The sequence below is a fragment of the Arachis stenosperma genome, chromosome 1, assembly GCF_014773155.1.
Source record: "Arachis stenosperma cultivar V10309 chromosome 1, arast.V10309.gnm1.PFL2, whole genome shotgun sequence".
Lineage (NCBI taxonomy): Eukaryota > Viridiplantae > Streptophyta > Magnoliopsida > Fabales > Fabaceae > Arachis > Arachis stenosperma.
In genome coordinates, this window is record NC_080377.1 from 7,301,243 (window position 1) to 7,373,331 (window position 72,089).

At 32.6% G+C, this 72,089-nt stretch overlaps 3 protein-coding genes across 3 annotated transcripts; 2 read left to right on the forward strand and 1 right to left on the reverse strand.

Annotated features, from left to right (window-relative positions):
- The first annotated feature begins 7,930 nt into the window (after window positions 1-7,930).
- LOC130943933 (LRR repeats and ubiquitin-like domain-containing protein At2g30105) lies at window positions 7,931-12,685 on the forward strand. The gene is made up of 10 exons (XM_057872030.1): window positions 7,931-8,217; window positions 8,304-8,398; window positions 9,778-9,933; window positions 10,263-10,373; window positions 10,486-10,586; window positions 11,202-11,339; window positions 11,482-11,530; window positions 11,662-11,727; window positions 12,144-12,263; window positions 12,430-12,685. Exons 1-10 carry the CDS (start codon window positions 8,052-8,054, stop codon window positions 12,538-12,540), a joined length of 1,113 nt encoding a protein of 370 aa, XP_057728013.1. The 5' UTR covers window positions 7,931-8,051; the 3' UTR covers window positions 12,541-12,685.
- A 932-nt stretch (window positions 12,686-13,617) lies between these two features.
- LOC130943914 (ubiquitin-activating enzyme E1 1-like) lies at window positions 13,618-26,195 on the reverse strand. Its single transcript, XM_057872005.1, has 7 exons — window positions 25,855-26,195; window positions 24,964-25,334; window positions 23,055-23,272; window positions 21,770-22,564; window positions 20,486-21,354; window positions 19,933-20,365; window positions 13,618-14,624 (listed from the first exon to the last, which is right to left on the reverse strand). The coding sequence occupies exons 2-7, from the start codon at window positions 25,319-25,321 to the stop codon at window positions 14,028-14,030; spliced, it is 3,270 nt and encodes a 1,089-aa protein (XP_057727988.1). The 5' UTR covers window positions 25,322-25,334; window positions 25,855-26,195; the 3' UTR covers window positions 13,618-14,027.
- A 6,941-nt stretch (window positions 26,196-33,136) lies between these two features.
- LOC130943925 (uncharacterized) lies at window positions 33,137-45,444 on the forward strand. The gene is made up of 22 exons (XM_057872018.1): window positions 33,137-33,460; window positions 33,605-33,648; window positions 33,780-33,843; window positions 34,131-34,245; window positions 34,353-34,420; window positions 34,493-34,590; window positions 35,195-35,366; window positions 35,767-35,980; window positions 36,557-36,683; window positions 37,495-37,604; window positions 37,731-37,820; window positions 38,861-38,989; window positions 39,141-39,274; window positions 40,148-40,237; window positions 40,342-40,415; window positions 40,986-41,112; window positions 41,212-41,283; window positions 42,155-42,194; window positions 42,999-43,273; window positions 44,101-44,278; window positions 44,350-44,558; window positions 44,820-45,444. The coding sequence occupies exons 1-22, from the start codon at window positions 33,344-33,346 to the stop codon at window positions 45,117-45,119; spliced, it is 2,847 nt and encodes a 948-aa protein (XP_057728001.1). The 5' UTR covers window positions 33,137-33,343; the 3' UTR covers window positions 45,120-45,444.
- Window positions 45,445-72,089: the final 26,645 nt, after the last annotated feature.

The following is a 72,089-nucleotide window of genomic DNA, read 5'->3' on the forward strand; positions in this document are numbered from 1 at the left end:
GGTTAAATAGCATTAGAAATGAGTTGGATTGGGCCCACAAGGCTTTAGAATTCGCTGGCCACGTTTTGCTTTACGTGAACCAGGTGGCAGCAACGGCGCGTGCACGTACTATGCACGTGCACGCCACCATACGTGTAGCAACTATGGCAAATATTATATCGTTTCGAAGCCCCGGATGTTAGCTTTCTAACCCAACTGAAACCGCATCATTTGGACCTCTTTAGCTCAAGTTATGGTCGTTTAAGTGCAAAGAGATTGGCTTGACAGCTTTCCGGTTCTTTCATTTCTTCATGAGTTCTCCAACTTTTCATGCTTTCTTTCTTCATTCCCTTGATCCAATCTTTGCCTCCTAAATCTTAAATCACTTAACAAACATATCAAGGCATCTAATGGAATCAAAGTGAATTAAATTTAGCTATTTTAAGTCCTAAAAAGCATGTTTTCACTCTTAAGCACAATTAAGGGAGAAGTTATAAAACCATGCTATTTCATTGAATAAATGTGGGTAAAAGGTTATAAAATCCCCTAAAATCAATACAAGATAAACCCTACAAACGGGGTTTATCTTTCATCACTAGGGAGAAAATAGACAGGGCGTTAGCCAATTGGGAATGGAGAGCTTTGTACCAGCATGCGTCACTCACAGCTCTACCAGCAATAAGTTCTGACCATTGTCCAATAGTTTTAAACATCAATCAAATTCAAAGAAGGGAGAAGAGCTTTAAATTCGAGGCGTTTTGGGTCGATCATGATGAGTGTGAGAATGTAGTAAGGAAGGGGTGGGATAAAGGGAATATTCATGGATGCGATTGGAAAGGAATAACAAGAAAAATGGAAAATTGCAAAGAGGAACTTATGAAGTGGAGCAAGAAGACTTTTAAACGTGCAGATAAAGAAATCCACAAATTGAAGGATGAATTGAAGAAGCTACAAGATTCAAACTTAACACAAGAAAAGCAGGAGATGATACAATTAATAAAGGAGAATATAGCAGTTCTATGGAAGCAGGAAGAGAAATATTGGGGACAAAGAGCTAGGTTGAAATGGTTGAAATGGGGAGACAAGAATACAACTTTCTTTCATGCCACAACCATTCAAAGAAGAGAGAGGAACAGAATTGATAAATTGAAGAATGAAGATGGATCATGGATGAAAGATAGGAAAGAAATCATGAAACACATAGAGGAACATTTTGAAGCGTTATTCACTTCTAACAGTAATAGAAACGTGGCAGCAACTCTAAATAAAATTCAAGCGAAAGTCACAGAAGATATGAACAGGGGGCTGATCTCAGAAGTCACTGAAGAGGAAATTAGAAAAGCAGTTTTCAGCATGGGCGGCCTCAAAGCTCCAGGACCAGACGGTCTGAATGGGTTATTCTACCAAAAACACTGGGAGATAATTAAGAAGGAGGTATGTGCAGTTGTTAAAGAATTCTTTCGACATGGGAGTTTGCCAGAAGAAATTAGTAAAACCACAGTTGTTCTAATTCCAAAAGTCAAGAATCTGGAAGAACTTAATCAGTTAAAACCAATCAGTTGTTGTAACTTTATCTACAAGATTATAACAAGGGTTATAGTGTTGAGATTGAAAGGGCTATTGGAGGATATAGTGTCACCAACTCAAAGCGCTTTTGTGGGGGGAAGACTTATACAAGATAATGTAGTGATCGTCCAAGAAGTGTATCACAGCCTAAATAAGAAAGGAAGAGAGGGATCTCAGAATATAGCGATCAAGTTGGATATGAACAAGGCATATGATAGACTAGAGTGGGATTTTCTCGAGAAGGTGCTTTTGAAATTAGGATTTACCGAAAGATGGGTTGAATTGGTAATGAAGTGTGTCAGAAGTGCAAACTATAGGGTAAAGGTCAATGGAGAGCTGTCTAAGAGGATCAAACCACAAAGAGGGCTTCGACAAAGGGACCCCCTATCTCCCTACCTTTTCATTCTAGCAGCTGAGGTATTCACGATTCTAATGCAGGAGGCTCAAGAGAAAGGCCAGATAACCGGTCTACAGATAGCTCCAACAGCTCCGGTTCTCACTCACTTGTTGTTCGCAGATGATTGCATTATATTCGCCAAAGTAATAGAGGATGAGATTTTTCAGATCGTCACCGTTCTTAATGAGTACACAGAGGCATCAGGACAAAGGATAAACTTGAACAAGTCAGGTATCACCTTTGGAAGCCAAGTGTCGATAAAAACAAGGGTAGAGATTGAAGAAATTTTAGGAATGACAGCATGGGACATGCCAGGAAAATACTTAGGGTTACCAGCCATATGGGGAAGGTCTCAGAACAGGGCTCTAACATGGATTGAAGAGAAAATCACGAGTAAAATGGAGGGATGGAAAGAAAAGTTGTTGAATCAGGCAGGCAAAGAAACATTAATAAAAGCAGTTATACAAGCAATGCCATCATATGCCATGAATATCATAAAGCTTCCCAAGAGTTTCTGTAGGAGAATTTGCTCAAAGGTGGCACGATTCTGGTGGGCTACCTCCAGAAAAGAACGGAGCATTCATTGGAGAAAATGGGACTGCATTACAGAGAGCAAGAGCAGCGGGGGATTGGGATTCAAGGATCTCGAAGAACATAATACTGCTTACCTTGCAAAACAAGCGTGGAGAGCAATGAAGAATCCAGATGCAATCTGGGTCCAGGTACTCAAATCGATGTATTTTCCGGATGAAAACTTTTGGACAGCAAAATGTAAAAAAGGCGCATCTTGGGTTTGGAAAAGCATATTGCATGGAAGAGAATGATGAGCGGATAATTTGTACCCTTTTTGGCATTGTTTTTAGTATGTTTTTAGTAGTTTTAGTTAAGTTCTTAGTATATTTTTATTAGTTTTTAGTTAAAATTCACTTTTCTGGACTTTACTATGAGTTTGTGTGTTTTTCTGTGATTTCAGGTATTTTCTGGCTGAAATTGAGGGATCTGAGCAAAAATCTGATCCAGAGACTCAAAAGGACTGCAGATGCTGTTGGATTCTGACCTCCCTGCACTCGAAGTGGATTTTCTGGAGCTACAGAAGCCCAATTGGCGCGCTCTCAACGGCGTTGGAAAGTAGACATCCTGGGCTTTCCAGCAATATATGATAGTCCATACTTTGCCCAAGATTTGATGGCCCAAACCGGCATTCAAAGTCACCTACAGAAATTCCGGCGTTAAACGCCGGAACTGGCACCTAAATGGGAGTTAAACGCCCAAACTGGCATAAAAGCTGGCGTTTAACTCCAAGAAGAGTCTTTACACGAAATTGCTTCATTGCTCAGCCCAAGCACACACCAAGTGGGCCCGGAAGTGGATTTTTATGTCATTTACTCATCTCTGTACACCCTAGGCTACTAGTTCTCTATATATAGGACCTTTTACTATTGTATTTTCATCTTGGTTCTTCTGGTTCCCTCTCTGGGGCCGAAACCAATGATCACACTATCACTTATGTATTTTCAACGGTGGAGTTTCTGCACACCATAGATTAAGGTGTGGAGCTCTGCTGTACCTCGAGTATTAATGCAATTACTATTGTTCTTCCATTCAATTCCGCTTGTTCTTCAACTTGATGAATGTGATGATCCGTGACACTCATCATCATTCTCACTTATGAACAAGGTGACTGACAACCACTTTTGTTCTACAAGCAACCAAGGCTCTAGTGAATATCTCTTGGATTCCTGATTGCACGATGCATGGTTGATCGCCTGACAACCGAGTGCTCGCCTGACAAACGAGCCAACCATTCCGTGAGATCAGAGTCTTCGTGGTATAGGCGAGAACAGATGGCGGCATTCAAGAGAATCCGGAAGGTCTAAACCTTGTCTGTGGTATTCTGAGTAGGATTCAATGATTGAATGACTGTGACGTGCTTCAAACTCCTAGCAGGCGGGGCGTTAGTGACAGACGCAAAAGAATCGATGGATTCTATTCCGGCCTGACCGAGAACCGACAGCTGAATTCCGCGTGCTGTGACAGAGCATTTGCAACCGTTTTCACTGAGAGGATGGGAGGTAGCCATTGACAACGGTGAAACCCTACACGAGCTTGCCATGGAAAGGAATAAGAAGGATTGGATGAAGACAGTAGGAAAGCAGAGAGACGGAAGGGAAGGCATCTTCATGCGCTTATCTGAAGTTCCTACCAATGAATTACATAAGTATCTCTATCTTTATCTTTTATGTTATTTTCGTTCATCACCATATCCATTTGAGTCTGCCTGACTAAGATTTACAAGATGACCATAGCTTGCTTCATACTAACAATCTCCGTGGGATCGACCCTTACTCGCGTAAGGTTTATTACTTGGACGACCCAGTGCACTTGCTGGTTAGTTGTGCGAAGTTGTGTGATGCCATGGAATTGAGCTACCAAGTTTTTGGAGTTCATGACCGGGGATTATGAGAGTTGTGAAAAAGTATTGTTCACAATTTCGCGCACCAGAGAACTACTAAGGGAAAGAGCTAAGTGGAGCATAGGGGATGGGTCCAAAGTCAGTATCTGGAAGGACAATGGGATCACTGGGAGAAGCAAGCCCTTGGATGCAAACAGTCCAGATGATTCGAAGGTAAAAGATCTCATTAAAGAGGGGGAAGGGTGGAACAGAGAAATAATTGTAAACAAATTTTCCCAGGAAGTCTGCAAAAAGATTCTTAGCACTCCAGTTAGTGTAGTGAATAGAGATGACTACTTATACTGGCCATGGAAGGAGGATGGGAGTTACTCCATAAGAACCGGATATTATGTCGCAAAAAAAACAGAGCAGGATCTGAAAAATGGAAATCCATCAACAAGTGAAGACAAAAGGGAGATTTGGAAGGAGATTTGGAGAATGGAGGTTCCGCAGAAAATCAAAATATTTTTATGGAAAGCTTGCCAGGACATATTACCAGTGGGCTCAAATTTGCATAAAAGGAGGATGGCACCAGATCCATTGTGTCAAATATGCTTAAAAGGGATGGACACGGTCGAACATGCCTTACTACTATGTGATTGGGCGAGAGCAACATGGTTCGGGGCGGAATGCCAATGGACCCCAACACCAGAGACAGTGAACTCGATTGGAAGTTGGATAGTAAAGTGTATAAGAAAGATAAGACAAGGAGGCGAAGAAGACCAGAAGAAGAGGATAAGTAAGCTGGGATTTCTCTTATGGGAGATATGGAAAACCAGAAATAACAGACTATTTCAACAACAGGAAGTGAATCCAAGTTGGACAATCAGCAGAGGAAGAACACTAGAGACAGTTTATGGAAAACTAGCAGAAAAACAACAGACACAAAAAAGAGAAGCCAATAGGAGCAGAACTTACCCGGTGACATGGAGACCTCCTCCTGAAAATTGGCTGAAAGCAAATGTAGATGCTGCCTTTCGAAAGGAGAATGAGACAGGTGCAATAGCTGTGGTGATCAGAGATAGCAAAGAAAAGATGGTATTAGGATTTTCAGGAAAGATTCAAGCTAAATCAAGCACTGTGGCTGAGGCCCAAGCAATAAGACAAGCTTTAATCATAGTGAACAATTTGAATATGGGTAAATCGCTAATAGAATCGGATAATTTAAAGCTCATTCAAACAATCAAATCCAAGACAACTATAGGAGAAGCATTGGCTATCATCCAAGATATTCAAATTTTAATGAAAGAACTACCTGAAAAAGGAATGACTTGGACTCCCAGGAATGGAAATCGGCTTGCTCATGCAGTGGCAAAAGCTACGGAATCAGAAACGTTACATTCGACCTGGAGCTTGCAACCACCTGTAGAAATACGACGCATCCTCATGAGTGAGATTCGAACATGAAATAAGAATGCCAAAGATTATTAAAAAAAAAAAGAAAGAAAGAAGAAAAAGACGAGGAAAAAAGGAAAATAGAGGCTAAAGGGTAACAGCTCGTACCGGTCTTGAGGCAGCAAAACATGAGTTAAATCCAGATCATTATGATCTGAGGCAGAGAACCCGCATGCATCCCACGACGATGCGGTCTCATGGGCAAATGTCCATGTTTGAATTTCAACCATATATCAACAGGTGGGGTTACCATATATCAACAGGTGGGGTTGAGATTAAAACATGGGATAAAAGGAAAGGACGAGGCAGTAGAAGAAGATACTAGAGGAATTGGCTGCGGTAAAACAGCCAGGGACTCTTGGGCTTTGTGAATCGGACCTTCTGGGCAATGGTGGACATCGACGGAGACAGGGGTAACTACATGGGTTACACTGGAGGCTCCATGAAATTTAGTTTCTGACAGCGAGCCATCCACTAAGCGCAACCACCGCTCAGAATTTTGATTCCCACGCCGGTGCTGCGAAGAAGAAGATGTTCCTGAACATGTAAAATTTAGCCGTTTCTTTAGTGCAACAGACGGGTAGGTTAAGTGGGTACCGGGTCAGTTTGAGGGTAGGGGTTCTTTGTTTTTGGCCTGGGCTGGTCTGATGGCCCAGGTCTCTGTCCAAAAAACAAAAAAATTGCCGCAGAGTGACATACCGACGGTTTTAGAAACGTTACGGTTTAGGAGGTGGAGATTTGATTTTGCGACAGTTCTAATAAATCGCTGACACATTCGCTACAAAATCAAGGATTAGCGTTGGTTGATTTAGCGGCAGTTCTTGATTTCGACGATAATTTTTCAATGGTTTAAAACAGATACTAGTTAAGAATTATTGTGTTTTTCAAATTTATTTAGTGTATTTTTCCGGCTAAATGGCTGCAATTTGCACTAGCAATCAACACTTTTTTAATATTAAATCTGACTTTAGTTTGATATTAAATTTTAAATTAAAAACAATCAAATATTGGCATTTAAATTTGGAATACCGATCCAATTATGACTTTTTAATGTATAAGTCATTTTTTAAACTAATTATTATATATTATTTGAAATAGAAATGTTAAGCGTTTAAGTAATTTTTAAACCAAGTTTTTAACTAAATTTTTTTGCGTTCTTCTCTTTTTAAATTCTAAACAGTTAAACACTGGTATTTAGATTTGGAATATCGATCAAATTACGACTTTTTCAGGTATAACCGTATAAGTCCTTTTTTAAGCTAATTATTATATATTATTTGAATTAGAAATGCTAGGCGTTCAAATAATTTTTAAAGTTTTTAAACAAATCATCGTGCACTCTTTTCTTTCGAACACATGACTTCTTCTTCTGTTATTATTGTCGTCGTCATCATCGTCTTTCTTCTTTTTTGCATTTCTTTTTTTGATATCATTGTCATTATCACGGTTGCTATCGTTGTCGTCGTTGTTATTGTCACCGTCATCTTATTCTTTTTCTTGACGTTGTTATTTTTGTTGTTTAATTTTTTTTTTCTTTTTCATCCTCTTTTATTATCATCATCATCCTCCTCTTTTTGTTGTTTAAAATTTTAAATAAAAGAGTGAGTTGAAAAATCTAAAATTATAAAATTTGAATTGATTATTGAACTAGTAAGATTAGATGTTGAAATATTTAAAATTTTAAATAAAATTTAATCAATATAATAAAATAATATATCAACATATATAAAATATATTTTTTTATTATTTTAAATAAATTATCCACAAAATTTTGATTTACTAATTTTTATCCAATTTTTTAATTTTCTTATTGATTTAATGACAAATAATTTTTATCTGGAATTAAAATAGTATAGTAGCTAATTTTTTGTTACTTCGGCCAATTTTTGAACCATGGGAAGATTTCTTGTGCTAGTATGTTACATCAAACAAACAATTCCATTAAAATTGCTAGGATATTTTCAAAAAATTACAAAAATAAAAAAATAATTTTTTAATTTTTATTTTATATAAAAATGCTAAAATTACCTAATTTTTCTATTTGATTAGTACACGATTCTTGAAAATTAGCATTTCTGTATTTAGTTATCAGATAATAATTATATTTTTTTACAATAATACGTTTGATTTCCTAAAATACCCCTAAATAATTCTAACTGAAAATTTAGGAAGAGGCGAAGCATAGAAGAATGCAGTGAAGAAGTGCAAAATCGAAGCTTTTTGAGTTTCGAGAATCCATTTCTGGAATTGGATCGAATAAGAATGGAGGAAAGCCCTTCTTCAACGAGAAGCATAGCCATACACGTGAAGTTCGGAGGGAAGACGATACCAATCTCAATCGCATCGGAATCAACCATCAAAGACCTCAAATCACTCCTTCTCTCTTCCACCAACGTTCTGCCACGTGGCCAGAAGCTCATCTTCAAAGGCAAGCAACTAACCAACTAACTAACTAACCGCTTTCACTATTCTTTCCTTTTTTTTTTTCGTTTTTGAATGTATCATAACAAACAGGGAAGGTTCTGGAAGACCACAACACTTTGGGGGCATCCGGTTTGACCAATGGCTCTAAGCTCATGCTTCTTGCTTCACAGGGCTTACATCAAGGGGTATTCTCTTCTCTTGTCTTCTATATGCAGTTATTCGTTTCTTTCTTTCTTTGCTTTTTGTTGCTAATGGTACTTACTTTAGTAAAAGAAAGAAAGGGGGGATTGATTGTTTTGGCTTTAGGGCAATATGATAAATTTTGTGTCTTTCTCTCTTAGAATCAACATGAGAATTGAGAATATGAGACGATCCTAATACTCTTATAGAGTTTGTTCAATCCCGATATTTGGTTTCAACATGGTTGCTCCATTATAGGGTAAAGCTCCCAAGCAATACATGGTCCATTTGAGTGGCAGAATTTTTGACCCCTTAACGTGTGGTCTTGGAAGAGGAGTCTTAGAGCGATACGTGAGTTGTCTCTGTGTGACCTCGAAGTCACGGGTTCAAGCTGTGGAATTGGCTACTGATGCAATTATCAAGTTAGGCTGTCTGCATTACACTCTTTAGGTGCGATCCTTCTTTGTATCTAGTGTTAACGCGGGATGCTTGTGCAAAGACTGCCCTTTCTAACATGTGTCTTGGGTTTGAGGCATGGGTATGGAGAAACGGTTGTTGGGAGAGGTATGCTCCATATAGGGATTTTAATGCTCAAACAGGATTGATTGCCTCTGGTGTGGTTTTCATCTTAAAATGTTTACTCAACTACTTGATTCGACGAAGCACTCAAAGGGGTTTTATTTTTGTGCTATGGAGATAGTATTCAATAGATTTGTTTATTTGCTTTTGGTAGGCAATAAAACGAAGGGAAAGCTTGGCTTAAACTAGAATTCCTACTGTGCAAGCTATTAACATAGGAACTAGGAAGTTGATGAAAAATGTATATCTTGAAAGGAAATTGTGGTGAAACAAATCAACTAAATTCTAGCATGATTGATCATCACCAATACTGTGTGATTTCATCAAGAAGTTAAATCGTGGCTTCGTCTTGTGGTCATGGGGTGAGAATCTATATATATATATATTCTGATATGTATGAGTGACTACACACTAATGGACAAAATAGGAACGAAGATATAAGAGAAAAAGTTGGAGTAACACCTATTATTGGAAATATAGTAGAATCTCGTCTTAGATAGTTTAGACATGTGGCAAGAAGATCAGTAGAGCATTTAGGTAGGAGGGTGGATGAGATGGAAGGTAAACAAGGGGTTGACAGATAGAGGAAGATCCAAGAAGACCATACATGAGGTGGTCAAAGGAGATCTACGTGTAAAACAGTTTCACTGATATATGATAGAGCTCAATGACATCGTTTGATCCATGTGTCCGACTCCATGTAATGGGATAAGGCTTTATTGTTGTTGTTGTTGTTGTTTCTACTTCGTATTACACTCAGTAAAATACTAAAATGCAGCATGAAGATTTAAAATTTCTTGTGTAGGAGGGTCCTGTCTTGAAGAAAGCTCAGGTTGTTCCCAAATTGAGGAGAGATAGCCATTCAGGGTCGAGTAATGATGCGAATAAAGTTCCTGTTAAGAACAGGGTGGAACGTTGGAAGGTGACTGGGGTTGTAGCGTTGTCTGAATGCAACTTGGAGGTAATAAACAGTTCATGATTTTATGATATATTAATCAAATTATATTGGAAATCTTGGAGTTGGAGCTTAACAATCGATGTATAAGAAAGAGGCACATGTTTAATTTTACTTAATGACATGTTTTTTATTTGGTGGTTAGTCATTTGAAATTTCTGACTGCCTTAATTTTGAAAGGAAAGGGAGTAGCAAAAAGACAACAATGGCAAAAGGCAACCTAAATAGATTTTTCATCCTTTCTTTCTTTCCTGCATATGGTATTTAAAATTAAAATTGCTTGTCAATTATTGTTCTTGCATTCTCATTTTTCATAGCAATTTCAATTTAAGTAGGTCATACCTGATGAAGTGTGGGCTTGTGAGTCTTCTGCTCGAGTTCTAGATTGCAACAACAATTCAATTAAAACCGTCCCTTCTGCGATTGCTCATCTTACTGGTTTAGAGGTAAGCTGAACTTCTGTATCCCTTTATAGGTTTTCTGTTTCATTTGCATACAAATATTTTAGAGGAAGTAATGTTTAATTTAACACACCTTGCAACTTTGAAAATTCTGCAGAAACTATTCATTAATGCAAACTGCTTATCAGATGAATCGATTAGCTGGGAAGGACTAACACCTCTGAAGTACCTAACAGTATTATCATTAAACCAGAACAAGTGAGTAGATCATCATTGACGTCCTGGCAACTATTCATCGTGCACTTGTTTTTGTCCTAACTCACATAGAACAACAAAGAATTTACATCAACTCATCAAGATTGCATGTATTAGGAATTATCATTTGTTGATTGTCTACTCCATACCATCATAATAGGCCATAGTTAGTTATGCTCTACACATGAAGAGGTCAAGGATGTACGTATTTATGCTCCTAAGTCCTTTCGTTATGTTTTTCAAGGTCATCACTCTCAAGTCAACTCGTAAGCTCTTACAAGTTTTACGATTTTATTAGTAAACTCTCAAGTTTACAATTTGAGTTAGTTAGTTAGTTTTTTTTTTTTTTTTAAAGCTCCACAAGGTTAGGTGAATTTTTTAGTTTAATGGTCTTAAAATGTTTCTAACTCTAGCATACTACTAGCATTTTGTCTTAGACTACCAATACCTCTTACCTCGTGTTCTGTTTTAGTATTTAATTCTATGTATCATGTTAAATTCTTAGAAAATTTGTGAGGATAAATCATATTCTGTCTCAAATTTGCCTTATAGATCCATATGTTGATTGAAATTGATTGGTCCTTTATGTAATTTTCTTATTTCACATGATTTCTGCAGTTTGACTACTTTGCCATCTGCTCTGGGATCTTTAACCGCCTTAAGGGAACTTCATGTATCCAATAATAAGTTGGTTGGCCTTCCTAATGAAATTGGGAAGCTTACCCAATTAGAAGTTTTGCGAGTCAACAATAATAGGTACAATACTTAGCTGAAGAATCCGTTTCAACGTTTGTCTTGTTCAGTAACTTCTGTTACAAACTGTTCTTAACAAATACTAACACTAAGTTATTTTATCTGTAAAATTTTATTTATTGATTGGCTTGTCTCTTTTTCTCAGGATGAATACAGTTGGTGAATCTGTAGGGAATTGTCATTCTCTTGTTGAGGTACGGTTGTTTGTTTCAAGTCGTCTTTCTCAATTTGTGATTCCAAAGGGACTACCCAAATAGCTTTGCAAAACTATAACCTATAGATGAAATGTACTCTTAAATGCTTATGTAATTTTCTTGTGGCACAGGTTGATTTCTCTTCAAATTTCTTGTCAGAATTGCCAGAGACATTTAGCAGTTTTAAGAATTTGAAGGTGTCCTATTTTCCCCATTTTGGCCTTATAAAACAAGAAACAGTGTTCTTTCTCCCTTGCTTCATCATCAACTTTTCATGTTATTTATGATTGGACAATAGGAACTTTAATTATATGCTGTTAGCCTGTTACTGTTTCATTCTTGCAAGTTTTGTGATACTTTGATGTATTAAATGAAGCTCTTTATTCTATACTCTACTTCACAAATGGTTGGTTATACCTTTTCACATAATTTTATAAACAGTGGATTACCACATACTAAACCATGCATAAACACTCTTTATGCTGCCATTAAAGACAGTTTGTTCTTTTCAGTATTACATGATTTCCCCTTTTATATAACCATTACAGGCATCAAAATAAAAATGGATTTGACATCTATATTACTTTCTTTCTCCACTTTTACCACTATGCAGGCTTTGTATCTGAGTAACAATGCGATGAAATCTCTTCCTTCTAAACTATTCAAGACTTGCCTTCAGCTCTCTACACTGGATCTCCACAACACAGAAATTACCATCGATATTCTTCGCCAGGTCTGAATATCTTTCTTATTTCTTTTAATCAAACATATATATGATAAGGCACAAGTGATCTATGAGAGGGAATTTTTTAAAATGGAAGCTTAGCATAGTTCTGTTAGTTCTTGGATAAAAGAATGCCTAAGAAACAGAGTTGCAATATGCTGGGATTTTCTTGCAGTTTGAAGGATGGGATGATTTCGATGAGCGTCGCCGCAATAAACATCAGAAACAGCTGGATTTCAGGGTTGGAGTTTCCAGAGATTTTGATGAAGGTGCTGATAAGAACTAAGTAGAAATTGTTTGTCAGTTACAGATAATCCTTCATGAAGAGATCATTCATGTGTAAACTTTGGCTGCCCTCTGGTGGCAGATTGGAAATTTATGATATCCAATTTGTGATGTATTGAAAATTTTCTACATATTTTTATTTTTAATCGATATGTTAGTTTTGATTGAAAAATATTTTTCTTTTGTTTTTCATTTTTCTAAATTTTTTTATATTTGAAATGGAATGAAAAATATGATATTTTATATAACATGTAGTTGCTAAATTTCATCTTTTATTAATGATGAGAGGTTATACATGATTAAATCACATGATAAATTCAAATAAAATAATTTATACTTCATTGAAATAATGGATAAAAACAGACACAAACAAGATTGTGCATTATTCTTTTAGTCTATCTTATGTGTATAATTTGTCTTTTTAAACCAAATTAAAATATGAATTTAAATAAGTCATTCTACTATTTCTCTAATCATTAATTACTTCACAATGTAAAAAGTAGTTAGAATCGTTCAAGTTTTGTTCGGTATGTGTTAGATGGTACTTTAAAGTTTAAATGATGACCTAATATGGGGGAACACATGGACATGGCGAAAATTACGCAAAAACAAAACAGAACAAATGAAGAATATATAAAAACATAGATATGAGAAGAAAATTAAAGTATATAAGAACTATTCGATATAACTCACAAAATGTATTGAATGTTCTTGAGTTTTTACTTTTTACTATACAAATTTAGAAGGTAAATCAATATTCTAAAGTAAAAGCAAAAAACAGAAGTTTCTTCGATCTGCCTCTTTCGGCTCACACATTATGAAATCAGTTGTCCAAGTTGGTGCACTCCTGATTCTCTTTATCCAGTTGTACTCTTTATCTATCAATTATGTTAAATATCCTTTTCTAAAAGATGAATATTATAACCTTTAAAAAAGGTTTTTTAGAAAAAAATTTCAAATATTTTCTGTTATGAAAAAAATTGGCAACATATTAAAGAATATTTTTTCCACGAGGTAATGACAACCAAACCCGCACGATATTCTCCGTTTCAAACTTTTCAGTTCAATTCAATGTGTAGAAACTAGAAAGTATAATTTTACTTATTAATTTTGTATTGTGAAGCTCACATAATGTGACTAAAACTTTACCTTTCTAGTGGAAGAATCTTCCAGCCTTTTGTCAAGTTTCGAATCCAAAGTCTTGGGTACAATTCAACCGGTGCAGAATTTGTTATTCCGAAGGGAGCAAAGCAAGGGACTATCCTATATTTTAGTTGTCCAAATTCTTTCCCTGTAAAATGAGACAGCACCACCCAAAACTTTGGAAGAGTCTGCTCAAAGTAACAATAAACCTAGCTAGCAATGGAAGTGTATTTCAATTCATGTATGAACCGTGGTATGGTCTACAAATGTTGTGTCCACTATAAATATGGAACACTAGTGTCATGTCTTTTCCTTACCCTAAGTCTACTGATAAGATGCAAGTACCTAACGGAAATAAACGGATACCAGGGGGATGTCAATATCATTACCATCATCATCATCACAGGCCACCACGACATCAACGTGGCTACGGTATGGCGGAATCTCCAACCTGGCCACATCCCTTGCCAGATCTGCTACTTTTCTATCCATTCGGTCTTTGAACTTGTTGAAGATACTATTATAGAGCATGCAACTCCCACATGAAATACTATATGCATTTAAGCCCTTCGCCTTGAGCCAATGAAGGAGCTCCCTGAGGGTAGGATTCTCGTTTAGAACCCATCTGTCCCAAATTGTCCAGTTCATATCCTGATGCTTCATAACCTTTGGAGGAACTGGCTCAGCCATTGAAAACAGAGGCAGAGCTAGGTTAGCAAATGTGTTTCTGTAATCTTCCACTTTGTGTCTTCCATCCAAGGCTTTGTAAAGCTCCAAGCAGACAAGACCAGTAGCCATAGCAGTTGAGGTTGCAATTGCGGGAATGATCCGTCCGGCGATGAACTTGGCTTTCAGCTTGTCAACCTCGGGAATGCTGTAATTCCGTGCCCTCATATTGGCAAGCCCAGCTATAACATCCATATGGTAGTTTGTATCATCATCCTGCAATTTTAGATCAGAATTTGGTTAGTTAATACCGATTCTAAGCAACCGCAAACTCAAACCTCCACCTCCTATTCACCAATATATGAAACCATAAAATTTAAAAAGCACAACATCCACTTGCTCGAAACATATTTTTCATCGATTTAAATGACAATTTAGAGAATCAAGTATATTATTGTTGACTAGATCAAATCAAAATCAGATTCCTAATTCTTTTCATGAATCTTTTATGTAAATAGAATTAATTATAAATATTTTCCTTTTTTGGTTTAGCTTAATTTTAAAGATTTTATAATTAGAAATCTTTCCTTTATTTTAGACTAGTATTTTTCCCTTGTTTCCTATTTTATAGTTATTTCTATTTCTGTAATTCCTCTATAAAGAGGCTGATTCCGTGTACATCTTATAAAACAATATATTCAAACACTTCAACTTGGTATCAGAGCAGGATCTCTATACTGTGCCTCTGATTTATAACTATAGCTGACAATTCCTCTGTCATTAATCCTGAATAGAAGGAGAACACCACTCCTACTCCATCAGATTTAAAATCTGAGCAATGAGTACTAGTTAGTGGTGACTCCCATTCAGTTTAGATCACCACATTTCAACCCAATGGGTCAAACTACCTTAGGTGGTCTCAATCAGTTCAGATGTATATCCATGGAAGAGGGAAGATTGGATATCTCACCAGTAAGTGAAGCCAGCCTAACATCACTGACCCACAATATAATGTGTGGGATACCGAAAATTCCATGGTGATGACATGGCTAATAAACTCAATGGAGGAGGATATCAGTAGTAACTACATGTACTATACCACTGCCAAAGAATTGTAGGATAGTGTCGAGGAGATGTACTCTGATCTTGGGAATAAATCCCAGATTTATGAACTTACTCTAAAAGCTAGAGAAATTCAACAAGGGAGTGACAATGTCACCAAATATTTCCACATATTGAAGCGGGTGTGGCAGGATCTTGACCACTTCAAATAACTACAAGTGGAATTCAGCCGCTGATGCCAAACACTACCAACAAACAGTGGAAGAAGGAAGGATAATCCAATTTCTTGTAGGCCTCAACGTGGAGTTAGATGAAGTTCGTGACAGAATTATTGAAAGAATAATTCTACCCTCAATTGGAGAAGTATTTGCTGAAGTTAGAAGAGAGGAAACTCGTAGAGTTGTGATGATGGGGAAAGAAAAGACTGAATAGACTTCTTTAGAGTCTAATGCACTCTTAGTGGCACCTGCTGCACTTAAAAGTTCATCAAATCAGAAGCATCCCTCCAATCTTTGGTGTGACCACTGCAATAAACCTCGTCACACCCGATAAATCTGCTGGAAGATTCATGGAAAACCAGCATATCTTAAAGGCAGCAAACTTGGTCCAAAAATACGCTCTACCCCAACTGCTCATGAGGCTGAAAAATAATCATTGAGCAAGGAACAGGTTGAGCAGCTCATAAGGCTGTTAAATTCCAATTCTGTGTCTAGTACTCCTAGTGGTTCTTTGGCTCAAAGAGGTAATTTTAGTATTCATATGTCCCTTAACTGCACCTCAAACTTGAATACACCATGGATTGTAGATTTAGGTGCATCTAACCATACGACCAGCCTCTCCCCTTTATTTAAAATTTATTCTCCTTACTTTGAAAATGAGAAAATTAGAGTTGCTGATGGTAGTTTTTCATCTATTGCTGGAAAAGGTACAATTAAACTGTCCAAAAACATTGACCTAACAAATGTCCTACATGTACCAAAGCTTTCTTGTAATCTCCTCTCTATTAGTAAAATCTGCAAGGATTCCAATTGTGCTGTGACATTCTGACACTCATGGTATTTTTAGGACCAGACCTCGAGGAAGATGATTGGCAGTACTAAGATGATGGATGGGCTTTATTATTTTGAGGATATTTCGAAGGATAAAATAGCTCAAGGATTTAATGGTATAAATTTTATGCCTATAAAGGACCAAATAATGCTCTAGCACAATAGACTAGGACAGCCTAGTTTTCCATATCTCAAACATTTGTTTCCAAGTTTGTTTAAGAATATTGATTCTTCTTTACTTAAATGTGAAAGTTGTATTCGTTCAAAGAGCCATAGAGCTCCTTACTACTCTCAACCTTATCATGCATATAAACCTTTCCACTTGATTCATAATAATGTATGGGGTCCATCGAAAATAACTCCTCAATTTGGAAAAAAATGATTTGTAACTTTTATCGATGACCACGACTATGTTGAATCTATCTCATGCATGAAAAATTTGAGGTTTCAAAAAATTTTCAGTATTTTTCAACAATAGTTGAAACACAATTTGACACAAAATTTTCAATATTAAGAAGTGATAATGGCACTAAATACATTAATAAAACTCTTGGTGAATTTCTTCAAAAGAAAGGTATTCAACATCAATCTACATGCCCCAATACACCCCAACAAAATGGCATTGCTGAAAGGAAGAATAAACATCTTCTTGAAGTAGCACGTGCCATTATGTTTAAGGGTAATGTTCCAAAGTATTTATGGGGAGATGCTGTCCTATCAGCAGCCTATCTCATAATCGAATGCCCACACGTGTTAAATTACTGCACACCGTTGGATACTTTCAAAAAGAATTTTCCAGCATGTAGGTTGCATTCTGACTTACCTTTAAAAGTATTTGGTTGCACTGTATTTTAAAATACACCTTCATATTGAAGTAAACTTCATCCAAGGGAAGACATGCATTTTTATTGGCTATTCCCCAAGTCAAAAGGGTTATAAATGTTTCAATCCACATACTAAGAAATTTCATGTAAGCATGAATGTTACTTTTTTGGAACATGAAACCTTTTCTCAGAAAAATTCTCTTCAAGGGGAGAGTCTAAGGGAAGAAAAATTTTTGCATGAACCTTTACCCACTCCTATTTTACATATTGAGGATACAACTTTCACTAATCAAGTAAATTCTGAAACAATTGTAAAACAAGATGTGGAAACCAATTCTGAAATTGTGCCAGAATCGGTTGGAATCCAAACAGGAAAAGAAATACCACAATCAAAAAAGGAGCTTAGGTGTTATGTTCGAAAAAATCCCAAGAAGACTAGAGACCAGCCCATCGTCTCTGTACCAGCCCAATCTAAAAGCCCGAAAGACGTCCCAACTGTAGTACTTCAGGAACTTCCAAGTAAATCTGAAATTGTCACTTCTAATAATAACTTGCCAATAACCCTTAGGAAAAAAACCAGAACCTGCACCAAGGTACTCAAAACCAGCACCAACCATCCTTTTTCCAATTATGTCTCTTACCAAATTCTCTCTCAAAAAAGATCGAACTTTTACTTCTAAAATTACAAATCTGTTTGGGCCTAGGAACATAGAGGAAGCACTAGATGATCCCAACTAGAAATTAGCAGTGACGGAAGAGTGGCATGCACTCAAGAAGAATGAAACTTGGGAGATTGTAGATCTGCCACAGAATACAAAATTAGTTGGCTACATGTAGATTTTTACCATCACGTGCAATGCTGATGGAAGCATAGAGAGGTATAAGGCTAGGTTAGTAGCTAGGGGATATACACAATCCTATGGAGTAGACTATCAAGAGACTTTTGCTCCAGTTGCCAAACTCAGCTCTGTGCGGATTCTTATCTCTTGCTGCGAATTACAATTGGCCTTTACATCAATTGGATATAAAGAATGCCTTCCTAAATGGGGAGCTAGAGGAAGGGGTGTTCATGAAACTTCCACCTGGATTTGAGACTGAACTATGGAGGAATATAGTGTGCAAACTAAAGAAATCTCTCTATGGATTGAAACAATTCCCAAGAGCTTGGTTTGAACGAATTGGAATGGTGGTGAAGGGACTTGGTTATACTCAAAGCCAAGCTGACCATACACTTTTCTATAAACATTCAGCAGCTAATAAAACTGTCATCTTAATTATATATGTGATGACATTATTCTGACATGGGATAATTTTTTGGAAGTAAAAGACTTGAAGGATAAGCTTGCTAAAGCATTTGAAATCAAAGAACTTGGCTCATTAAAATACTTCCTTGGAATTGAATTTGCAAGGTCTAAGGAAGACATTTTTATGAACCAACGAAAGTACATCCTAGATCTTTTAAAAGAGACGGGATTACTTGGTTGTAAAGCTACTGAAACACATATAGAGCCTAATTTAAAATTTAAGCCAGCTGAAGCAGAAAATGTAATGGACAAAAGGAGATATCAGCGGTTGGTAGTAAGGCTAATCTATTTATCCCATACACGCCCGGATATAGCCTTTGCTGTGAGCATGGTAAGCCAATTTATGCATTCACCTGGTCAAAAACACATGGATGCTGTCTTTAGAATCCTAAGGTACTTGAAGGGGTCGCCTGAGAAAGGGTTACTCTACAAAAAGCATGGACATCTTCAAGTAGAAGCTTATACAGATGCGGATTGGGCTGGGAATGTCATGGATAGAAAGTCAACATCTGGGTATTGTACTTTTGTTGGCGGAAACCAGGTTAGTTGGAGGAGTAAAAAACAGAGTGTTGTGGCACGAAGTAGTGCAGATGCTGAGTTTAGAGTAGTGACTCATGGAATATGTGAAGCACTATGGGTAGAGAAAATCCTACAAGAATTAAAAGTTTTCATTTCTCCACCAATGAGGTTGTATTGTGACAACAAATCTGCAATTTCCATTTCTCATAATCCAGTGTTGCATGATAGAACTAAACATGTTGAAGTTAAACATTTTATCAAGGAAAAAATTGAGAGAGGACAGATTTGCATCTCATGTTCCAACCATGGAACAATTAGTAGATGTTCTAACTAAAGGATTACCCAAGAAGACTTTTGATAGCATAATAAACAAGCTGTCAATGAATGATATCTCCAGGCCAGCTTGAGGAAGAGTGTTGACTAGATCAAATCAAAATCAGATTTCTAATTCCTTTCATGAATCTTTTATGTAAATATAATTAATTATAAATCTTTTCCTTTTTTGGTTCAGCTTAATTTTATGGATTTTATGATTAGAAATCTTTCCTTTATTTTAGGCTAGTATTTTTTCCTTGTTTCCTACATTTTATAAAACAATATATTCAAACACTTCAACTATTATTTTTTCCACCATCATCCCATGATATCTCTCTACCAACCAAACTTTGCAAGAGCACTTAGTGAAAAGAGTTTAGATATACACATTTTTGCTATACGTGAATTCCCTGCTAATTATAAATATAGGTTTAGCAGGAGGCAAGGCTGCAAGGAGGAGCATCATGGTAAAAGTCAGATAAAGCAAGGTATTATGAAGAGGAAAAAATACCTTCTCAAATTGTATTGGTTTCATCCTGAACTCTGGTGGCAAATTTGCTCGGCACCTCTCTAACTTGATTATTATATCATCGATAACAGCTGCATCGTCTATGGAAGCAGTAGAGAGACTGGTGGCCTTCTCATCTGTCACTATATTCACATCTTTCTTAGGCTGAAAATCAGGTACTATCACTTTATCAACTGCTTCAGCCAGCTTTGTAGGGTTCTTTCCCCAGTCGGGGATTGGGATATCAAAACTCTCTGCTCGTAAAATAGCAGCTGCCATCACAAAATGTACGTGACCTGCATCAGAGGCTGAGAACTGTAGTGGATGGGGAAATCTTTTCGGTGCAGACCAGAATGGAGATCCAGTGCTGGTTTGAGCATCTTCAGGAAAAGTATATATTAACTGCTTCACCCGGTTAGCAAAATAATCTTCAAACCTGTGTGTGAACAGAAAAGATTGATGAGTGAAGTCCACAGAAACACTAATATGCTAAAACACATTACTGCTAGTCTGTTAGTGAATAGAAGGAGCAAATATATGCATATAACTAACATACTTTAGACGAGCCCAAGTAATACAGTCTTCAAAAGTTTCACACTTGTCCCTGTCCAGGCACTCAAGAACACGCTCCAGGTTATCCCTTGCTTGAGCATCACCAGTATTCCTCATTGCATTAGTATATTCGTTGGGATTAGACAAATAGGCATTCACTTCAGCAGGAGTTTTTTCAAGCAAACCCTCAAACTCTGAACGGGCCCATGTCAAGCAGTGGTCAATGTTGTGTGGAAATGAGTGTACTGTACACATTGGTGCCTGTTTCTCTGGTGGATCTCTTGATGCACCATAGTTTTCCGTTAGGTGAGGAATGACCATCTGGGTATTGCATTTGGTTCCAAGAGTTCCAGACTCCAGAAGAGGCTTTTGGAAATACAAGCATCTTTGATCAACATATAATCTCGCATTGACATTGTCTAGCGCATTGATCACGACACTCAAGTTTCCCCAGAAGGCATCGTGAAATACATTTTCAGTTTCACTACTAACACGATTTTGCAGAGCAACAATATTCAATGCAGTATTTATAGATGCAGCAGCTGAAGCAGCAACCGTAGACTTCGCCTGTCCAATATTCCAATCACGGAAAAGGAACTGCCTGCTTAGGTTACTCTTCTCTATAACATCGTCATCAGTAATTGTCAGCTTCCCTTGACTTCCACAAGAAACTCCCATGAGAGCAAGATTTTTCAAAAACTCGCATCCTAAAGCACCAGATCCAACAACAAACACTTGAGAATCCTCCAATTTCTTCTGTAACTTCTGTCCAAAAACTGAAATCTGTGCATCATATCGACTACCTACTGGTCTTAAATCATCAGGATCCACTGGTTCTGTAGGAAGTGACTCAGCAGAATCGAAGTAGAAAAACTGCAGAGGAAAGAAATTCAGAGATCAAAACAATAATAAATTTCAAAAAGAAGTATCATAAGCTTCTTGTTTAAAAAAAATGCTCATTTAAGAGGAAAATGACAGTGTATATTATGATTGTTGAGTCAGGTTTGATGTACTAAACCTCCCCATTTCAAAACAATGTTAAGATATCGTGGGATCATCAGTGTGGTTCAATAGGTTACTATGTTCATGCATGGCTTGCTATATTCAATAGGTACATAACACTATAAAAGAAGCAAAATGGTCAAATATGCATCAAAGCAGCAAACTGAACCTACAAAGTAAAATAAGCTTAATAAATGACAAGTATTATTAAAAAAAAATGTCTTTGGACTAGGCAACATATATTTCAAAACACAAGAATATGATCAAACAATAAATACTAAGTTACCTGAAAAAGCGGATGAAACTTCCCAGAACATGCTTTGACAACCTCTTGTCCGACAATTCCACCAAACATGGCAGCCATAGGGTTCAAAACGGCCCTAGCACCAAAGGCAAAATATCTCAGAAGTTTTGGATTTATATCTTCCAATTTATCATCAGCTAAGGCGTCATTGAAATCACTAACAATGGATATAAGCTTCTGAGCATCAGAGTCTGAACCAGTAACAGGTAAGCGACCCAACTCAGAAATAAACTTATCCAAAGCCTGAAATGCTATGTGAAGAAGACGCGGGCGATCAAACTTGGAAAAATCACTCAGAAGAAAATCTCCTGGATCACCTAGTGCTGCCCTGAGTGGCTTAAAGTTCAATATCTTGGGTTGTTTGACCTGTGTGACAATACCACCTTTCTCATAGCCACCATAGTTTGTAGTGTCTTCTTCAAGGGTGAATGAATATGCTCTAGCATTTTTTATCTTTCTGGGCTTTCCATCATTCAATTCTTTCATACCATGAACTTCAGAGAATACAACAAGATCTCCATCCTGAAACTCAAGCCTCTCGTCGTCAACACAAGATACTAGAGCAGGGTTGTCATTGCTGATTGATGCAACTATACCAGTATGGGGTTCCTCTCCATCAACATCGACGACAGTGAATGCAGGCCCAAAATCGCAGAATACATTGCCAAAAAGACCTCTAACTTCAGTTTTGATAAAAGCAATAGGAGGCTGATGAGTGTGGCAGAAATCATTGAACTCAATAGCTTTCTCAAGACTAATTTCAGTGAAAACAACAGCCTGCAAAATAAAATATATACAAATACTAATACATCAAAATAAACTAGATAGAGATGCATTTATGATGGGAAATTCAAACAACAAACTTCAAATTAAATTATGCCATTATGCTGCAAATATGAATATATGATCAAGCCTGGTTTAGAATTATAAAATTGACAACAAGGACAAATCTTATGTTTGGGGGGGGGGGGGGGGGGGGGTGGCGGGTATTTGCATAAAGGTATTGTATCCTCGATATCCTAGCAAATAATTTGAAGCCAAAGTAAATTATTATTAGCAAATATGTGACCTAGTTTGCAGCAGGTACACTGCCTTTTCAAATTAAAACATTAAAACATCACAAACAATATTCTTCTACGAGTAAGAATTGTTACTTAATGGTTATAATCAAATCAAGACACACCAGTAGCATGAGTAAAAATAAATGCATTATGGGACATAATATGAAATTCATTCAAAGAAAGGGATAGTCACTAGAAGGGAGTACCTGAAATCTAGAAAGCTGCTCTGTTGTCAGTTCAGTTGTCAATGTTAGTACAAGCACTGCATTATTGAGCTCCTGCAACTTACTAACAGAAGCCAGCGCCCTGTTTTTTCCAATGTCATTCTCTGAAAACACAAAATTACTGGACAGATCCCATAGCTCTACAGTCCTCTCATCATGCAATGTCACAGATTTGACACCCGCAAGAATGAGATTCTTTGCTGCAGATATTAATTAGTAAAGTATGTTAGCATACAAATGATTAAATACCAAAATTTTGAACTTAGCCCAGCTGCAAAATAGAAAGTTGCAATAAAACCAATGAAACACTTCAAACTGCCCTTATGCATTAGAAGATCTATTTGGGTATACTAGTATACCGTATGAGATACTGTATAAAACATGATAGGATAGACTTATATAATACGATATTATCTTCTTAATTGTTCGGTGCAAAGCAACAAAGTGAACAAGTTCATCTGTTAAAATCCCATTTTATTAATCAAAATAACAGATAAATTAATCATGTATGACTAGCTGCCTAGGGAGATCTTTCAATGAACAAGGTCTTTATCATTCTTTTTTATTTAAAAATATAAACATATAAATAAATAAATAATAGTTACAAAAAATATATGAATAATATTCAATTACATATGCGAATAATGAATAATAGTAGTATCAATAATATTTACCTTTTTATAAAAGAACAAATAATACTTTATACATAAATTATAACCATATAATATGGGTAAATCTTAACACTATGGTAAAGTTATTGTTTAATTTACATGACTTAGAAGTTCGCTAGTTCATGTTGTCCTCTATAACATTGTATATTTCATATCTTTGTCTTTTCCACATATATTATGATGAAAAGTAGAATAAAAATTCCTAAAATATATGGCAAAAATATTATGTATTTTATAATCTTTTTATATTTTAAAACATAACAATTATCAATGTAATGTTAGAGAAACAATTAATGGCATTTAATATAAACAACAATTTTATGCTAAAAATAACAAACATTTAAAAAATAATCATTCAAATCATAGTAACAAATACATAAGTAATATTAAAAATTATTATTTATCATAAATTTGATTAATTTTATAAATAAATTAAATTGTTACTCATGATTATCAATATTTAGGATAGCAGTACTAATATAGCATTTAATATCATGTTGTAACTAGCAAGGTAATTACTGTTCCAAAAGATCAAAATGTAGCTAATCAAGTTGGCCAACATTAAATAACATAAGAAAGGAGTAAAAGGACTTCAGGTAAGTTGCTGAAGAAGTGATATATCAACAATGAATCAATAAAGTATTTTACAAAAATAATAAAGAAATTATCTGAATTGATTATAAAAAATTATGAATTCAATTGCGTAAATTTTCCAACTTTGAACTGCCTTCTTAATTAGAAAAAACAACAACTGATCTGCTCTTAACTTATGATTCTGGTTCCTTTTAAAAGCTTTAATCCAACATCTAGAAATATTTACCAAAGTCAATCAACAAGAAAAGTTTGTGATAATTAAAAATAAATAAATAAAGCACTTTTTATTACGGATAATTTTCTTATGCATCACTCTTACTCACACCTTTTACAGCTGGAGGGATGAATCAAGGACCATTATCTAATAGCCGATCAAGGTTTTATTTTTACTATCGGCTGAAGGCATAAAGCTTCATAAAAACCATCAAATTGGAGCATATGATCCAAATTTCGTAGTCACTTAATTCTAAAGATTTAACTGTATATTCATTCAATTAAAAATCAAACTGTGTGCCTGGACACACAACAAATGCAAGGCACCTCACATAAAATATAATCAAGTTAATATTCATTCAACATTACACAGTATAATGCAATAAAATAAGACAAGTATTCAAAGCCTATACCGATCTCAACACCAAGGCCCTGCATCCCTGAGACCAACACATTGGACCCAAACAGCCTCCTCATTGTCTCACGGCCATACACAGCGAGCTGTCGGCTGTGCAGATCCTCATCAATATCCGGTGGGTTGGATTCACCCAAGGCCATAGTTGTTCGGCTGTTGCTGGTGTCGTTGTTACTACTGCTGCTACAGAAGCTACTGTTGTCTTTGTTCACTGTGGAGTCCACAGCGGTATCGGTTGGGGCAGAGGAAACTGTGTTCCGATTCTTCTTGAGGAAAACGCTGTTGTTGTTGCTGATTATGCTCTGAGTGTCTTCTTCTACAAACACTCCTTCGCAGGGTCGCTTTACACGAAGCATATAGTGCAGTAAGCTGCTGAACACGTAACAAAACGTAATCAATAGCATCATCAACAGCAAGAACAGGGACAAAAAAAAGGCAGCAATCCATTAAAGAAAAGAAGGTAACAAGAATGAAACAATCAAACAAAAACAAGGACAAGAATAGCAATAATCATAGAAGACACTATTAAACAAGAAACAAAGCTCATCAACAGCAGGAACAACAAAATGCAATAATCAATCAGTATCAGAGAACAACAATAAAAGAACAACAAAATGCAACAATCAAACACAAACAAAACTATCAATTAAAATTAACATAGTCGTCGTTCTCATCATCCTCATCATCATCGAGACGAAATAAGTAGATCAGAGCCAAAGTAAATGAAAAACAGACAAAACAATCAAAGAAATTATTAGATGCGACTATGATAAACCCTAATCCTAGCTCACGCAACACGATGCGATTTGGTTGAGCTGCAAATTGAAAAATGGTGAAGCTAATAAAGGACAAAAAAGGAGGAGTGAAAATGAAAGAAGCGTGAACGTACCGATTGGAACACCTTCGTGAGAAGAAGGAAGGAAGAGAGGAGTGGTCAAATCTGATTGGCTTTCGAGAATCAGAGAGAAATGGTTATGGTTTCGATCTTTTCTTGTGATTGTGAGTGTGGTTTTGCGGGTTTATTATTCTAACAAGGTGGTCTAATTTCATTTGCGGAATTATATAGGTGAGAAAGAAGAGGGGTATTTATGGATTTTCATAATAAGAGGCTGTTTGGGGTTCGGTATTTGTATGGGAGAGGTGCTACTCTCCCATTTGTACAGGCCTTCTTGCCTTCGGTCTTCTCAGAGAGAAGAGAAGTAGAAGGAGACGGACAGAGTCACAAAGAAGTGATGATCAGATAAGTCAGAGAGAATAAAGAATGAGGTGACACGTCGGCGTTTTGGCTTGACGTCGTGGTGAGATTAACGACCTTCCCCTTAGGTTATACGGTACAATACGATTCGTCTAACAAGGCGTTGTTGGGTATTACAATTTTTTTGGCAAGTATTTTTTTGTCGAAATGCTAGTTATTTATTATTATAATAATTAATAAAAATTAAATAAAATAAATTTTGATCATTTTTAATTAAATTTTTTTATTATTAAATATTTTTTTATTTATTAAAAAATTAATCTTTTTAAGACAATTAAATTATTATAAATAATTTACAATTCTTTTAAATGCTTTCAAACTAATATATAAATATTTTAAAAAAAATAAATGTTTAAATCACAAAAATATCAATTGAAAAGAGAAATGTTCCACATTAAAAAAAGTATGATGTAATTTTTGAAAAAAAATATTATTGTTCCATTCCATTATTTAGTATTTCATTGATTAAATTAACTAATAAAATAAGAGTAAATAGTTATTTTTTATCATAAAATATTCTGATACTGATAAAACTGACCATAAATAATTTAAATAAGTGTTGTAACCATAAATGATTATATTCGTTTGACAGTTCTAACCAAACATTAGTCTATGAGTAGTTTTGTTAATTTTTAATCCAACGTAGCTGTTGGTTAATAATGTCATCTAAATATTTATTTTTTTTCGAAGACTGTCGTTCTTTTGCTCCTCTTCTTCTTCTCATTGAAACTTTAAGTCCCAATTCGTAAAGGTGAACTTAGACAAATTTAGAGAGAGACCATAGATAACTTCGAAGATAGAATGTCAAGCGTTTAATAACAAATTCATCAACATCAAATGCGAATTTCAGTGTAGCTAAAAATTCACATGTGAAGAGGAAGAAGAAAAAAAAGATCGATGAAGGTGCTTTTGTAGATTGAATGTTAAAAAAAGTTCTGAAGGTCGATAAATTTATTATTTTCACAAGTACTTTTAGTTATTAGTTTAATTTTTTTAATTTAGTAATTTAATAATATATATTTTAATCTATATTTTTAAATATAAATAATTAATTAATGAACAAAATGATAAATTTTAGTGGCTCTCTAATATTTTGTTTATAAATTTTTATAACTTGAATATTTAGAATTTAATTTTTGTTACTCCAAAAATATTTTTTTAACATGTAGAGAACAAAAACTTATATAAAATTCACATAACTTGAACATTAAGAAAATTTGAAAATGCCAACTAATATAATGTACATAGTTACATCAGCAACTTTCATACGGTATTCACAAGTCAATAATGATAAGAAGAAGATAATTACAATGAGAAAGTCAATTTTTCATGTTAGGACAGAATTAAAGTGGCTTCTATTTATTTATTTATTTATTTTTTTAAAGGTAACAAAAGACCTTTTTTTCATTCTATTAAAGAACTTATTTATTCAGATTTTGTTACATTCAAAGTCTATTATGAAAAATGATCTCATTCTCATTTTAATCCCCAAAAATTTTCCTCTTGCATGAACCTTGAATTTCACCATGAAATTGTCTCATACAGACTTTTATGTTCTATACTTTTATCACCGACCTAAATATTTTGGCTAGAAAATAGATAAATTTTATTAAAAATTTTAAAGTTTTGGGGTGGGACAAATTATTTGATATCTGAAAACCTATTTACCCAGATTTGCTTAGGGAGTTTTATGCAAACATGCACTATTTTGAAGTTGCTATTCACTCAGATTGTCAAAGGCTACCAAATTTTTTTAAACAAAGACACCATTGATAAAGCCTTTTGATTACCCTGATGTAGCTGTGAATGCCTACATCTCTGATAAGTGAGATGATATTTTTGGTATTTTTCATCAAGATGTTATGGCTAGCATATGTGAGAATATCTCTCTTATGGATGGTGTCACCCTCATTCATAGAATCCTAAGTCCTTTCTGTGCACAGCTTCACAGTATCATCACACATATTTTTCTGCCTCAAAGTGGTTTTTACCAAAGGGTCACCCTCTGTGATTCTTTGGTTCTCTTTGCTATCATCAACAAAGAAAAAATTTTGTTTGCTTACCTTATGATGCGTCACATGTTTAATTGCATTAAAAGTGATAAGAATGTTTCACTTCCATATGGAATATTTTTGTGCATCTTTGAGTTTTTTGGTGTTGATCTTAATGATGAAATCATGGAAGACAAAACTGTCTTATTTCAAGGGTGGTGGTGCAGTAAAAACAGACTAAAGAAAAATCTACAAAGGATACCAAGGAACCAGTTTTTGAGGAAGATGAGGAAGAAAGTATTCCTCTTCCATCCACTGTTGGGACATCTTCATCCCATAAGTATCTTATTAATGGCATTGTCAAGGATATTTTACAAGAATTTGTCAATCTCACAAAACAGATAATAAATTCTATCAAACAAGCTAGGCTATTGGCTCTTCAAAATGATAATTCCTTTCGAAAATCTCAAAACTATGTTGAGGTGTTGCTGAAAAATCTTGACTCCTTGGATGATGACCAGCCACTAACGGATTAAGATGAGGATATAATTGGATCCGAGGATGAGGGATATAATGCTTAACCTATATCTTCTAATGCTGCTGAAGTTAAAAGTTTTGTTCTGTTTTCTGGATTTTATCTTGTTGATACAATACTTTATTGCTTTTATGGTTCTTCTTTGAATACTATTTTGAATATTGATTTTTTGGGATGATTGTAATAGACTTAAATATTTAATTCTGCTATTAACAAGCTTGCTTAATTTTCTATTTTGGTATGCTTGTTGGATTGATGATTGTGCAGGTTCTTCCCTCCTTGATAACAAAAGGGGAGAAAGAAAAATGAATTGAAAAGGGTTGTCGACTCTCTATTTTGAATTAAAATTGGCTGCCTCTATTTTGAATTTGTGGAAAATTGTTTGGAACTTGAGAGTTAATTAAAAGTTGGTTTCTGTCTTAATGCTTGAAGCCGCTGCTTATGACTTAATCTAGTTGTGAATAATGTTTAGATCTTGTTCTTAGTTTTTTAGTTTGTGATTTTAATTAGCTCTGAATTTTTGCTTGTTTCAAGCTAGCTGATGAGTTTTTTTTAGCCTTGACATATAATCTAACAGGTTCTATAAGATATATAGCTGTTTAAAAATTATTGGATGTTTCGCATTTGTTCTATGAAAAACATGCTGGTATTAGTTTATGGAAAGCTAACATTCAGGAAGAGTTTGGAGATCAAAGAAAAAAGGGAGATTCATTACAAAGGAAACATCAAAGGGAAGTTTCTAAAAACTCCTCTCGTTTCTTTTCAATTTATTTCAATAATGTTTGTCATAAAGGAGGAGATTGTTGAGTTTATAAAACTAAACTATGATTAAAATAATGACTAAACATTATTAGGATAGTTATCAAATTGTTTATGTGATGGGTTTGTAAAGTGTGCAAAAATCAAATTAAATTGAACCAGACCCAAAAAGCATGAACAAAGGCCCAACATTGATTCAGCAAGGCAATCATGCAATAACACTTGATTCAAAGGTTGAGTTTCTAAACTTTGAGAAAGAAAGAAAATAAAATGGCCTAAAATTATCTAAACCCAATTTGGTGAACCATAACCAAAACTTACACTTTTGAAATTGAACTTCAATTCATTTGAATTCATTTTCACATCCATCGAACTAACAATTCTCTTCTCTCTCTTCTCTTTCTTTAACATCACATCATCTCTGAAACAAAAAGAAAGAATGGAAAAGCTCCGAAGTTAGGGCAAAAAGAAAAACAAAAAGCTAATTCCATTCTCAAGTAAGAAGAGAACGAAAATGGGCTACATCAAGAGGGAAGATCTCAACAGAACAGAGAATCACAAAAAAAAAATAGATTTTTCTATTTGTGTTTCATCAAAGAATGCTAAAGAAATCAACTCTATACAAGCACTATTCTAGAAACTATGGAGAAAGTGAAGTCAATGGTGTTCTACTGCTTATCAACGGTCAAGAAACAAACTTGGGGTCAAAGTAAATATGCACGGCCCAGATTCAAGAAGCTTGAAGAAAAAGGTTGAAAGAGAAAGGTAAGGTTTCATGTCACTGCTTCTGCCCTCTCTCTTCTCTGTGAACGCCGCTGCTGATTCTGATATTGAGAGAAGAAAAACCAACATGTGCTAAAGCAAGATTTCAAGTCTAGAAAGCTTCACTCTTCTATAATAAGGGTAAACGACCAAGGATTGGGGCAAGGAGTGAGAGCACACGTTTGGGTTTCCATAGCTTTTTAAGCAGTTTATTCTTCTCCTTTAAATGTATTTCTGTTTTGTAGTCATGATTTTCATGCAAGTTGGGTTAGCACTTCGCAGTTGAAAGATAGGGTGAGTCATAGTCAAGTTCAGGTTGGGTTAGAATCTGGACTTGTCCCAGATAGGATTGGGTAGATCTTAGGGAGAATTGGTGATTGTAATTTGTTGAAAAGATAGTGAAATTTCATCATTATTGTGATGGAGACTAGATGTAGGCTACATTACACTGGGTAGTCGAACCAGGATACATCTATGTGTCATTCTCTACTTTCTTCTCTATTTTTGGTTCTGCACTAAAGAAGACAAAATAAAAATATCTCCTGATTTCTCTGCTAAGCTTCATTTCATCACTACTTTCCTTAGAAGTAACACTATTCTGGCTCCTACCGCGTTAGGAGACAAAATCAAAGTCTTTCCTATTTTCTACTATTAGAATCGTTACAAAACACAAGGTTGGAAGCAAAATTAAAAGGACGCCAAGATTCAGCCCCCTTTTCTTAGCCACCGATAACCATCAATTGGTATTAGAGTTTGGTCTCAAAGAGGTCAAGCTTTGCATCTTGGAAGAAAGATTCTGATAGCTAACAACATTGGTTCCAACATAGTGGCTTATACACTGACAAAAGGACAATCCAATACCAGACCTCCATTCTTCAATGGAAAAAACTACAACTATTGGAAAGAAAGATTGAAGATCTTTATTCAATCCGTGGATTACAATCTATGGAAGATAATCATGAACAATCCTCAACACCCTACTAAAATTGGTGCGGATGGTGTTATCACTCCCAAAATCGAAGCAGAATGGAATGAAGAAGACAAGAAAAAAGGTGAAACTCAATGCCAAGGCAGTCAACATGCTTAACTGTGCAATCAGTTTCGAAGAATATCAGAAGGTTTCAAGATGCAAAACAGCAAAGAAAATTTGGGATAAGCTTCAAGTCACATATGAGAGCACCACACAAGTAAAGGAGACAAGGATTGGCATGTTGAGTAAAAAATATAAGATGTTCTCTATTAAGAAAGGAGAATCAATCGATGACATGTTTGAGAGATTCTCTATCATCATTAACAGTTTAGATGATATGGGGATTATTCATTCCAAACAAGTGCTAGTGAAAAAAATCTTGAAAAGTCTGACAAAAGAGTGAAAAACTAAGACTATTGTTATCTCTGAAAGTAGTAACCTAAGTCAAATGACCTATGATGAGTTGAGAAGATATTAATAATGGACAACAAATGTTTCAAAATGTTCCTAAATGCTACCCAATTTTACTGTCCATAATGTACAACGAATGAAGCTTCTTCTAGAATTTATCAATGTGTCAGATTCCATCAACATCACATTCAACCTGCAAAAGCACCTCACATTGACCTTTTTCTCCTTCTTTCTATCTCTTCGCAAGTGAGTTTTCGATGACACTAAAACTTGCATTTGATATTGGTGAATTTATCATTGAATGCTTGACATTCTCTTTTCGAAATTATCTATAGTCTCTCTCCAAATTTGTCTAATTTCACCTTTACAAATTGAGATTTAAGGTTTCAATGAGAAGAAGAAGATGAGAAGAATATAAGCAAAAGAACCACAGTCTTCCAAAAAAAAGAAATGTTTGGATGATATTACTAGCCAACAGTCACGTAAGACTAAAAATTAACGGAACTATTCACAGACTAATGTTTGATTAGAACTGTCAAATGGATATAATCATTCATGGACACAATGCTTATTTAAATTATTCATGGTTAGTTTTAACTTTTATCAATGTCTAAATTTTTTATAATAAAAAATAACTATTTATTCATAAAATGGAGTATATTCTACTTTATTGTTTGAATTTTTAATGGAATAAAGGATTTTTTTGTTTAAAAAAATTACTTTTTTATTCTATTATATTTCTCCAAAATTTGAGAAACCGGAAACAAAAGAAAATGGTGATAATGGATCATGAAACCACTTATATTACATTTTTTTTTTTATTTCACTCTAACCATTTTTATTTCTATTATTTTTCTAAGTTGCTAGTATTACAATTTAATTTTACTGTAATAGCAATTTTTTACCTTACAATTTTAGTTTTTATCTATTAAAAGAGCTCAGCTGAAATATTTTGTAAATATTAATATAAATTGGTAAATTGATGAAATTTTAACAAATTTTTAGATATTTGTATTTGTTTCGACGTCATTAAATCAATAAAGAAAAATATTTTTTTAATGAACTTTTTTTTAGTATGTTTGACAAATTTTTAATAGTAAAAATAAAAATACTAGAAAAATAAATTAATTTTTTTTAAAAATTATAATTTACATTTTTTTAAAAATAAATATTTTTTACATAATAAATAAATAAAAAATATTTTTATTTTATTTTATCCAAACATAATTAATAAATAAAAATAATTTTTTATAAAATATTTAAATATAAAATTATTTTTTTTATAAAAAATATTTTAAAAAAAGATTATTAAAAAAATATTTTTTTAAAAAATGACGTTCAAACAACCCCAAAAATGAGAGTTTAATTTTTTTTTATTGCATAGTATCTGTTTTTCAGTTTAATAGAATCGAAATTTAAGCTCAATTTAAGTATGGGTTTAATTTAAAGCCCAAAAAATGCAGAAATATTTCCCCTTAATCTTTGTTAATAATTAATAATAACTGAATAATAATATGTGAGAAACGTTTTACGAACGAGATCGTTGATTTCAAGCTGAGGCAGCAGATCAGATCTCCACAGTAAGAACGATTCATCAAGCAGATTCATCTTCTTTTCTCATCCGAAATAAGATAGAAGAATTGAAACAATTTTCAATGGTGTGATTCCGTTCAAAGAATCCTTCTAGAATCTTCCATGGCGTCCTCCTCAAGCACCACCACCACCAGCAACAAGTTCCAAGTTCCTGCTACACGCCACAAACCCCCTAAACAACAACAAGAAGAGCTAGAAGAAAACGAAGAAGAAGAAAGCGTGTGTTCTTTTATTAATTGTTCTCCCTCAATTTCTGCAAAAACTTGGCAATTACAATTTTATTATTTTGTCTTTTTTTTAAGGATTTGAGATAATTTTGATTTTTTGTAACTAATTTGTTTCACTTTTGGATGTTGATGGCAGCTTGAGCACTTTGATGATTTCACCCTTGCTTCTTCGTGGGAACGGTATGTGTTATATCGTGCATTCGGCATTCCTGAGTTCGCATTGTTCTGCTCTTAATTTTGCATGGAAAACAAAAAATGTTCCGTGGTTTAATTTAGTTATTTTATTTTTGGTTGGGTTGATCGGTTTTTAGGTTCATTTCTGAAATAGAGGCTGTTTGTCGGCTTTGGATGTCTGATGGTCCAATTAATTTGTTGGTAAGTATTGAAAATTCATATTCTGCAAGTCTATTATCTTGTGTTACTGATGCTTATGAAATGCTTTTCTTTTTTGTGATTTTTTTTTTTCTGTTCTTGCTATATGTTGCTAAAGTGTGTTAACTGTTAATTATGATGCAATGTTGGTAGAAGTTGGAAGCAGTGGCATGCTATAATAATTATCTGTTGAAAAATGTGGGATCGGAGTTTTGGGGGGGGGGGGGGGGGGTATGCCATTTTTTTATTTCTGTACCTGAATGAGCTTCTTCTGATCTATTTGGTTAAAGGAAAAAGGTGCAATTCTTTTGGAGAATTCCGGTAGTTTGTACAAGGTGAAATCCGAGATGAAGTATGCCATGAAAAGTTACTACATGGAATACTATTTTGAGACCAACCCTAATGGTATTTGACATTTTCCCATTTCTTTTGGCTGTGAGTGGTTGGTAGATTTAGGTTGCGGCTCAGCAGATAGTTGTTGTTTAATGTATTTTGGTTTCTTGTTGTTGCAGTAAAAGATGGGGACTGGAATTTTGATTTGCATGATCTGCAGTTATGTTTCGGTGTAAAAGAATTCTTGGTATGGTTTAATCCTTATGCTTTGTTTTTCCCCCAAAGGATAAGGAATCACCTATTTCTAGGTTATCACTAGGTTATTGCTCCTCAAAGTGCAAGTGGTGTGCTTCTTGATGCACCTGAAGCTAGCAAGCTCTTGAGTGCTGTCGCAATTGCTTTGTCAAATTGTTCAAGGTAACTCTTCTTACTTGTTGTCTAGTGTTTAGTAAGCAATGAAAATCACAATAACTTATGTTCATTGGCATTTTATCGTGGTCTAATTGTAAATGATAACTAGTAACTGCTTGTTCACTGTGATACTTGTTTTTATCGCCTGCCTGTTATTTTCACTGGAGAACTTTAAAAAAGGGAGCATTTGTTAAAAAAAAAAAGCTTTTAGTGAGGGACTTTTTCAGCTTTTTTTCCCTTCAGAAGTTACTCATTCTAGCTTATAGGAAAGCACTAATTGCCTCTTCTTCCTTTTCATTTTGGAAAGATTTCATGATTATCTTTCTGGAGGTTAGGGAGGGTAGATGTATGTAGTCTTACTCCCCGTAGGTGGAGATGCTATTTCTAAGGGCTGAATCTGTGGCCTCCATGTCACTAGGTAGCAACCTATTATTGCACCAAGACTCACCCTCTATTGAGAAAAGTATTTATTTCTTGAAGGAAAGGGCTCAGACAAATGGTCCCAAAACTTTTAGTTTAAAAATTTATACATACGATGATTGTTGAAGTATCTGATTTAGTGTAGTTAACCAAGATAAAGATGTGGTTTCTCATAACATTGGCTTCATAGTTTATGGCCAGCATTTGTTCCAGTTCATGATCCTTCTCGGAAAGCATATATCGGAATTCAAAGCATGGGTACTGTTTTTACTAGAAGGTTTGAGGCAGATCGGATTGGTAGTCAGGTTCCAGTAAAATTAATGCATTTGGAGGGCCTCTACGAGTTGTTTGTATCTAAGTTTGTGAGTTCATACTCTAGTTGTCTTATATAATATATATTCATATTTTCTGATTTAGTACATCTATTGTGATTTTGATATTCCCTTCTAGCATTGTCCTTATGTACACTGGATATATTAGTGAAAATAAGTATTCCGTAACTAGGAGTGAACATTTCTGTTTCTATGTGCTAAGGAATTTTTTAAAATAAAAATTCATGAAGATTTAACAATCTTGTGAGCTTCTAAGAAATTTATATATTCTTTCTTTTTATTTTTTAATTTACTTTTGTATATTCTGGTAGTGTTGCTTGGACAGCACACGTACCTCTTTTAAAAGATGTTTTCTATAAATTTTGCTTTCTTCTCTGCCTCTGCTTTAATCTTTTACTCTGTATTAATTAATCTGCATTTGATGTTGAAGGCCTATTCCACATTGGATCTATCAATTCATAATTTCAAGGTCCGATTTTCAATGAAGCTAACATATAGAACGCTTCCGTGTGATGATGACTATATGAAAGGCTTCGGTGGTGAAAAATCTGGAGAAAATCTTTCTGGTGAAAAGTCCAATGGCATGCAATGGGATGTTGATTGTTCTTGGAGTGAGTGGTATTCTGCAGAAGATCCTGTAAAAGGTAATTTTATGATAAAGAAACATTTAGATAGAAATAGTTATTTTAATAAGTTAATTGTCAAAGAATTTTTGGCATGCAGAGTGCTTCTAGTTCTTTCTAAATGAATACTCATCTTCACATGTACCTGTAATCCAATTATGAAAATTTCGTTGTTGGCATCAGTATTTCTCACAGAAGTATAAGCTATTAGTATAAGCGCTTGCCGTAGTAAGTGTGGAATACTGGATACCGCTGTCATTTTTATGTTTGGCACATAAAATTTTATTTTGAAATATGCGTATTCCTCTGAATTTTAGTTGACCATAGAATTGTTAAGTGTATAATTTTTTGTTTTTTTGGCCACAAGTCACTTGTTGCCTCTTCACACTTCCCCTGTTTTATCATAAAAAAAGAGTAAAAAGCACAAGATTTTAAACAAATAGAACATATTTAATTGCATTACGCATATGCAAAATAAGCCTTGCTAAGAGCATATATCAATCAATAAAATAAAGGCACATGCTATAGAGTCTATTTCTGTGAATCTCTCTAACGTAGATGCAAGTACTATTTAATTTATGCCTATGCTGTATGCAGCTTTTGAACTGGTTGCAATATTGGCCGAGAAGATGGTTGAAAGTTCTATGGAAATGGCTGAACTAGAAAATGCTTCACCTCATGAAGCTGAAAAGTGGCTGATCTCTCCAAGGATTTCCCCAAATTTGTAAGGATTTCAAGTGGTATCTTGAACCAAATTCTTTTGTGAATAGTTGCTATTCATTGTTGGTGCAGCTTATGATAGTAGTGATTGCCTACCACTCAAGCTAAGCAGTTATAACTTATATAAAAGAATAAGAGAAAAGGACAAATAGGTCCTTGACCTTTTGATCTGCAGACATTTAAGTCCTCGAGAATTTGAAAATACATTTAAATCCCCGACTTTTTCAAAACCTGGACATATCGATCCCTAATGTTCACTTGGGTCTGTCAGAATCAACAGAAAAATCAAATGTGACTCCCATTGTACTGACCTAATTGATATGGATGCACACGTGAGAGAGTTTTTAAAATTGGACAAATTAGACTCAGGGATCGATATATCCAGATTTTGAAGAGGTCAGGGACTTAAATGTAATTTTAAATCCTCAGGAACTTAAGTGTCCACGGACCAAAAAGTCAGAGATCGATTTGTCCTTTTTTCAAAGAATAATCAGGTTCAGTATGTAGGTCAATTTACAAACTAAACTACCCGAAAATTCATTTTCTTCATCATCAAACTGAATACTTTCCACAGCTTTGTCACCTTATTTTCAATTTAAATAATTTCCTGGAGGTCCTTTTATCTAATAATCTAATAATTTCATAATTTAGCTTAAGCATGATTTTTTGTTTCTTTTTTCAGTGGCAATAAACAAGTATAGTATGTTTTAGGTACAATTACTATTGAAGCTCATAATTAAGTGTGATTGTTTTCTTTTGCTTCTGATGCAATTTATAAAAACTTTTCTTATTTATTTTCGTTTTTATACAAATAGACTTGAAGGTTCCAAAGGGAATTGGGTTGGATTTGCATCTCAGTTACGTTTTCTAGTTGATGCGTTGGAAATGTCATTTCAGGCACAGTTTCTGGAAGATTTTGTTTCAGGTTCTAATTTGTTAGTGTGCATTCTATCTTAAATTTTACTTAATCGAGCATGCTTGAATAGCATTGCTATCCAATTTTGGTACATAGTACATGGTTACCATTTTCCCTCCTCTTGGCTTGAAGCAGTTGAAAATGCGGGTGCTGATAATTTGAAATCGTTGGCTGTACCTCCACCCACAGTTAGAGATCGTGTGCTGAAAGAACTATTTATTGATGGTACTTAGCTATTCTATCTCCTATATTTTGTCTTAAATCCTGGTTGAATAGTTTGGTTTTCCAATACTTCTATTTGAAATTTTATTAACCAGTAGCTTTCAATCACTGGTCCATATATCTGCTGTGATAAGTTACCTGTGGCTTGGGCATCAAAGCGCAAAGGGCTCCAATGTGGTTGTATTGATATTTCCCATTTTCAAGTGGAACTTATTCTTGGATGGGGAAGAAGATCACTTAAAAGTCCAATATGTTTGGATGAAATATCTACTATTTGTATAGATAGACATCATTAATTGGACTATCGGTTGTTTCTTTCAAGTAAAATGAAGTGAATGAAAGCTTAGTGGTGGTTTGAATGACAATGCAGCCACTATTTTCAAGTTCATGAATCATGAAAGGGGAAACTGCTATTATCTCACATGCAAATCAGTACAAATTGATGAACACTTTCATCTTGTTAAACATTCTTTTTCTTTTCTATCTCGAACATAATTTAATGTCTGCCTTATGACTACTCATTGATTGATTTTAAGCATCCATGGTGTTAGAATCCTAATTTACTGCATCCAGTTCTCTGTTGATAGCAAGCCGCTTCCATTTGCCTTATTTTTAATCTCTATTTGGTCCCCACCACCACCACCATTGTGTTGGCTGTCCACCATTCAATGAGCAATCTAAACGCTTTCCCCGTTAACTTGCTTCTGAAGTTTCATGGCATTCTGTTAGGGACTTGGGTATTATGGGTGCTCAAAGTCCCACATCGAGTAGTATGGAATGCTTGATGTTTTATATAAGGAGAGTGGTTCTTCTCCCTTATCAGCTAGCTTTTAAGGTGTGGTTTTCCACTTTCCTTCCATGCAGATCTATTTCTTCAACTTGTGACTGATAGAGATAGTATTCCTCTCGTGTAAACATAACAATATTCTATCAGAATCCTAATATATTCAAACACATGGGGTTGACTACTAATATGGCATGCTGATATATTTGCATTTAAGATTTGATATTGATAGTTTACTTCATTTTGCTAATGTATGCAGGTGTGGAATTCTCTAATTTTACTGATGATGGACATAAGACTGCCCGGGCCATTAAAGGCGCACCTCGAGAATTTCTTTTTGCACAATTTTGTCTACATGCTCTTTGGTTTGGCAACTGCAATATACGTGGTAATTACCCAGTGGTTTGGGTTGATTTGTTGTGTATAGCCTAAGACTTACGATGAAAGTATCAACAGATTGATCACCTAGGTGGCATTGATTTCTGAGACATTGTACTGTGTATTTTGACTTGTATTACTCGACTTTTGGTTTTTTTCAGCTATATCTGTGCTATGGCTAGAGTTTGTTCGAGAAGTAAGGTGGTGCTGGGAAGAAACACAATTATTGCCTCGAATGCCAACTAACGGACCAATTGACCTTTCCACATGTTTGATCAACCAAAAACTTCAGATGGTAATTTACTTTTCTTTAAAGAATCTTTGGAGAATTTTACACCTTGTGATCTTGTTTGATTATAAGTTTATAACACATTTTATATGATAATATATCTCATTTAATTTTTTTGTTTTCTGCAACATTTTGAACTTCTTGTTCCTTTCACTTTGGAGTGAATAGTTTTCTTATTGTCATTATTCATGAATTAATGTAATGAGTACAAAAAATATACAACATATTGACTACGCTTTGTTCCACACTGTACTTTCTCTACCTCAATTACACACCAATCCCACATTTGTAGCCAAAATGGAGTGATTAAGACCCGACCCAGACCTGAAGCATATATTTCCGGTTTCAACTTTTTTCGCTTTGTTCCCTGTGCTATCTTCGGGTTAGGTTCAGACCATGCTTCAGGTAGACCTGGCCGGGACTGAAGCCATGCATTTCTTTAAAATATATACTCTTTAGTGAAATTAGTGATATGTTAGACTTTTAAACTTCAATTAATATTTTTATGTTATATATTGTTATTTTGTTTTAAAATAATTTATTATGATATAGATATATATATCTGTTAAATTTCATCTTTAAATTTATGATTGTATTACATTGTTATGTATAATTTCCAAAATTATATACGTTAATCAAATGTCAGGTCATCCCAGTTTAACCCAATCCCAATCCTTTTTTGTTAGTTTAGAGTCGGGATTGGGTCTTAAAAATTTGACCCAATGAAAAGTTAGGGGTGGTTCTAGCTTAATCTGGCCTGGCCCTGCCCATTATATTTGTTCTTTAGGCCTTAGCCCCCTACATATGGAGAAAAAGACAATATTCAGCTAGCTTGGATTTTAGGTCTAAGTTGATTCTACGTTTTATTTTGATGTTCAGCTTGCAATTTGCATTGAGAAGAAGAGTCAACAAACTGAAGATTATGAAGACTGTATTGGAAGTTTGGATCATATAGAATCCATGTCTGAGGTTACTTACATTTTTGTCCTTTTTTTAGGTTTTTGTTTAATAATTGTATGATAGCAACTTTTTTCTTATTCTCTTTTGCATCCAACTGTAAATTTGTTTTGCAGGAAGAAAGTGTAGTTGGGGATGATTCATCAATTAAGCCGACACCAAGTGATGATATTCCTGGGATAGTTGACAGGTGAACTTAGCAAGTGAGAGCCTGCTTGGGTGTTATCATCTAATTCTAGTTTCTTAAATAACAGCTTACTCTTTAATGGCTATTACTGTTTTTGGTCACTTAATTGCTTCTAATCTCAGTTATGCTTAAATTTTCAGTGAAGTTCGTATATGTTCATATCTTTTTGTAAATTCTTAGAATTCAACTCAATAATTGAATCCCTATGGTTTAAAATTTTTTTAATCAATCCCCTACATTGATTATAAAAATTTATTTAGATGAACCTGATGAACAATTTTTAAGCTGTAGGGTTAAATGTAGATTAGGCTAAATTGTGAGAACTTTGAAGGTTAATTAAACCTTTGTTTATGTTTCGTCCACCTTTTAACAAACAATGGATGCCATGCTTTCAAAATTTCAATATTTTTTACCTAAAAAAAAGGCTGTGTTTTAGCTGGCCATAGAATTACAGTGGTATATTGCAAGTGTGCATATTCAATGAGACATTAGCTTTTAACGTGCTTTTTACGCATTGCTAGCTTGCTAATTTTACCCTTCACTTTAAATTTATTTATTTTATATTGTTTACAGAAAGCCTGGAATTGTGGATCTATTTAACGATAAATCTTCGGACCTCACAAGGAAAGGTTCAGCTGGTATTGTTGATTCTATGATGCTTCTCAAGTCATATCAAAGTATGCATGTCCCTTTCACACAGGTGTGTGGAAAATCATGGCACCAGTGAGGAATTTTCATTATGTTGTCTTACTTTGGCAGTGTTGAATAAGATATTACTTTAACTGTTTGTTATTTACAGGAACCACCACTTATGACAGAAGACATGCATGAGGAGCGGCTTCAAGCTGTTGAAGCCTTAGGTGACTCATTTGTAAGACACCCATATGCAATGCATGTTATCATAATCATTTATATTTTACTGGATAAAAGAATTGTATTCAGATGAAATCATGAATCTACAAGAAGATATAAGAGAAGAGAGAATCTATAAAAAGGATAGCTTAGTGCACAAACATCTCGCATTAACTCAAGATCCAAGAAGGGCTGCCCCAAAAGGATATAATATAGCCAGCCTAACCCAATAATTGCATTAGTGGCTGATTTCACGAGTTGAACCTGTGTCTTTGAGATCATATAAAGACAACTCAAACGTTGTTTTAAAACTCCTCTTCAAAGAGATCATCTTTACAAGCACAAAAATTGGCTTGGGAAAACTATAAACAAAGCATATAATTCTCAATCTCAACGTATTTTAGAGAAAAATTCCTTGTAAAAGACCACGTTATTTACACCAATGTTAGGAATAAAAACAAAACAAAAAATCCTATCCGACAAAACTTATGTGTCTGAAAGTCCGTCATTGAACTTTGAAAGTACAAGGATTATACTCCAACAAAATACTCCAACACATTGGCATGGTTTTTCTTACTTCCTTTTTTGTCAATAGGAAGTATTGTAGGGCACATACACTCACTCTCCGCAGATAGCATACAAATCAGAGGTCTACGTGGTCCAACATATTTTAGTCAAACAATTAGAAGTATGCATTGTAGTACCTGAAATATTTTCGTTTAACAGTCCTTAAAAGAATAAATGCTACATTTTAGTTCTTGAGATATTTTCATATTGACGCTTAGCCTAAAGATTAAGTACATACACTTAAATTCTCAAAAGATTACACATTGAAACATATTAATCTAATATACATTGCTTCATAATTGCCTGTTACTTTTTTTTTGCAGAGTTTTTCTGGTCAGCTGGAAAGGGATATATTAACTTCAGGTAATAGTGTATATTATTTAAAATATTACTTGCTAATTATAAGTCAAATTCTTTTTCTTCTTTTCCTATGAGAAATTGTCAATTCTGGCCTCTAGAAGCAGGTGTTTGAGAGATTGAAAGATAATTTAACTTTATATACTCACATGTATAAAAGGATGATGCTTATGCGTAGTTTTTGTATCTTACTTCCAATGGATTTTCGTCAACCTAATTTTTAATTTTAATTGATGTTGTCTACACCATACCCACTGATTTTGGAAAACTGAACATTTGATTGTTTCTATTTTCAAAGGTGCATTTCATGTTATTAGCTCCTTGGTAAAATGAAACTCAACCAGAAAAGATATTTTTGGGAGAAAAAATTTCCTGACAACTTATTGAAAGTTGCCATTATTTCAGTTTTACCTTAAGTGATTGTGGATCATTAGAGAGAGTTGAAGTAAAATTGATTATTGATATATTTGAATCTCGTCTTAAATGGTATGGACATGTTTGGAAAAGACCCATAGAGGAGGCAGTTAAATGGATAATATAGATTGGTGGCAAGAGGTTGAATACCTAAGCAAACTTCGAAGAAATAATTGAAAGATAAATTGTCATACCATAATGCTGACGAACTATGGCACTTACTTATTCATGTAGCCGACTCTAACTAGGGGGATAAATCTTGTTGGTGTTGGTGTTAGTGGATTCTAATCCACATGAAATATACAGCATAATGAAAATTCTTTACCTCCTCTCTTTTTTTATGTTCAATTATGCAAGCTGATATTCTTCAGAATTATTGGCTTTTGGTGGTATTAGATATGTCAGCATTTAAAGCAGCAAATCCAGATGCTGTTTTTGAAGATTTTATTCGATGGCATTCACCGGGGGATTGGGAAGAGGATGAACCTGTCGACCATGGATCATCATCATCATCCACTGCTCTAGAAAAAGATAGATGGCCCCCACGAGGACGGCTTTCAAAGAGAATGTCCGAGCAAGGGAATTTGTGGAGAAAGATTTGGGACCGTGCTCCTGCTCTTCCTGCTTCCGAACAGAAGCCTCTTCTTGATCCAAATAGAGAAGGAGAAAAAGTAAGTATCAAATTCCTTTTCTTTTGCTATAGGGGATGGCATGTGCTTTTTGCATCAACAGTATGGTGTACTCTCGACATATTGGTAGAATAATGCAGAGTGGATCAAAGAAAATGAAATACAAAACAAAGGCGAAAGTCAAAATAGCAATTTGAACAGAAAGAAACTAAACGATGAAAGTAAATATAAAACAAATCTTGTTAACGTTAGCATATATAAATTGTTGCTTAGCATTTTACAGCCAACTTGAGCTATCAATGAACAGGATAAGTGCTCCAGACATATGGGTTTTGAAACATCGAAATGTGTTAAAGAGATAGATACCTCAATACATATCCAAGTATGCCTGCAAGTGCTTGGAAGGTGTCATTTGGAATATTAAATTTTGATTTCAGTATTAACTGGTTTTGCCTTGAATCCTGTCGGGCATTATGGATTGATAAATAATAAATAATTAAAACCGTCTAAGAACAAGCAAATGTGTGCTTTTAATTGATAAGTGTTCAGTAAGCTATGCCTTAAAGTAGGGTTGATAGGTAAATTGATAGGCACGCAAGAAATGCAGCAAAAAATTCAAATATTACAGTTCGTGTTGTCTCCTTATACAAAACTCTTCTTCATCTAATGAAAGATGTTCACTGTGGCTCATTTGTAACGTTTTCTCGTGATCAAATCATCAAAGTAGTGTTCTTCAAATAAAATTATTCCTGTTCATTTGCGTGGAGAGGAAAAGGACTACCTCTGTGTACTTGAATTGCCTAAGATATGATTTTCTGTCTTCGAGTCTGTTATCCGATCTAATTTTTTGTGTTTCTTTGCTTCTCCAGGTTCTTCATTACCTTGAAACATTACAACCACATCAATTGCTTGAGCAAATGGTGTGTACTGCCTTCAGAGCAGCAGCTGACACACTTATTCTGACTAGTTATGGAGAACTGAAACAGATGGAGACCGAGATTCAACAACTTTACGTTACCATGGCAACTACTTTGAGGCCTTTACAAGGTATCAAATTATTAGATTGTCTCATGGAAAGAAGAGAATAATCATTATGACACATTTCTGTTTTGTTGCAGTAAATCGCTTGTCCGCTGAGAGCAACACTTTTGAAGACTTAAGACGAGTAAGTGCTGCTTTTGAACGTGTTGAAAAGTTAATGACTCTCGGAGCTTCTCTTCAGCGCAAGTTTCGACGAGCACCACGCCTCGCCAGAGAAATTTTCAATGGTTACTACGACTTCAGTATTTCAAAAATGGAAAGCTTGGCAGAGCAAATTGTTGAAAAGGTGAAATGCTTTTTATGCCTAGACATTCCACAAAATGTATTCATGAGGAATAAAAGAGCTAATGATGCATCCTCTCAAAACATCTTCCTACTTATTATGTTTGTTTCTAAACAAGGAAAATCTTGAGAACCTTTTTGGCTTTTTGGATATTAAAATACATCAGGATTCTTTCCTGGTTTAGAAGTTAGGAGGAAAATTTAGAAATATATTTAGGACATGAGTATTGGACTGACATGCAATTCGTCTTTCCTTGTTGCATAGGGGTTTGACATGAAACTGGAATTAAGGAATCAAGAGAGGGAATTGTTGTCAAATATGTTTGTTCCTCCCACAGCTAGCCAGTCTTGGAGAAAGGTTTTGAGCATGGGAAACCTTCTTAATGGCCATGAACCAATAGTCAGGGAGATTGTCTTTTCGCTGCGTGATAAAGCTACCGGTAACCATTACGCAGCTCATAGCGGTAGTTTTTCTCATAAAAAAGAAATTGAAACTTACAGGATGTACATATGTGGAACTTCTAATGACCTTAGGGTAGCACTTTCTGTTGCCTCTTGTGATTGATTAAGTTTTATGGTAGTCTTTCCGTTATAACTATTTTTACTAGAGATCAGTTTCCTAGTACCTGTGTTCATCTGTTTCTCTAATTGGAAGTGCAATCCAACTCAGAAATGAAGAGGTTGGAACAGCAGTAGAAAGGAGGGTTTGAGGTGCAATTGGATCTAGTATGCTAAACTGAGCTGCTATTGATTAGTATTTGGTTGTACATAATGTACGAGATGCATTGTTTTTCACTATTTTTTTCTTTTACCAGATCATTATTTGCATAATTTTCAAGATATCTAAGGTTTTATGAAGGAACCGAAAGAGTAAATTTTCCAGTAACTTTTTTTTTTTTTTTTTTACCATCACCAACTCAATAGATTTTTATTACATTGAGAGTATGTTGGTTCGTGTAGAATAAGAAGAGAAATTTATGAATTTCTTCAATTGTAATCCTACTTAAACTCTGAGAGCCTTTCTAAATGTTTTTAGTTTTAGCCCCCTATGGTTGCGGGGATAAGAATGGAATAAAACCTTTCATAAACAGTATATACATATGGAATTTATGAAAACTTCGATGGAACTCTAAATAAAATTGAGAGGAGTTTAATGTTGATGAATAAAGAGTTTTATACTCTCATTTAATTAGATTTATGCATTTAAATGATATTTTTAAGTTGTTGCCTTGTTGGAATGAAAATTAATCACTTTTATTAATGTTTTAATACATAATTGAATATTTGTATAATTTTTTTATTCTTATAATGTATGAAAATTAAATTCTTATAAATGGAGTTTATCCATAAAAATGTCTAGATTTTTATAATCTAACTAAATGTGTCATAAACTTTAAAAGCTCAATCTCTAAGTTTATAATAGACATGGCAGCAAATGTAAACTACATATTTTTCTTTTGGGGGGGGACATAGCAAGCAACTACCCTTCTAGGAACAAATATAGCAGTTATATTTGTAACTGCATTTATTAACAGTAGGAAACCTCGCACTAAAATTTTAATATATACTTTGAAGAGATAAATTGCTCATCATCAATTAAGTATTTTTGTTAATGTGGGGTTTGATTATGTAGCTAGGTGGTTTAGTACTTTAGTTCCTTAATTAGGTGGCTTCAAGTTTGAATATTAAGAATGGAGCAACGCTATTTTAGCAATAGCAAGAATTGACAAATGCGACTAAATATATACCAAGAGATGTTCCTTTTCACTCGCTCTCTCTCTCTCTTTTTTTTTTTTTTTTGGATGAGCTTATATGGTAGTTAATATATAAATTCATTGTTTGACATTTATAAATTATGAATATATAAATACTCATTTCAAATTATCTATCATTTATAAATTTGATACATTAACAATTAAACGTATTTAAATCCAATTCCTAGCAACGATATATTGAAGTATAATGAATCTATCAAAATTTCAAGTGACATACTTTAGAATAAAGAGAGTACATAAATCTTTAAAAAAAAATTATATACATGTGTTGGTATTTGTACATCAAATTATTGGAGCATTGTGTTTCCTAACATACTATGGAGCTGAGTGTTGTATCAAATAAGGTCTTTTTTGGAAAAGACCATTCAAACTTTATAAAAAGATCATCCAAAAATATAAAATAAAGAAAACACATGGAGATGATAATTATTGGGAAAAAATCTTAGGTGTAACTCTGCCTGAGTAGAAAATCTTAGATGATAATATCATGAGTTGGATTATTCATTAGGTGTTGGTCCCACTAAGTAATCCAAGAGCAATTATTTTCTATTTACGTATTTTTTAGTCTTTTTATTTTAAAGGATCTAAGTACCTCCTTAAGTGAAATTGTTGTCATAATACATTGGCACTTTCCAAAAAAAATAAAAAATAAATTTGTCTTGGTTCCTATAGTGAATATATATATATATATATATATATATATATATATATATATATATATATATAAATTAGTCCTTAAAAAATTACAATGTCTTAAAAAATTACTAAATTTCTCCGGTCTTTCCATCTCATTCAGTCAGAGACCAATAAATTCAGCATTATAAGGGACTTTGACTGTTTTTTAGAGACATGTATATTTATTATTTATTGCAAAATTTTCTCAAAGCATATTGAAGCTCTTTTTTAGTTTACCGCAAAATTCTTTAGAACATACCGTTCTATTACTCAATAAAATAAGACAAAGGAAACACCTTGTGAAAGGAACCTTCTTTTTTGTCATTGTTGTAAATTGTAATAATGATAATTTCGAAATCATGAAATGTATCTTGAAAGAAACAATCGATGCCATAATAAAATTATTGTAACGTATATATGGATTCGATCATTCAATACTTGTTCATGCATGTTGGCTTTTAGATTATTTCTTTACAAAGTTTCTCAAAAAAAAAAATGATCACACAAAAACAAGGTTAACCAAGGATTTTATCTTGTTTAGCCTAGAATCTTTTTTGGTTTTCCCTCATTAGTTACTTTATTTCATATTGGGATATATATGATATATGATAAACATACATAGATTTTATTCAACAATGCATCACCGGAATGAGAATCAGAGACCCACAAACCAAAGTTAAATATTAATATGTATGTGTGGGTCTAATAGAACAAGAATTGGCACAAATACACAATTTAGTGAAATTTTTTATTTGGAGAATAATGCTTGTGAGCCAAGTAGGCACCAACTTTATTGAAGAAAATGCCTAATTATATTTGAGTACAACTCATTTGCGTGCCTATATTTAATTAAATTTTTCATGATTCGGGATTGCACCAAAAGAAAAAATCATCTTTCTCTTTCAGAGAATAAGATATATATGCTAATTCGGAAGAATTTCAAGTATTTAAAAAATATTAGTATTTCAATAATTTTAGTTGTTAATTTAATCATTTAAATTATAAAAAAAATATAACATTAGCACGTAACACACTTCAACCTATTTTCATTTAATTTTTTAGCATTGTATCATTTAATTTTCGACAAACTAACAATAGCACGTAACACACTAGAAAAATACAAAAATATTATATACATATAAAAAATCAACCACTAAATTAATTATTATGTATAAATATTTTAATATATATTTTATATAAATAATTAATAATTAATATTTTATATATATATATTTAATATGCTAGAGAGAAATAAATTGTTGAGAAAGATTTTATTAAATTATCAAAATCCCAAATATAATAGAATTTTTACATCTTATTTTTGAATTATCACAATGCTAAACTTTTCTTTTCATATATATATTTTGGAGAGTCACATATAATTTGTCTTTATATGAAATTAATAATTAAAAATTATTAAATAATTTAATATATTAAATTAAATTATTATCTAATAATTTTTATTATTAATTTTATACAAAGACAATTAATATGAGTTTTTAATGTATACTGCATGTATTATTGTAAGAGAATTATTTAAATTAAGATGTCAAAAATATATTTTTGTAAAAATATTATGTATAAAGATATAATTTATTTATTTAACTATATTTTACATAAAAACAACACTTTCATAATATATCAAAATGTAATTTTATAATTCATCATCCAAAAATTAAAAAAAAATTACATAAAAATAATTATAAATTTTTTATTACAGTATCCACTTCATTGTCAGACTCGTTTCTTTGGCCGGTGACAATTACAAACTCAAAGTCCAACAAGGCATTCCTTTCTGCATGGCTTTGCTGAGGGGTAAAAGACAAAATTTTGCAATCTTTGTCCTAGAGCCATACCTGACAATTTATTTTACCATTAATAAACCCTGAAGGGGCATATAAATATATAATAATGGTTTAACAAAGTTTATCATATATAAGATTTTAGTTACAGAGACAAATTATTTTTTTTAAAATTTAAAATTTAGTATTTTTACTTATTTCGTACATATATTTTAGTACATTCGAATATGAAGAATCAAGTATGGATCTGAATTTTATTTAAGAATTTGATATTTAATTAATGAATTTGCTATATACTCATATGTATTCATAAAGCAAATTTATACTTAGAACACTTAATGCGGATTATGTATTTATACTACTTTAAGCATAAATAGTGGTAGCTAACAAGATTTTATACTAACAGCTTTTCTTCATAAACCGTGGTAACCAACCACAGTTTCTAATAACATTTTTTTTATAATCCGTAGTAAGCAGTCGTAGTTTATATATAACGTTTTCTAAGTATAAATCGTGCCAACCGGTTTATGCACAAATTAAAAACCATAATTACCTACCACGATTTACATAATAACAAAAAAATACACTCAGATAAATAAATTGAAAATATTGTATTTGAGTAAAGAATTTTTACATCCATTTTAATTGAGTAAATTATCCTTATATATATATATATATATATATATATATATATATTAAAGATGTATATATATGACCATTGTATATATCTTATAATAAGAAGTATATATAATATATGGTAAATTATTAATCATGTTATTTAAGAGAAGATTGTATATATGACCATTTTATTTTATTCACAAATAAACTGATATTTAGGGTTTGTTTGGGTGAGCTTCTAAAAAAAGATCTTATAGAAAAGTAAAAATAATTTTATGTTTGGATATCTTGTATAAAAAGATTTTTTTATTTATCAATTATGTTTGGATATAACAATATAAAATTATTTTTTTGTTTATTTATTACATGAAAACATCTTTTTTTAAGAAAAAAATATCTTTTAAAAAAAGATGTAAATTATAGCTTCTAGAAAAAATATTTTTCTAATTTTTCTAATACTTTTACTTTTATTACTTAAAATTTGTCACGCTAAAAAAAAATTCATTAAAAAAGATATTTTTTTATTCAAATGGTGCCTAAATAAGCACTTATAAATCATGTTGTTTAAGAGAAAAATGTAAAATTAAAAGCTGTCAATCAAGAATAGTTAATGCATGTGCGGGACGACTTTAACACTGATGCTTTTTATTGGGTTAACTTTGACTATAAAATATAGGAAAGTTTTCAAATGATCCAGTGCACTTTTTTGAAACTCTAATGATCCATGTACGGTAAGGTTACAGGTTAAACATTTGTCTTGTAGTACATTGTGTAATATCCTTAATATCCCTGAAATAAAGTGAAAAGTGACCACAAGGACAATGATCTGTGATCAGCTTAAAGGAAAAATGAAGCCAAATTGCATCTGAGCCAGCTGCATTACAATCTGAAGTCATTGGGCTTTATTTTATTTTTTTGGTCAAAGAGGAACTGGGCCTAAAAAGAGCAAAATTCAAGGAATCTGTGCATATATAAAATTTTAGAAAGCTTTATTTCAGTTTTTTGGTCAGGGAGAAATTGGGTCTAACAAGAGCAAAATTCAAAGAATATGTGCATATATAAAATTTTAGAAGGCAAAGCTTTGGTTATTGCGGGCCTTTGTGTCATTGTTGCAATTGTTTGAATAATGATGGTGTTGGTGTTGTAGTTGGGGGTAAAAAATGAAGCCCCTTATATCAATGATGCATGGAGGGACGGTGGGGCAAGGTTAAATTATTTTTGCTAAGAAATTGAAAACGTTGTCGTTTTCAAAACTCCCAGTTCCCTAATGTTTTGGTGACAACCCACCCATGGAGTCTCGGCGGTTGGCCTCACCCTTCATCGTCTCTCTTCTTGGTGTGTGTCTTTCCTGACACTGTGTCCTTGAAGCTGCGTGAGCTGTATCACAGCGGTTGTGGGTTTCGCATGGAACCCGTGTCGTCTCCGACAAATTGCTTACTTTAAACCTCGGGACAAACCGCTTGTAACTGAAGGTCACCACTCACCGTTGCGGAGGGAGGCTCCTCGTGCTAGGTTGTCACCGTCTGACTGACTGACCTTCAGAGAGCTGATGAAGACGAAGTCGAGCAGAGGGCAGACGACGACAACGGCGACCATAGGACACAAGAAGACGAAAGCAAGCATATCCGAACCTGGTCAACAAAGACGATGGCGGTGGTGTGGAGGATACGGTTGCCGTATCAGCCTTTGGAGTTTGGAGGGTAAGGTTGGCAGCGTTGCTTTCTGATTCAGGAATGGGGCTGGAAGAAGAAGTGACTGAATGAGGTGGTGAAGGTGCTTGGCTTTCGTTAGGATTTTTTTGCCCCTCAGCATTATCAACCATCAAAATTTAAACAACACATGGCCCAAGCAATCTCCATACTTGTGAAAAAAAAATCTCAAGTAATAACCAAATAACATTAACTTATAGATATTAAAAAAATTCTAATTTCCAAACATAAAAATGAAAAAAAAAAAACAACTTAAGAACAAATAATATTTTTACCAAAACAAAAATATGTTTGGCATTATTCTATTAGATAGACTTAAAAAGAGAATTTTAAAATATGCCCATTCAAATTCTCAATCTTGATCATCTTGCAAGTTGAAGTATCTCCTTCTGCCCCGAATCTTCGAACTCCAAGAATAGTCGTTTGATTGGTGTAATAGCATTTTTCAACACTTCAGATCCACCATCGTCCGCAATCTCATTGGAGAATTCAAATAATAAATTCTGTACAAAACACTACGTTAAATAAAAGACATCATTCTTACATTTTATTTTAACTCAATAATATTTTTTAAATAAAGTTAAACTTCAACTTTAAAAAAACAAACAAAATTTTTTTTTGAAGGAAATAACCACAACTTGAACACTTAAAGATTTTTGTAAAAATATAGGTAAATCTCTTTAAATTTTATAAAAATATAGGTAGAATTTAAAATTTAAATTTTATTATATCAAATAAAATTAAAAAATTAGCTCTATGTTAATAATTAACAATCTTTTGAAATGTCATAATTACTTAATTGTTTCACAATGATGTATTGATATCAAATTTTATTTTATTTTATTTTAAATTTTAAAACTTTAAAACATTAATTAATTAATTATTTTTTGGAGAAAATAGATATTAGAATTACAATTTGTTATGGTTGTAAAAGATATTTTATATTTAAATTTCATTAATTATCAACATTTAATTTAAGTATAATTTAAATTTAAAAAACAAAATTAAGTTTAATTTGAATATAAAAAACAAACAAACCTCTTAATTAAGTGAATTTTTAAAGAATTAAAAAAATATATACCTACCTATTTTTAAATTGGATGACATTTTCATCTTTAAGATTGGAGAATATCTTTGTGTCATACATAAAATTTTGTAAAACAATCTTTCCTAAAAAATTTAATTTAATACAAAATGAATAACAATTTGTATAAAAAATGAGTAAAAATTCACATATAAAAATATATTGTTAAAAAATTCATTTTAATATTATTACTTGTCAATAGTTAAATAATATATAAAAAATATTGTATTTTATAGGCTTTCATTCGGCCAAAATACTCATGACATGTTAGTTATTTTTTGTATGAAATCTACTTTGAATTGTAGTCCTCTTTGAATTTATTTATGAGGTCCACATTATCAGTCATCATCCTAATTTTATAAGAAGGTGAAAAATGTGGATTATCAGATATTTGAACTTCAACGATAAAGAAAAAGGTCTTATCAATTAGGTTGAGAAAAAGTGTAGATGTATCTGATAGATCTCCTTTCTGCAGGGTATTACACAATATATTAATAATAAATAATATAAAAATTACCAATAAAAATATCTTCACTAATATTTTTAGAAATAAATATTGGTTAGATCTTACCAATAGGAGTGGATCAAGTATCTCTACACAACTCTTTCCCAGAACTTGTTTTGCCTCCTTGTCAAAGACTATAAAACATGCAGAATCATCAATGACACCAAACTTTATTCGGTACCTGCTTAAAAAAGAAAATAACATAAAAAAAAGTTAAATATAGACTTATTCAATATCTAATCCAATGTACATAGACTTTAATTTAAAAAAATAAATAAATAACCTTATTGAATCCAACACCAAAATATCTTATTTGGTAAGATATTCCTTCCTCCAACAAATTCATGAATCGAGACACAAAAGCCCTCTTAACTAAGGCGTGTATTTTTTCTCCCTAAAATTAATGAACAAAAATAAAAAAAACGATTAGATGGGAATAAACAAATAAATTTAAAATATAAATAATATAAATTTAAAATAAAATAAAAAATATTAGTAGAAAATTCACGTCTTCATCGAGTCAAACCATCTCAATTGAGTATGGCAATGGAGAATTTCTGTAACTTGGTAGTGTCCATAACCGTATCACTCGTATACGTACACACAAATTGTCGACTGTAAAATTGATGTCAGCAATTTTGTGAATACCAGCCATTGGAATAAGTAGAGAGATTTTGGATATATGTAAACAAAAGGATTGATGTACTTTAAATTGTGATACTTTACATCTCTCATAACTTATATTTTTATAGTTGCATCATAACTAAATTTTTTTAAATTTGGTTGACTTTAATTTAAAATTTAAAAATAACAAATTAAGTAAAACAACTCAAACTTAAAATTTGAAAATAACAACCTAAACAAATAATAATTTAAAAATTTTAAACTAACGTAAATCTGTATAGTAATATTAGTATGTAATAACTGAAGAATAATTAACGTAAATTTTTTTAAAACTCTTCTTTAAAAGAATTTATGTATCTGCAATTTAAAAAAAATCAATAAAATTTTAAAAAATAATGCTAAAAAAAATTAACAGATTTTTAAAAAATAGTGTTAAAATATAAAAAAGAACAATTTAAGTAAAATCTAAATAAAATTTAAAAAATAACAACTTAAACAACAATCTAAATAAAACAATCCAAACAAATAAAACAATTTAAAACTTAAAAAATAACAACCTAAGTAAAACAATCCAAACTTAAAATTTGAAAATAACAACTTAAGCAAATAATAATTTATAATTTATAAATATAAATCTAAAAATTCCTAGTGACGACACCTAAGCAAATAAACTCCCAGACTCAATGTATGAGCACCACGTCAGCAAATTAGCTCCCCATTTGTATTACTATAAAGATAAAGATAAAGATAAAGATATGCTTACTCTTCAAATTATTTAACTAATAAATTAAAATAATAAAATAATCATATAAACAATAACAAATAATTTAAAATTTCATTATTCTAATTTCATATTTTGAAAAGATTGAATAATCTTTTTATTGTCAATACAATTAAATATCTCTCTTTCTATATATGTGACTAAACAATCAATTAAAAATCTTTTTATACAACAGAAGATTAAAAAGATGGCGACGACGTCTCTGCTTATGAATGTATTCAATTGCGGGTTAGGGTTTTTATTATCTTATCGTTACTTGAAACCTTCTACATTCACCCATTTTCTTCTTTTGGTCTACCGATAAGATAATGCAATCTTATCCTGAACCAAAACTTCACCCCACCCGACCCAAAACCCAAGCCCACCTATCATACCACTATTTACACCAACCACAACCTTGCACCACATTTCACTTCACAGTATCCACATTGCTTCATAAATTGATAAGACCATCTATACTAACAAAGGGCTACTAACAATTGACATGATCCAATAACACCAGCCTGCCTAGCCCATACTTTAAATACCTCGCATTATGGCCCATACATTTCTCAGCTAACCGTTCCTCTAACTCAGCTGGCTTTCAATTCCAGCAAAGCGCCACCAAGGGGTATTACCGACTCCTACTCCACTATAAACTACCTAACGGGAGATAACCGCAGCGTCATATGATGCGCTACAAATTTGATGCATCACTTTAACTAAAGCCATCTCAATCAGAACCCTTTGTTTATTTAATTATTAAATCAAATGGACACTTTACTTGGACCATCAAAGTTCCAAAAGAGTGGCCTGGACCATTTGAAAAGTTTCCTAAAATATAAGGGGTATGTACTGATTGAAAATTGAAATGATATAAAAAGAGCATAATTTTTTTTATAATTATTTTTTATTATTTTATTATTATTTAAAATGTAAATCCTATTTTTATTAATTTTTTTTATTCTATTAAAAGAAAAATCTATAAATTTATATTTTTACTATATATATAATTCATCAAAATATAAATACACAGTAGCCAATTGAATGGTATTCTGTTAAGTGTGTAAAAAATGATCATATAATGTATAAAATATATATATTTTTTTATTTTAGGAGTAATATAGATACAGTAAAAATGAAGTAATTGATAATATAGTTGACTGAATTGAAATGGGCTCATTTTCATATGATAATTTAATTAAAAATAAAATAAATTAAAAAGATACATGAGATTTTATGACTGTCAAATTGGATTTTAACATCATTCTTAATATTGAATATATATGCTTAGTGGTTTTGTGATTTATATTCTTTTATTAATTAAAATAAATTAACGATATTATTGTAAATTTAAATAAATAAATAAATAAATATTATAAAATTAAATATTTTTATTAGAATAATCACTTAAGTAAATTATTTATTGTTAATTATATTTATTTTATCTCAAACTAAATAAAAAATATATCACAAATTTAGTCATTATATATTTATATATTTTACATGCAAAAATATTTTATGAGGATAAATAATGACAAAATTTTGAAAGAATAAAAAAAAGCAAAAAAAAATTTGTATTGATTGTTGATCGATTGAATTCAATTAAACATTGAATTATGAAGGTAAAACTAAATATATATAGTGCATTGTCTACGAAAAATAAAAATAAAGATAAGATAAAATAAGAAAAGAATATAAGATAAGATAATAAAGACTAAAATTAGAGCTGAATTTATGTATTCTGTTGGATTGAATTTGTGGACCACAAGACTTCTTTATTGTTGTCATGGACTAATATAAAGGAGTAGTTTAATAAATAATCATGTACTTGTATTTGTATATAATTAAATGTTATTTTTACACAATTTTTTAATAAAATAATTATCACCAGAATAATCAATGTGAGTATAGAAGAATAGTCAAGTTTGTCATATTTTGCCTCTTTTTGTTGCCACATAAAATAGTAACAGAGAGAGGGAGTTATTAACTTCTATAACTTCATTTATGAATTATGAGTGTGATGAGTGGAGAGGGTGGGTTTTCTTTTTCTGCCTGTCTTCATTATTGGTCTTTGGATTCTTTAGAGTGGGGTATATTTTGCTTTTCTCCTTGAGGAAAAAACGTAACCAAAAAAAAACTATATACTTTCTTATCATTATTATTGGATGTGAAAAGATTGTATTTGATCATTAAAGTGCAAGCATGCTTTGTCTAATTTTTGAAATTATAATGTATTAATTTAATATTTGAAATTACATTTTATATAAATTTTTAATATAAAAATATTATATTCACACATAAAATTAATTATTATATATTTATGTATAAATAATTAAATACATATAATATTTAGTTATTTGTAATATATATTTTATATGATAATATATATTCTATATAAATGATTGAATTGGTAATTAATTTTTAGTATACATATAACATGATTGTTTTAATATATAGTTAATCAATTATTAGTCAACTACTATTATTGTAATTAAGTTTGGCAGTATAATTTATTGTATTCGTGGGTATTTAATCTGCTCCAATTCAATCAAAACGAGTCAATTGACAACTTAATCTGCTGTGGATATATTGAATCATATTTGAGTTCGAGATCAACCCTATATGATGAGCGAGTGAGTGAAGCTAAGATTTAAATCCAAATTCCTATTTTTCTGCGTAAGTACTGTTGGTGGGTCCCCAACCTCAAGTGAGACCCACAACCTTTTAAAAAAAAAAAAAGAAAACAAGAAGTGGCATATAGCCACGGGAAGAGAGAGAAGATTGATTCATTCATTTTTGAATGAAAAGAGAAAAGAAGCAGCGTAGCATTTCGGCGAAGAGAAGAAGAATTTGGGGAAAAGAGTATGGTTATCTTGATCACATTGACTTGGTAAACTTGTTCCATTTCTTATGAAATTTTAGTATGTTATTCCTGGTGTAGAGATGAACATTAGGATATAACTTATTTGTTGTATTGCCTTCTCTTTTGCCTGATTTGAGATACCCACTTTTGTGGAGGGTTTATGTTGATTCCATCAGTTTTGATGATGTATTTTATTGATTGTTGAGATGCCCTAGTGTTACTAGGAAGACTGTTTGTGTACCCATTATTCTGATAGTGGAAGATTTTTCTGGACTAGGTCCCGTGGATTTTTTGTCCCTCTTTTGGGGGTTTTCCCACGGTAAAATTCTGGTGTCTGATTATTTAATTTCTGCCATTATATTTGCTACTTGGAGTATCTTTGGTGTTGCCTATTTAATTGCACAGGTTGTGGAAAAATTATTTTTTGGTGCTTCCGCTGTTAGACATGTTCTTGATTTAAACCTGTGTTGAGTTTTCCCAACAAAGTGGTATCCAGAGCTTTGGTTGTTTATTTCTGTGCTGATTAAATGGAGGAAAATACTCATGGACCGAATATGGTCAAATTGAATTCCCAAAATTATTCAATTTGGAAGACCCTCATGGAAGATATGCTGTATAGCAAGGACTTGTATGATCCTGTGGAAGGGGATAAATCCAAAGGTACTAAATCCGATGCTGAATGGAAGAAACTGAATCGGAAGGCAGTTGCTTTGATTAGGCAATGGCTTGATCTTAGTGTGTATCCACATGTTGACACCGAAACGAATGCTGAGAAGATGTGAAAGAAATTGAAGGAGTTATATGAGAGGAAAAATGTGCAAAACAAAGCATTCTTGATTAGGAAGCTTGTCAATATGAAGTATGTTGAAGGTAAATCAATGCCGGAGCACTTGAGTATTTTTCAGGAGACGGTGAACCAACTGACAAATAATGAAATCACTTTGAATGATGAGTTGCAAGCCTTGTTGTTGTTGAGCTCTTTGCCTGATAGTTGGAAAGTTCTGGTTGTGACACTGACTAACTCAGCTCCAAATGGGAAGTTGACGTTAGCAATGGTTAAAGAGAGCATGTTGAATGAAGAAGCCCGGAGAAGAGAGCGAGGTTTGACTAATGCCTCCTCACAGTCAGAAGCACTTGTTTCAGAGTCACGGGGGAGAAGTCAAAGTAGAAAACCTCACAGTTCTGACAGGTCAGAGAGTCGAAGCAAGTCAAGAGGAAAGTACAAGCCAAGAAAGGAGTTCATTTGTCACCATTGTGGCAAGCCGGGGCATATCAAGAGGTATTGTAAGTTCTTGAAAAGAGAACAATCAAGGGGAAGAAACGAAGACAAAGGTAAAGATAGTGATAAAGAAACTGCTGCTATTGTTTATGAAGATGTTCTTATCACATATGATGAAAATTATGTGAATCTTGTCTGTGATGATTCCACTTGGATTATGGACTCTGGTGCCTCATGTCATGTCACTCCGAAGCGTGAATTTTTCACTTCCTATACTGCTGGAAATTTTGGCAAGATCAAATTGGGAGATAAAAGAGTGTGTGATATCATTGGTATGGGTGATATGTGGCTTGAAACTAATATGGGATGCAAGTTGCAGTTGAAGAATGTTAGGCATGCGCCAGATATGCGGTTCAATCTCATTTCAGTGAAGGCATTGGATCAAGAGGGGTATTGCACTTCCTTTGGTAGTGGAAAATGTAAGATTACCAAAGGGGCTCTCATTGTTGCTAGAGAAGACAATAGTCTCACTACTCTCTACCGGTTGCAAGCAAAGTTGTGCAAAGAAGATGTGAATGTAGCTGATGATTCCTCTTCTGATTTGTGGCATATACGTCTTGGTCACTTGAGCGAGAAAGGACTAAGCGTCTTGGCCAAGAAGCACTCACTTCCAGTGAAAGGTACAACTTTAAATACTTGCACTCATTGTTTTGTTGGAAAGCATGCTAGAGTATCATTTCATAATTCTGGACCTCATAGGAGATCACATGTTCTAGATTTAGTTCACACTGATGTTTGCACTATGGATGCTAAGACACTAGGTGGTGCATCATATTGTGTTACTTTTATTGATGATTATTCTCGAAAAGTGTGGGCTTTTGTTTTGAAATCTAAAGACCAGGTGCTCGGTATCTTCAAACACTTTCATGCAAGTGTTGAAAGAGAAACAGGAAGGAAATTAAAATGTGTTCGAGCAGATAATGGTGGTGAATACAGGGGTCCGTTTGAAGAGTATTGTAAAGGACATGGAATCAAGCTTGAGAAGACGGTTCCTAAGACTCCTCAACATAATGGAGTTGCAGAGAGAATGAATCGCACTATCAATGATAGAGTCAGGTGTATGCTCTTTCATGCAAAGTTGCCTAAATCCTTTTGGGGTGAAGCGATGAGGACTGCAGTAGATTTGATCAACCTTTCTCCTTCTGTTCCACTTAATGGTGATGTTCCAGAGAAAGTTTGGAGAGGGAAAGATGTCTCCTATAGTCACTTGAGAGTGTTTGGCTGCAGAGCTTTTGTTCACATTCCAAGAGATGAAAGGTCTAAACTTGATGGGAAGTCAAAGCAGTGTATCTTCATGGGTTATGGTCACGAAGACTTTGGTTACAGATTATGGGATCCGGTGAGCAAGAAGATAATTAGAAGCCGAGATGTGATTTTTCTTGAAGACCAAACTATTGAAGATCTTGAGAAGACAGATAAGCCAACAGTAACTGTTAGAAGTTCTGTTGATGATGAACCTGGTCCTTCCACTAGACCTCCTGTTGATGGGGGAGATGTACAAGTTGATAATGATGGTGATAATTTGCATGATGAACCTGCACCTCAACTTGAGGTGCCAGATGTTGAAGTTCCACCTGAACCACCAGTTGAGCCTGAATTGAGAAGATCTACTAGAGAGCGTCATCCTTCTCAGAAATACTCTCCTCATGAGTATGTGATGAACACTGAGACTGGGGAGCCAGAGAGCTACCAGGAAGCTATGTCTGATGAGCATAAGGAAGATTGGTTGAAGGCCATGCAAGAAGAAATGAAATCCTTGCATGAGAATCATACTTTTGAATTGGTGAAGTTGCCGAAGGGTAAGAGAGCATTCAAGAATAAATGGGTGTTCAAATTGAAAGCGGATGAAAGTGTCTCACGGCCAAGGTACAAAGCTCGATTGGTTGTGAAAGGCTTTGAGCAAAAGAAAGGTATTAATTTTGAGGAGATTTTCTCTCCAGTTGTGAAGATGTCCTCTATTCGAGTTGTGCTTGGATTGGCGGCTAGCTTGAATTTAGAGGTTGAGCAGCTTGATGTGAAGACTGCATTCCTTCACGGTGACATAGATAAAGAAATCTATATGGAGCAACCAGAGGGTTTCGAGGTTAAAGGAAAGGAGCATCTTGTATGCAAGTTGAAGAAGAGCTTATATGGGCTGAAGCAAGCGCCAAGGCAGTGGTACACGAAGTTTGATTCCTTCATGGAAGCTCATGGGTACAGTAAGACTTCTTCTGATCATTGTGTGTATGTTAAGAAATTCTCTGATGGTGATTTTATAATTCTCTTGCTTTATGTTGATGACATGTTGATTGTTGGTCATGACACTAAGAAAATTGAAAGTCTTAAGAAAGACTTGAACAGATCCTTTGCTATGAAGGATTTGGGTCCTGCAAAGAAAATCCTTGGCATGAGTATCACTCGTGACAGGAAGAATGGGAAACTGTGGTTGTCACAACAGAAGTACATTGAGAAGGTTTTAGAGAGGTTTAGCATGAGTAATTCCAAACCTGTTAGTACTCCACTTGCTAGTCATTTCAAGCTGAGTTCGCAGCAATGTCCTACAAGTGAGAAAGAGAAAGCGGAAATGAAAAAGATTCCATATGCATCTGCAGTTGGCAGTTTGATGTATGCTATGGTTTGCACCAGGCCAGATATTGCTCATGCAGTTGGAGTTGTTAGTCGGTTTCTCTCTAATCCTGGCAAGGAACACTGGCAAGCAGTGAAGTGGATTCTCAGATACCTTAATGGTACTTCCAGAGTTTGTTTATGCTTTGGGAGTGGCCAACCTGTGTTGGATGGTTACACAGATGCGGATATGGCCGGGGATCTTGATTCAAGGAAGTCTACTTCTGGTTATATGATGACTTTTGCAGGGGGAGCTGTGTCGTGGCAATCTCGACTTCAGAAATGTGTTGCTTTGTCTACTACAGAGGCAGAATACATTGCTGTTGCTGTGGATGAAGAAATTCCTACAAGAGTTAGGCATCAATCAAGAGAAGTTTGTGTTATTTTGTGACAGTCAGAGTGCTATCCATCTCAGCAAGAATCCGACGTTTCATTCTAGATCAAAGCATATAGAGGTGAGGTATCATTGGATACGTCAAGCGCTTGAGATGAAGTCATATGCACTTGAAAAGATCCATACTGATGATAATGGTTCAGATATGATGACTAAGAGTTTACCTGCAGTGAAGATTGATTCCTGCAAAGAGAATGCAGGTTTGGTAGAGCAGCCTATCCCCACTTGAGTTGGTGAGGGGGAGATTTGTTGGTGGGTCCCCAACCTCAAGTGGGACCCACAACCTTTTAAAAAAAAGGAAAACAAGAAGTGGCATATAGCCACGGGAAGAGAGAGAAGATTGATTCATTCATTTTTGAATGAAAAGAGAAAAGAAGCAGCATAGCATTTCGGCGAAGAGAAGAAGAATTTGGGGAAAAGAGCATGGTTATCTTGATCACATTGACTTGGTAAACTTGCTCCATTTCTTATAAAATTTTAGTATGTTATTCCTGGTGTAGAGATGAACATTAGGATATAACTTATTTGTTGTATTGCCTTCTCTTTTGCCTGATTTGAGATACCCACTTTTGTGGAGGGTTTATGTTGATTCCATCAGTTTTGATGATGTATTTTGTTGATTGTTGAGATGCCCTAGTGTTACTAGGAAGACTGTTTGTGTACCCATTATTCTGATGGTGGAAGATTTTTCTGGACTAGGTCCCGTGGGTTTTTTGTCCCTCTTTTGGGGGTTTTCCCACGTTAAAATTCTGGTGTCTGATTATTTAATTTCTGTCATTATATTTGCTACTTGGAGTATCTTTGGTGTTGCCTATTTAATTGTACAGGTTGTGGAAAAATTATTTTTTGGTGCTTCCGCTGTTAGACATGTTCTTGATTTAAACCTGTGTTGAGTTTTCCCAACAAGTACCTAATGCCATTAAGCAAGGAATTTAATTTGTTAATCATATATATAAATAATATTTGAATATATATTTGATATTATAAAATGTAAAAGGAATAAATATTGTGTTTATTAGAAAAATTAAATTTATTTTGCGGGTTGGATCCAATAAAATCGGGTTAAGATATTTATGATGTAGATAAGATTCCCGTTGAGGGATTTAAACGCATAAATAAAACTAAAATCAAAATGTTACCTAGGGTTACTTAATCACGTGTATCTGTGCATTTATAAGAGAAAAAATAGTTTAATTTTGTTATGGCCTGGCCCAGGATTTCTGCGGGTCAACCCGGCCCGAGCTCCACCCGACCCGGTTACGCGCCCTTCAATCGACCCGGACACGCGTCCCGTACGGCTCACACGCAGCTATAGGACAACGTCTTTGAGGATATGGGCCTGCCCCCATGAGGGACCCACTACTGACACGTATATAAAGGGAAGATTGGCTCTTCCCCCGAGGTACGTCACCTTTTCTCCTATCATTTTCCCCTGCCTGCACACTAGCTGACTAGAGCGTCGGAGTGTCTTTGCAGGTGGCACCCCCCTTTTTCCTTCACAACGGGAGCTCGGCTACGTGGCAAATCCGGGCTTAGCACAACCGCGAGTGAGGCGTCCTCACCCCATCCCATAACCACCCGACCTGTCCGGCAACCGACTACCGAACAAATTTGAATTTTAATCTTTTTATATTTTTTTCCGCACAATTTTATGAAAGTAATTTTAAAATAATTATTATAAAAAATTAAAATTGATCCCTTTAAATTATAGTTTTTATGAATATTTTTAATTACCAAACTATATTTTTTTTTCGTTTATTATGTTATATGAAAAATAATAATAAAAATGTGAATCGATGGATAAAAGATTCCCAATGAAGTGCTAATATATAATGCTATAAGCCAATAAAACATGACATTCATATTTGTCGATCAACAAAATGAAATATATTTGTAATTTTAGAAATCAAATTGAAACTTTAATATAAGAATGATAAACATAGTAAGGTAAATGTGTACATTGTTATCGTCCATTCTAAATTAACAACACTATTATTAATTAACTTTAGAATTAAGAGTATATGTTCTGTATTTAAAAAAGAATAGGATATGCTAATTCGGAAGAATTTCAAGTATTTAAAAAATATAGTATTTCAATAATTTTAGTTATTAATTTAATAATTTCAATTATAAAAAAATATACAATATATTAATTAAAATTAACTGTTAAAATTAGGAGTGTACATAGGCCGGGTGAAGCCGGATTTGATGTGACCTAGACCCGATTTAAAATATACACCGGGTCTATTTATTAGACCCGAACCCGACCCTAAACCCGATGAAACAACACACTTTCGGGCCACAATTATACCGGTTGAAAACCGGGCCGTTAACATTACATTACGTTGATACCCTCTTGCAAGTTAGCATGTAAAAATATCTAAATTTTCAAGACTAACCATTATTTGACATGATAAAACACACTTAGAAAAATATAACAAGAATCAACCCTTCTTCAAAATTAAAGGATAACCACAATTAATACTAATATTGTCTAATAACACCAAATATTTAAATCAATACAAATAATCCATTATTATGCATTAGTCATGATCCATCACTAATAATACAAAATATTAAGGTTTACAATACTTAAATTCCACATAAGAATAGTCATGATTCATCACTAATAATACAAAATATTAATTGTATATGATGACCGGGTCACCGGGCCGAGTTCGGGTGACCCGAGACATAGTCCGGACCCGACCCGAAATAATGACCGGGTCTATTTTTGAGACCCCTACCCAACTCTAAACCCGGTAAAATCATACCAAATTAGTCCCTAAAGTATTCGGGACCAAATCGAGTCTTCGAGCTGGACCGGACCATGTGCACTCTAGCTAAAAATAATCAAAAGACCGATATCTCTCAAATATTTAAAAATTTTATGCTAAGAATTATTTTTAACGCCTAATCAATCGGAAGTTATTCACAAACACGGATATTATAGATAAAATGCTTGCAAATCTGTATTGATTCGGATTTGTCAAATATTGCATCTTTATTTTATTCATTGTTTAATCATTGATGAAGATTTAGGAGAGATGTGACTTCATTTTGAACACGCAATGCAACAAATAAAACTAATTTGATAGGATAAATGTATAAAATATTTTCTATTATTATAAGAATATTTAAATTGAACTTTTGTATATTTATTTTAAAAAAATATGCTAGTCTCATAATTCATCTGTTTTTGGATTAGAACTTGGTAGTTATTTTATTCTAAAAGGTATGTAACTAAAAGACTTATGAAATAAAGTTCTTTTTCACTATCTTTTATCGATAAAATTAAAGTTAGATTAAATTCAGTGTTACTGTTAAATTAAACTGATTCGATTAGTTAACCAATTATTTAACTGATTTTATAATTTTTTGACCAATTCATTACCGATCGATATTTATTTTAAACTAAACTGATTTGATGATCGGTTTTCAATCAAAATTTAATTGAACGCCACCTTTTAAATTATTTTATTATATTAGATAAATTAGTATCAAAATAAAAGACAAATCATGATGGCATGCCTTTTTGCAGGGTTTTGGCATGGCAATTACAAACGCAAATAGTATGATCGCATGTCTTTCTGCAGGGTCGTTTTGGCCGAGAGGGACATGACACAATTTCGCAATCTGGGTCCTTCAGACAAACCCGCTGAGCCATACCTGCCAAATCAAAAATAAAAGGGTTAATTTTTTTTGTTATGAAAATAGGAATGATGATATAATTTAATATTGTAATTTTTGGTTTTTTTTTTTAAATTATAAAAAGTATACAAATCGGAGGGTCCAATTTCATTGCAGAGAGAGAGAGGGGTACAAATCGGATCCAGGATTTTCTGAAATCGGACTCAAAATTTTCTGAAATCGGACCTAGGATTTTCTGTCAGTACACAAATCGAACCCAGGATTTTCTGGTAGTACACAAATCGGACCCAAAATTTTCAGTACTTCTAATCGGACGATCCGATTTCTCTTAGACAACCATCATACCAGGGGCCGAGCTAAATAAAATATTAGAGAGGGCCCAAAAATATTTATCCAATAAACTAAGACTAAAATAAAATTTTAAGGGGGGCTAAACTAAAATTTACATATAATTTACATGTAAAAAATTAAAATTAGGGGGGCCATCGCCCCCTTTCCCACCACCTAGCTTCGCCCCTGCATCATACGTCAGTGAATCACCATACACCTCCATAACTTAGATCTACACCATTCCTTTCGTCATATTAAAAATAAAAAGTTCAAATAAAAGAATATATTATGAGAGCATATTAATAAATATTAGATATCATCTATTCAGGTATCTATTCTTAAGTTTTTTTTTTAAATCATAAACATCATACACTTCAACCTGTTTTCATTTAATTTTTCAGCATAGTATCATTTAATTTTCGACAAACTAACATTAGCATGTAACGCACTAGAAAAATACAAAAATATTATATGCATATAAAAAATTAACCACTAAATTAGTTATTATATATAAATATTTTAATATATATTTCATACAAATAATTAATTTTATAATTGATATTTTATATATACTTAATATAGTAAAGAGAAATAATATCTCAATGCTAAAATAATATATGATCATACCATTGTTGAGGAGATTTTAATTTTATTAAGTTATCAAAATCCTAAATATAATGGAATTTTTACATCTTATTATTGTATAATATAATCCTCAACTAAACTTTTCTTTTCATATATATATATATATATATATATATATATATATATTGGAGAGTCATACTCAATTTATTTTTATGTGAAATTAGTAATTAAAAATTATTAGATGATTTAATATGTTAAATTAAATTATTATTTAATAATTTTTAATTATTAAATTTATATGAAGATAATTGATATAAATTTTCAGTGTATATTATATGTATTATTAAGAGAACTACTCGAATAAAAATATTAAAAATATATTTTTATAAAAATATTTTATATAAAAATATAATTTATTTATTTGACCATATTTTAAATAGAAATAATATTTCTATAACATATTAAAATCTAATTTTATAATTTATCATTCAAAAATAAAAATAAAAATTATAAAAGGACAATTATAAAATTTTTATTAAAATACTCATTTTATTGTAAAAATCAGAGTGGTTTCTTTGAGGAAATTTAATTTGAATATGGAAGCAAAGAAAGTGTTGGACTCGCGTATGGGGAGGAGGGGTGCTTCCTTCGTTGTGGGATCAAAGGAAGCAGAATTCGGACCCTGCGAGTTATGTCCCTCAAAATGTAAAAAAAAAAAATACCCAGAATAAGAAAAACGGATGGTCCGAATTTTACATTTTAGATTTCAAATTCCATCAGCTGCAAATCGGACCATGCGATTTGTGAAGCAAAATTTCATCACCAAATAACTCGCATGGTCCGAGTTGTGTATTCTGAGTTTTTTTTAAATTTTTAACACAAATTGGAGAGTCCGATTTGTGTACTCTGAATTTTTTTTTATTTTTTAAACATAAATCGGATGATTCGATTTGTGTACTCCCACAATTTTAAAAAATACCAAAAATTATCATATTAAAGGATATTACTCATTTTGCTTTCATATTAAAATTTTTTAGCCTTTCTTTCATGGGTGGCAATTACAAACGCAAAGACAATCAAAGCATTGCTTTTTGCAGGGCTTAGGGCGAGGGGTACAAGACAAACTTCTGCAATCTTCATTTCTCAGACATAATATATATACTCCAAATCATTGTATCATTTTGCAAAATATCTTTTGCACTTATGATTCATCAGGTGCATGATCTTCTTTCGTTGCACTTATTGATTATTATATATATAGGTTTTGGTATTCTTGTTACTCCATTAATTATATTAATCATTCACATGCTTTTCTTCTTAATTAATTTTCTGTCTCTGTTATGATACCTATGATAGACATTTAATTTCTTTCCGTGATAATAACACCTTACTACAACATATAGGAAGCAAGCATCAATATAATGGATGAATAGAAGAAAGAAAGAAAAAATATATATATAACAAATAGAATGAAGAAGAAAATCAAAAATAAAGAGAAGAGAATACCAGTTTCAGAGGCTACGAAGAGGAATAAGAGAATCAAGCATGGAAGTAAGAAGGAAGATTTTGCCATTCTGAAAGTAATTAGTTGGCTATGGTATGAGTTTGAGTGAAGTGAAGTGAAGAAAGATGAATAAGGATTTAGTCTAAAGTTAGTGGATGGTGTTACTATATATATATAATTTTTATATATGAATAATTTTTAGGAGGATGCTCTATAAAGATGTTTATGTTTTGTATTATTATTAGACGTATTAATGAACTGGTTATTTTAAATTTCTTAATAAATTAAAATAAAATCAATTTTTTTATAATAATAACAATAAATTCATTTTTTTAGAGATTTAATTCTATTTTTAAATTTTTGAGAGATTTAAATGTTCATAAAATAAAAAATCAGAGATATATTTATCTTTTTATTAAAAAATTTAAAGATATTTAATTTAAATTATATAATTCGATCGAATCATATCGAATCTAATAATTATAATACAAATAATTGGGTTTATAATAATAAATCGATATTGTTCTAATTTATTAAAAAATAAATTATTAATTTATTTAATAAAAATGTCTAATAATAATATAATATATATAAATATCTTAAAAAAAAGATATTTTTAATATCTTTATTAGAGTGATCTCCTAATTTTTATAAATGAAGGTAGAAAAGTGACGAGAGTGGATTTTTTCCAGTGAATAAAAAATTAGATAATGTGCAATGTTTAATCTAACTATTCACCATATTTTTTTTTTATTTATTTTTGGTTTCACTATTAAAATTAAAGATAAAAAATTACATTATATTTTGTTAAATATTGAAAAAACTGCAGATGATTCTTTTCCAAAAAGTGACTTTGGTGATGTGGTTGGGCAGAATGTTAGTCACCGCCCAAATTTTGAGAGAGAGAAGACAAAAAAAAAAAAGATTGATTGAAATTGAAGAGGAAAGAGAGCGTTTGGTGAGGAGTGGGGCCACGTATGTTCTGCACGAGAGAAACCATAACGGAGCATATATGAAATTAAAAACATTAAACATGCATATGAAAATGAATGAGACATCTACATTATTGAACACTGAGCACTGAGCAGGTTAGGTACGTGTGTGGATGGTGCCCACGTCACCAATTTCACCAACCCCTCTGTCTTTTCTCATGAATTCTCACTCCCTTCCACATTTTCCTCCAATGTATCCAATAATTAAAAAATCATGATTCATCTCCTCAATCTTCATTATCATATATAATGCACCCGCAAAATTATTGGTTCTTTGATATCTGAGATTATTATTAGAAATATATATGTGACATAAAATATGTGACATAAAATAGTAATAGTGAGAGGGAGATTATTATATTATTCTATTGCATTCATGTCTTTAATTTGTGGTACTGCCTCCTTCTATAACTTCATTGATTATGAGTGGAGAGGGTGGTGCCATGGTTGGGGAGCAGGGTCTTTGGATTCTTTAGAGTGGGGTATATATTTTGCTTTTCTCCGATCCTTGAAGAAAAAAGTAAAATTTATTATTATTATTATTATTATTATTATTATTATTGTAATTTAGTTTTGTTTCTCTTTACATATATAGAACGAACTTATTAATTCATTTTTTCTACTATTTTGAAAACATGTTATTTTACTAAATGTATGTTATTTTCCAAAATTTTAAATATTAATTATTTTAAATATTAAATTTTTTATTTAAGTTATTTAAAAAAGAGATAAAATTAAAAAACGTAACAATTATTCATTTGTATCGTTATGAGATAATATTAATACTATATATATATGATTATATATATTTATGAAATTTAATTATTTAATATATATAAGTTTGTAAGTTGATAGTACATTACTTCTTTTTTGATTTTATTGCTTCCAAGTTCCAACCACTCACCCTGGAGGAGCACCGCCGTCCGTGGCCACCACGCTCCGCTCTCATTCTTACAGCTCGAGGCAGACGCTCTTTTTTCACGCACTGCAAGTACCAATAATTTTTCTTTTCATAATGAATTTAATTAATGAGAAAGTACTTTAAAACCGTTAATTAAAAGTGTAAAAGTAAAAGTTTATATTTTATAATGTATTTATTATTTGAAAGATATAAGAAATTATTTATTATAAAAAATTATTATTTGTGTTATTAGTAATAAGAGTCAAAGATTTTGTTAAACAGTGTCAAAAAAATATTGGTTAAAATAATAAAGTTAAAAGTTTATTTTTCAATATATTCAATTCATAAAAAATTATATTTAATTTATTTTTTATTAAAACTTTCTTTAGGTGAAAAAAAAAACTTGTTGTATATTTATTAAGGGTTGTTTTTTGGGTGGCTTTCTATTTTTAAGTAATTTTTTAAAAAATATTTTAAAAAATAAAAATAATTTTATGTTTAAATTTTTCATATAAAAATAATTTTTATTTAACAATTATATTTTAGTACAAAAATATAAAAATATTATTTATTTATTTATTATGTTAAAAATATTTTTTTTAGTAAAAAAATCTCTTAGAAAAATATAAATTATATCTTTTAAAAAATATTTTTATTTTTATTATTAAAAGTTTGAGTAAAGTATCATTTTTTTCCAACGTTTGGGTAAGTCTTATTTGTGTCCCTAACGTTTAAATCGTTCTATTTGTGTCTCTAACTATTTATAAAAGTGATTTAATGTTATCCTACTATTAATTATACTAACAAATCAAATTATATTTTTGAATTATTCTCATTTGGATGTATTCATTCTCAATTAGATATCACTTGAATGTGTTCGATTTTAATATTATACTCACTATTTGTGTTTAAATTCAATTATATCCCTAAAAAAGTGAATTATGTAAATGTTGTAGAAATTAGTTTCAACTTTTGATGAGCTATTTTTCGAAGTAGATCATCGATTTTATTCTAGACATTTATATTCTAACTTTAAGAAGAGATTTTTAAAGCTCAAACTAAAGTGTTCATGATGTGTAATTGACAGTAGAATAACATTGAATCATTTTTACAAATATTAGGGATACAAATAAAACAATTTAAACATTAGGAATACAAATGAAATTTATTCCAAACATTAAAGATAAAAATAATACTTTACTCTTAAAAATTTTACCGAACACAATAAAAAATAATTTTTTTAATTAATTAATAACTCCCAATCTTAGATGCTTAAATAAATAGAGAGTCTACGTACTATACTGGCTAGTGAATAGTGATCTGCTTTTATTAGTTGGCATTATTATTTGGCAACTACTCAAATGAAGATGCTAAAAACATCTTTTTATGAAGATTCTTGTGTTAAAAGTGTATTTTGTTTGTTTAGCCACACTTTAGAAAAAATAACACTTTTGTAACACATCAAAATCAAACCATACATTTCATCATCTAATGATAAAAAAGAAGCATCTTCATATAAAGACAATAATAAAATCTTCATGGTAGTATCCACCTTATTATTTACCCTTTGAATGATGAATACTTGATTTGACGTAGTTTGGTTTATTGTGGAAAGTGTCCATTGTCGGCAGATAGATAACAAAAATATAAGTCAAGTCTTTAAATCAATAAATACAAAACCTTACTAATTATTAATTTAGTTTAAAGAGATAAAAAATTAAATTTATTATTAGTCAAAAAAAATTATTATATATCAAATATTATATTTATTAATTTTTATTCTATTATAAAAATTAGCTAGATCATAATACTAATAGTATATCATAAGATTATTATTATTAATGTATTAACTAAATTTTAATGTTTATTATTTATATATTTAAAAATTATTTTCAGTAATTTCCGATAAATTTTTGCCGTAAAACTGACAAAAAGACTGGGTTAGCAGATAAAATACAGGATTAGAGACCGTAATGAAAGAAATTTTTGGTTAAGAATCGTCTTGTCATTTTAAAAAATGGACAGAAATTGAATTGGTACTTTACTCAGCAAATGAATATCTGTTGCTTTATGCACCAAAATCTTCTGTTTGGATAGTAGTCTTTGGTTCGTTTTAATTTTTTTTTTCAATTTTCTTTCGAATTGATATTTTAAAATAATATTCTATTTTTTATTTTAAAATGACATGAATTGTCTTTTTCATCAATAGCATTTTTTATTTATTTATTATAATTAATAGTCGTTAATTATATATATTTATTTTAAAACATTTTTTATTTATCATGAAATTTTAACCATATGAACACAATTCATTTAATTAATTTTTTATGATTATTATATTACGTGTATATTAAAATTAGACACGAAAATTAGTCACCAGTATAAAATATATGTTGAAATATAATTACATATTGAAAATAAATTAAATCACACATGTATTTATACACAATACATTAGTAACTAATTTTAATGACTGATTTTGGTGTACGAATAATATTTTTAAATTTTTAATATATATTTTTCATATAATTATTTTAAAACCAATTAACCATTTAGAGCACTTGTTTAAAATATCAGTATATATTATAAGAACGTGGAGTCCTAATTTATTTTGAAAACAACAAAAATAAAAAAATTTAAAATTTTTTTATTTTAAAATTAAAAAGATAATTAGGAGAATAAATTAAGATTCTTAATATTTTTCATATTATAAAATTCTAACATCGGAAACCTATTACTGTTTTAAAAACATAAAATCTAAATGAAAGTGTATAAATTCAAGATTAAACTGATGAGCCTTTTTAATCACAAAATGCAGCCATGTTACCTCTAATAGCTAATTTACACATGTTAATTATGCCTTCAACATCCTATTAA

What these genes read in the sequence shown, in the direction of transcription:
- LOC130943925 (XM_057872018.1), top strand. Translation starts at nt 33,344, where the DNA reads ATGGCGTCCTCCTCAAGCACCACCACCACCAGCAACAAGTTCCAAGTT. An exon ending in TGCAGAAGATCCTGTAAAAG is followed by an intron (nt 35,981 to 36,556) that starts GTAATTTTATGA and finishes TGCTGTATGCAG; the next exon opens with CTTTTGAACTGGTTGCAATA. An exon ending in TCAACCAAAAACTTCAGATG is followed by an intron (nt 39,275 to 40,147) that starts GTAATTTACTTT and finishes TTTGATGTTCAG; the next exon opens with CTTGCAATTTGCATTGAGAA.
- LOC130943914 (XM_057872005.1), bottom strand. Translation starts at nt 25,321, where the DNA reads ATGCTTCGTGTAAAGCGACCCTGCGAAGGAGTGTTTGTAGAAGAAGAC. An exon ending in AGCAGCTTTCTAGATTTCAG is followed by an intron (nt 22,565 to 23,054) that starts GTACTCCCTTCT and finishes TTTATTTTGCAG; the next exon opens with GCTGTTGTTTTCACTGAAAT. An exon ending in AGTTTCATCCGCTTTTTCAG is followed by an intron (nt 21,355 to 21,769) that starts GTAACTTAGTAT and finishes TTTCCTCTGCAG; the next exon opens with TTTTTCTACTTCGATTCTGC.
- LOC130943933 (XM_057872030.1), top strand. Translation starts at nt 8,052, where the DNA reads ATGGAGGAAAGCCCTTCTTCAACGAGAAGCATAGCCATACACGTGAAG. An exon ending in CCAGAAGCTCATCTTCAAAG is followed by an intron (nt 8,218 to 8,303) that starts GCAAGCAACTAA and finishes CATAACAAACAG; the next exon opens with GGAAGGTTCTGGAAGACCAC. An exon ending in ATTGTCATTCTCTTGTTGAG is followed by an intron (nt 11,531 to 11,661) that starts GTACGGTTGTTT and finishes CTTGTGGCACAG; the next exon opens with GTTGATTTCTCTTCAAATTT.